Source organism: Benincasa hispida, chromosome 5 (genome assembly GCF_027475165.1).
Source record: "Benincasa hispida cultivar pf3 chromosome 5, pf3_genome.v1.1, whole genome shotgun sequence".
Classification (NCBI taxonomy): Eukaryota; Viridiplantae; Streptophyta; class Magnoliopsida; order Cucurbitales; family Cucurbitaceae; genus Benincasa; species Benincasa hispida.
This window is the reverse complement of record NC_143482.1, coordinates 40,945,400-41,017,488: the sequence shown is the minus strand read 5'-3', so window position 1 is coordinate 41,017,488 and position 72,089 is coordinate 40,945,400. Positions and strand designations below refer to the sequence as shown.

The 72,089-nt window shown below is 33.4% G+C and overlaps 3 protein-coding genes across 3 annotated transcripts; all 3 read right to left on the bottom strand.

Annotated features, from left to right (window-relative positions):
• Positions 1 to 1,757: 1,757 nt before the first annotated feature.
• On the bottom strand, positions 1,758 to 2,760 carry LOC150036144 (uncharacterized). The gene is made up of 4 exons (XM_090313577.1): positions 2,671 to 2,760; positions 2,354 to 2,539; positions 2,036 to 2,113; positions 1,758 to 1,964 (listed from the first exon to the last, which is right to left on the bottom strand). Exons 1-4 carry the CDS (start codon positions 2,758 to 2,760, stop codon positions 1,758 to 1,760), a joined length of 561 nt encoding a protein of 186 aa, XP_090169703.1.
• Positions 2,761 to 27,519: 24,759 nt separating this feature from the next.
• Positions 27,520 to 29,419, bottom strand: LOC150036143 (uncharacterized). The gene is made up of 4 exons (XM_090313576.1): positions 29,368 to 29,419; positions 28,021 to 28,228; positions 27,830 to 27,917; positions 27,520 to 27,726 (listed from the first exon to the last, which is right to left on the bottom strand). Exons 1-4 carry the CDS (start codon positions 29,417 to 29,419, stop codon positions 27,520 to 27,522), a joined length of 555 nt encoding a protein of 184 aa, XP_090169702.1.
• Positions 29,420 to 40,189: 10,770 nt separating this feature from the next.
• LOC120068794 (uncharacterized) lies at positions 40,190 to 40,576 on the bottom strand. Its single transcript, XM_039020431.1, has one exon. It carries the CDS (start codon positions 40,574 to 40,576, stop codon positions 40,190 to 40,192), a length of 387 nt encoding a protein of 128 aa, XP_038876359.1.
• Between the last annotated feature and the right edge of the window lie 31,513 nt (positions 40,577 to 72,089).

The following is a 72,089-nucleotide window of genomic DNA, read 5'->3' as shown; positions in this document are numbered from 1 at the left end:
GAAACTTCCTTCTACAAACTTGTTTAGAATTGAGTTAACTTTCTTATCTTAAAATTTCAGCCAAGAATTCCTTCTAGTTTGGATGTTATCTTCACCTCGAGCCCTGATTAACCCAAGATTCTACCTCCTCTGTTCTTTCTTCACTTCTTGTTCTTCTCCTTATGCAAACTTCTTCCGGCAAGACAACCTCGCAAACTAACTTCTCTCAGTTTTTGAATGACACTAATTTTACTGTGAGACAACTAATTTTATTGTTTTGAATGTTTTCTTTCTTTATTATTTATTATTTTCTAGTTTACTTCGAAAAATCTATTCTTATTGTTGTAATGAATTTTTATGGTCCAAATATCTGGATTTTAAATGTGTATTTAGTTGTAATGACCCTTGTCAGAGTATTCGAAAGGTCGGGTCGTTACATCACATCTTTGAGTTCTCCCCTGTTGCTTTATTTCCCGTATTTTCTTTTCAATAAATTTATTTATATTTCAAATTATTTCACATGGCAACCTTCACATAAACCATAACTTACCCACGTGTGCACAAACTAACAAAGCCACCACAGAATTGAACTTCACTCATTTTCTTTATTTCTTTCTCTTTTTTTTAATTTCCCAAAATTTTTAACTTTTTATATTAATATTATAATATTTTTACCAAAGCAAATTAGATGGGTTCTTACATTTTGAATTAAAGATAATATCATCCCTATTTATGTATTGATTATTATTTTTTAATTATTAAGATTTGTTTGGTATCCATTTGGTTATTGGTTTTTTATTTTAAATGTAAACCTATGATTACAAATCCCACCTTTAAATTTCTTGATTTGTTGTCTATTTTTTACCAATATTTTAAAGAACCAAACCAAAATTTAAAAACTAAAAAATTAGTTTTTAAAACATGTTATTCTTTTTGGAATTTGGCTAAAAATTAAACTACGGTACTTAAGAAAGAAGTAAATCATAGTATGAAATTGATAGAAAATGATATGGATCGAGACCTATGAGTTGCATTAGGAAACTTTAGTTGATTTTAATTAATTTCCAACATTTTAATTTTAGAGTTATTTGTTGTCTTTAATTAATTTTTAGCTTTTAAGTGTTACATTTTATGTATAGTCAACGTTTCTAGAAGAAATGCATTAAATATGGTGGATGGAAGATGATAGTCGGAAGATGGAGAACTCTTTTAATATTTTATTTTAACTTTTTCTAATTTACTTTAAATAGGTTTAGAATCTCTACAAGGTTATATTAAGCCTTCTACCTATCCATCTGTAACCAGATTAAGATTTTGATGAATGAAATTTGAGATTTCATATTTAAGACTTCCCTTAGAATTTTTTAATTCTTGTGATAGAATGCATGTGGGTCGTTCAATCTAACCTTTATCAGGTTGATTATGGAGTAACTAAGTCTAGAACAGAATTTGCAAATCTTGCTTCTAGATCTTCAATCAAAAGATAATCTAATTCTTGCTTTTTCTCAGGGTTGAACTAAATTGTATAGGAATGTGTTGATTTCTTAGATTCAATGATTTTAGCTATATAATAGCTTGGGTATTTGAGTTGAGGGTTAGGGTTGCCTTAACATTTGGTAGCAGAGAATAGGTTCCTTCTTTGTGCCCTACTCTAGAGTGTACTCTATCATTCTTGGTTGTTCTTGTATTTTAATTCAATCTTTCAATTTTGTCCATTGATTTCCTTATTGCCTTTTCATCTATTACTGAATATGGTGACGAATAAAGTGACACCATTTTTAATGTTTAGTTCGCTCATGGAAGACATCATTGTGAGTGATTTGGATGGCACTGTGATTGTCAAAGTGAAGTATAGTGGCAGATTGTTGAGGTACTCCCATATCAGCAAGAAGCCAGCGAAGCCATAAATGTTCTGAAGTAGCATTAGCAAGAACATGAAATTCTAATTCGGTATTGGAATGGGAGACAATACATTGCTTCTTACTCTATCAAGAAATGAAGGAATTACCTAAATAGAAGTAGTAATTAGTGATAGAGCACTAATCGGGCGGATCACCAGCTCAATCAGCATTAGAATATCCAGATTACACAAGAGATGACTGAGACGAGAACTGAAGTCCATGTCCAAACGTACCTTTGACATAACGAAGAATGTGAAGAATGGCAGTAAAGTGAATGGTCTGTGGCAGAGTAGCCATAGGTTGGCTAACAATATGCACAACATATGCAATGTAAGGATGAGTCATTGTCAAATAAATGAGACTGCTAATAAGTTGTCAATACAGTCTGGGATCGTCAAGAGGAACACCATCAAATAAAGTCAACTGAATATTGAGATCAAAAGTTATTGATGTCGTGATGGAGCCAGTGATACCTGAGTGGGATAATAAATCAGAGGCATATTTGGCTTGAGACAACCAGTAACCATCAAAGCACATGGATACCTCAAGACTAAGAAAGTAATTGAAAAAGTCTTGGTCCTTGATATAGCCTGAGGATCATCACCAGTAATAATCATATCATCAACATGGAGAATAAAAACAACAATATCATGGGATTTCTAGCCCGTAAAGAATGATGTATCATGAAAACTTGAAGTAAAGCCAAGTTGAGTGATGGTAGAACTGAAAGTGGTAAACCAAGCTCGTAGAGCTTGTTTAGACGATATAATGAACGACGAAGAAGGCATACCTTTTGAGGTGTATGATAAGTACTCGAAGGTGGCTTCATATATACTTCCATAGATAAGTTCTCATTGAGAAATACAATCTTGACATCCATCTAGAGAAGGGACCATTGTTTTGCAGCAGCAACTACTAATTTTGAGCCTAGGTCCTTAGGCAAGACTAAGTCGTTAGGTATTTAAAATTGAAACTTAATTTTGAAGAAATTTTCCAAGAACAAAGTAATCATTACAAATTGTAAAGTACATGACCAAATCATTATTTATTAAAGTTCAATAACTAATTAAAGATAATATCATGCCTATTTATGTATTGATTTTTTCTTAATTATTAAGGTTTGTTTGGTATCCATTTGGTTATTGGTTTTTTATTTTAAAAAGTTAAGCCTATATATAATAATCCCACCTCTAAGCTTCTTGATTTGTTATCTATTTTATTTAACAATGTTTTAAAAAACGAAATCAAACTTTAAAAACTAAAAAAGTAGCACTACAAGAAATTGTCTTTCCAAACGAAAATTTTGCCGATGCCAAAAATGATCGAAAAATCTCATCTTTCCCGACAATAAATTGATAGTCGGGAAAGGGGGAGCTTTTCAAACCGTATTTTTGATATCGTTGGGAAAAGTATCTTTCTCGACGGTATTTCCTGACGCCTGTATCCAATACCGTCAACATACATAATTGGAGAGAAATTTTTGGACATTGGGAGACGACATATTAGACAGTGTCAGAGAAATATTCAGTCAGCATAAATATCATCGAAGGGTTTTAAAATATCGTTGGAAGAACATGTTTTCCCAATACCTTTTAAAGACGTCGAGGAATGGTTTTAAAACCCTCAATCCCACCCCCAAGTTTTCCCTAAACCGACTTTCTCCCTCAATCTCACCCCCAAATTTTCTTCAAGCCCCTTTCTTCAAATCGATAGCTCACAAACTCACCCCCATCGTCGGAACTACCAGCCAATCGCCAGAATTGTCAAGCCACTACCATTGTCACTAGATTTGTGATAGTGGGGGAATTTGGGTTTTTGTATGCAATGCAAAGTAAGGATTCAAAATTCGAATCTTGGTTACCCAATGGGGATTGGGTAAAACTTGTTATTATTTTTGGAATTTGGTTAGGAATTCAACTATGATACTTAAGAAACATGCAAATCATAGTAAGAAAGTGAGAGAAAATAAGCCTAATTTTCAAAAAGAAAAAAACAAAAAAAAAAAGTTCTATGTTGTAACCATTTGTTTTTTGAAAATTATGCCTATAAACACATTTGTGAAGGAACCTACGAAGGCCTTGAGCGGAAATGTGGATCATCCCAATTTTTTGGTTTCATAAAATCAAATTTTATAGAAACAAATTTATGCAATCAATAGAAAATACAACATGCCAAAAATAAAAGAGAAAAGGAAAAGTAGGGTTTCAAAAAGACTTTACCCTTGAAAAAAATACTCTTCGCGTGAATTTTCTTCTCCAAATTGGTCACGATCAAAAGGATGCCTCAAACCAAAAGTTTTATGGACACCACTACTAGAAGTTTCCCTTGTTCTCTATTGGGATGAGAATTACTCAAAAGGTGTGGGCTCTGAGAATTTTGGTAAAGAGGGTAAGAGAAATTGAGAGGGAAGAAAAACTTTATATAGATTTCTCAGAGTGATAAAAAAAAAAAAAAAAAAAAAACCATAGTATGCCCTTTCTCTCTAATCTTTTCAGAAGAAGATATCACAAAAAAATAATTTTTCCACTCACTACGTCAGTTGAGAGAATTGAGGGGAGGTCCCTTTAAATTAAAAATTAAAAACTAAAATTAAAAAAATTAATTTTAATTTAAAATAAATGATATATAGTTTATTATTGTATCATATAATCTATAATTTTAATTCTCTCAAATTAATTATATGAATCCAATTCACGTAATTAATATTTGAATCATAATCATGTTGGGGTTAATGCCCTAAATCTCATAAGGTCTTGTAATTTGTAAATGCCTGTATAAAAAAGCTCTTTACGATGTAATAATATGAGATATTTTAATCACTTCAGTCTATGAAATATAAGATATTTTAGTTGCATTAACATAAACTAATAAACTAAGATCTCTGGTTGTCGTTGTAACTTAGGCATGTATGTGGAGACATACAAGTAGATCATGCTTTAAGTGATAACCTAAATGGTCTATAGTATATGGATAAAGGACGAAAACCTTATCTTGGTGACGCTACGAGTGTAGCTCGCTTTGTAGATGTTACAAGTGTTGTAAAGTGCTACAAAATGGTCTGATCCTGACCATTCATGTATTGGACATGCGAATGGGATGCTCTATACAAAGGAGTTTATATTAGATCGAACCAGGAAATGTTTAGTCTCATTATATAATGTCGTTCATGACAGGGACTTTCATTTCACTAGGATGACCATAGGTAACATGAACTTAATCCTAAGTGGGTTGCGAACTTCTGCCTATGAGGTCGGTCCTTTGATTTGCATGGGTGCGAGTGGTCAAATCACCGACTAAAACCTACCACTTTGGGGATTCGTCTGATTGGGGAGTTGGGAACTCACTACATAAGACAGAATTCACTCCTTCTAAGTAGATAAATTACTCCCTTAAGGGTTGATTCTAGAGCTTGAACAATGTGGCACCAAACCTTCTCATGGCCTAAGAATGGTTTACTCATAGTGGGACTATGATGTATTGTTCATTAGAGGAATTAGTGGTACTTAAGAAATTAGATGTAACTATAGGGGCAAAACGATAAATGGTCCAGCTGTACTTACGAGCGATTTGTGAATGGTCATCGTACTGTTGACTGGTTATATCCAATGGACACAGAAATATATCTGTAGTACAAAGAGTGCAGCTGTCGATCTTTAATGGAATACCCGACAGTTAACAAATGGTGGATATCGTGCTTAAAGAGTTTAGTTAGTTATTCACGTTCCTTGGAGCTATAAGTTACAGGTTCATAAGTTCTCCTTGGTAGCTCAATGGATTCATGTTGAGAATCAGTTTTTGGGTTCGTTTGAAGTGTTCAAATTAACAAGAGGGAATTTGATTATATATGATATAATTAAATTAATTAAATTATATGTGATGTAATTGATTTGATGTATTAGATACATTAATTGGAGAAACTAATGTAAATATGATTTATATTAAATGCAATAAAGGAGAAAAAGAACTAATATAAATATGATTTATATGTTGCATATGATGTGATATTAAAACTATAGGTTATAAATATAATATGATAAATTAGTTAATATTTATTTATGATTAAATCAATTATGAGATAATTGGTTTCGGTTTTTTTCTCGTAATAACCAACTTAGTGGGAAGTTGTAATCAGGTATGGTAACTGATGGATAAAATGAAAATCATTTTCATTTTTTCGTAATTGAACGCGCATTAAACCAAAAGCTCTTTGATAGCATTGAGAGAATAAACAATCCAGTAAAGAGTATACTATACGATAGCTGCTCGCTGCTACACGATCGAGTACCCAAGTCTACACGATAGACTCTGTCTTCTCCCACTTATTCGATCATCTACATAATTGTTCATTTTCTCATTCCCTCCACCAAATCCATATAAAGCCCACAACTCCTGGATTCCCATACTGAGAATACGAAAGTAGTCTCGTGGTAGTGTTTGCTTACTGTTCAAGGGTTGAAGGTCGAGGGTCGAGTGTTACTCGATTGTGTTAGAGGATTCTACAGTTCATGCTGTTCATTGGTTTACATTCGTGTTATTGGACGCTGGACTGAGTTTGATCAAGGGATACAAGAAGAAAAGTTCTTCAAGGGTATGTTCACTCGATCTCTTGTATTTTCTTCTTGAAGCATATTGTAATTTAAAGATTATGCATAACTGTTGTTGTTTAATTGTAAATGTGTATGTTTTTTAATAATGGGATTTGGAATGATCTGCTTTCGCTCATTGATTCTCTTGTTTAAGAAATGCTTCAATTCAAATATTTATTTCCTCTCAAATAAACTTTATATTATGATGTATCAAATACATTATAGTATTTATATCAAATATAATTAAGTTAAATGAATTATATCACATATAATTAATTCTCTCAAGTAATTTGAATAATTCAATTAATCCAAAATTGATTCTCATTTAATCCATATTGAACTATAGAGGGAACCTCATTGACCTGTAGCGTGAAGCTCCAATGGTACTTGAATAATTAATTAAACTCCTTTAATTAAATTATTCAATATCCATTAACTGTCGGCCATTCCACTAATAATCGACAGTTGCACTCTTCGCACTACATATATATTTCTATGTCCATTGAATATAACCAGTCAACAGTGCGATGACCCTTCACAAATTGTTTGCAAGTACACCTAGGCCAAATTTACCCTTTTTTTATTTGTAGTTACATTTAACTCCTTAAGTACCATTGATCCCTCTAATGAATAATAAGTCATAGTCCAACTATGACCAAACCCCTCTTGTGCTAAGAGAGGGTGTGGTGCTACATTGTTCACGCCCCATAATTAGCCCTTAAGGGAACAATTTATTTACTTACCCCAACGTCGGGGAAGGAGAATTTCGTCTTGTGTAGTTGTGTTCCCAGCACCCAATTAAGCCCAAAATGGTAGACTTATTGAGTTAGCGATCCGACCACTCTCACCCATACAAATCAAAGAACGGCCTTCATAGGTAGGGTTCACAACTCACTCAAGATTCAGGTCATGTCACTCATGGTCAACCTGGTGAAATGTAAGTATCAATTATGGCGGCATTATATAATGAGACTAGTAATTTTCTGGCCCGGTCTTATACAAACTTCTTTGTATAGAATACCCCCGTTATCATGTCTCTACATGAATGATCAAGATCAAATCGTTTGTAGCACTGTATAATAATTGTAATATCTACAAAGGGGGTTGTATTCATAGTGTCACCAGGATAAGGTATTCATCCTTATTTATCTACTACAGACAATTTAGGTTATCACTTAAATATGATCCACCTGTATGTCTCTACATACATATTTAAGCTACAGATGATAACCTTGGATGTTAGTTTATTGGTTTGTGGTTTTAGTTCTACTAAATGTCAAATAAAACATCTCATATTTTATTAAATAAATAAAATATTTGTACAATATAATTACAAATTATAGGACTCTACGAGATTTAGGACATCAACCCCAACAATCTCCCACTTGACCTAAAGCTAGCGGAGTGTATAATATAAAATCCATACTAGTATACAAGTACACAAAGCAATAAACTAAGTTATAACACGCATCCAGTACAAAATCTCCCACTTGCCCTAGTCTAAATGTGGCATGTCTCGTAGACCCATACTCTGCAAGTGACCAATTGGTTTACAAAAACATGCAGGGAAGAAAACATGATCCTTAAGCATTCTAATTCCTCAATTTTGACGACAAAATAAGCATGTTCATGGTGTATTAAGAGGGTTTCATTATATACCTTTGAAGATCCTCTTCAAATTCAAAATTCAGCTGCAATCTTCTCCAATTATTGTTGTAGACCACCACTAGAGCTTCTCTACTATTCTCTAGGAGGCTTAGATTGAGTTGTGAGACTCAAAACAAACTTGAACTTAGGAAATTGGATGAGAGGTTTTCTGGTTTTTCAGCTTGTTGAAGAACAACTTCTTCAACCTTCAAAAGCTCAGGAATTCAGCAATTGCAACAACATTTCCACTCAATCAATAGTGGTTTTATTACATCACTCTCATGCAAACTGATCACTTGAAGTGATTCCAGCTACTTCTTGAATTTGATGGTGGAATTATGTGTAAGAAGCTGACTAACCATCTTACTTGAAAGTGAGAAAATCTCACATTGAGATTTTTTTCCATTTTCAATTTCCCTTTTCGATTTTGAAATTTGATTTTCAAAATAAAAACTTTTTCCAATTTTAGTTCTTTAATTAACATTGAAATTTTATTAATTTTACAAAAATTAATTCAATAATCAATTTTTCTAATAAAATAAATAATTAATAATTAATTAAATAATTTAATTAATTCTATTAATTTAAATCAAATATTAAATTAATTTGTCACCCATTCCATTACCATGAATCCCTATTCATAAAATTAATATGTAAATCATATTTATATATTAATCGATTCTCCAATTACGTTTAATTCCAAAATTAAACGTATAATTATATCACATATAATTACTAATTGCCTTAATTCGAATTTGGAAGTTTCAAATCAACTTGTTATGCTATTCTAAAGCTAATCCGTTTATGAGCTAGTAGGGGACCTAATGGAGCTATAGATCATGGACTCCAACGATCCGAGATTAATTGGCTAAACTCACATGTTTCCACATGAATGATCAGGATCATATCATTCTAGCACTTTACAACAATTGTAACATCTACAAAGCGGATCGTACTCATAGTGTCACCAAGATAAGGTATCTAACCTTATCCATCTACTACAGAACATTTAGGTTATCATATAAACATGATCCACTCGTATGTCTCTACATACATGTTTAAAAGCTACAGATGATAACTTTGGAGGTTAGTTTATTGGTTTGTGGGCCTAATGCTACTAAATGTCAAATAAAACTCTCATATTTTATTAAATAAAATGTTTGTACAATATAATTACAAACTATAAGACCCTACGAGATTTAGGACATCAACCCTAACAATTTGTCACTTCTAAATTTCTTGCTTTGTTATCTACTTTTTACAAGTGTTTTAAAAAACTAAACTAAGTTTTGAAAAATAAAAAAAAAAAAAAGTTTCTTAAACATGTTCTTATAAGATTTGCCAAAAAAACCCAACTTTTTTACTTAAAAAAGTAAGTAAAACATTGTATGAAATTGATAGAAAGAAGATATAATTTTCAAAAAATAAAAATCTATAGTCAAATAATTATCAAACAAAGCCTAAACCAAATGGGTCTAAGCAATTAGCTTTGATTCACAAACAAGGTCGTTTGTGTTTTGGAAATATAAATTACGGAATCTTTAAATGTCTTAAATTATAGATAGTTAAAATTTTAGTTCGTAAGAATATGTCTTATAGATGCCTGAGAATTATTGATAAATGAGATTGTGTTGCGGAATTTGTACATGACAATGTCTTAAATTTACGTAGTCTTTCAATGATGTCTATATGATTAATCATGTAATTTTTCTCATTAATGTAATATAATTCGAATTTATAGTACATATAATTTTTATTAATTTAATTTTTTTATATGTTATTTTTTCGACAAATAAATCTTTATTAATTCAATATTTTATTTTATAAAAAAAATATTAATTTGAATTTGAATATCATTCTAAAAAGAAATAAGGAAAACTATGATACAACCAAAATAAAATGATATAAAATCATCCTTATTCATTTCATAAAAGAATGTTCTTTCATATCAATTTTAAATTTATATATTTTGAAACAAATTGAAAAAAAAAATCAAATCTTTTATCTTCATTCTATAGTTGGACTTTGTGTCAAAACAATGGTAGATCTTTTATATTTTGAAACAAGCTTGAACACAAAATCTAATCACAAAAGAAAATCAAATCTTTTATCTTCATTCCATTGTTGGACTTTCAATCAAAACAGTCTAGATTTTTTATATTTTGAAACAACTTGAATACAAAATCTAATCTTTTAACAAAAAAAAAAAAAAAGAAAGAAAAGAAAACTTTTTATCTCCATTCCATCGTTAGACTTTCAATCAAACCAATGATAGATTTTTTTTCTATATTTTGCAACATAAACTTGAACACAAATTCCAATATTTTAACAAAAAAAATCAAAATCTTTTTTCGGGTGGACTTTCTATCAAAACAAGTGTAGATGTTTTATATTTTGAAAAAAACTTGAACATGATAGAGTAAACTAACATGCAGTAGGAAAAAATAGAATCAGTAAGTACTCTAATTATACTTAATTTGAGTTTAAAACATGCTTTTGAAAAACAATTTCACAAAAGGGTTTGTTGAACACAATACCTTTGATGAACCCTCTTTAAATCCAATTGAGTTCCACAAATTGATGCTTCAATCTTCAAGTAGACTAACACAAAGATCTTCTCTACTATTCTTTCACAAGGATTGAAGAGGGTTTGAATGGAAGGGTTTTTGCAGAATTTAGGGTTTGAATGGAAGGGTTTCTGCAGAATTTCTGGAGCTGAAAATGAATTGAAGTTCAAAGCTTCAATATATACATGAATTTCATGCAATTAATGCAACATGTCTGATGCCACTTAATCTCCACTGAAATTGAAGTGGCATGAGGTGGAAATTTGAGTGGAAAAATCCAAGATTGAATTTTCTCACTTTAAAATTTAAAAAACAATTTAATCTTATACATTTTGATTAATTTAATTTAATTAAAATATGATTTTGAAAAAATAAATTTTAATTTTAATTTTTTAATTTTTAATTTCAATAAATTCAATTTTAAATTAATCAAAAATCTAATTTTGAAGAAGTTCAAAATTTGAATTTAAAATTGGATATTAATTAAATTTAATATCAAATATTAAATATAATATTACACCTCCTAATATTTAAATCAATATTTAAATGTTTTGAACTCTTCAATTTTTTTTTTAATTATGATAAAATTAAATGTTTCATTTGTATCAAATAAAATTAATAGAAACCGTAATTGAATTTGAACATTTCAAATTCTAAATCCTAAATTCGAATCTTACCAAATTTTCTCAATTTATTAATCCAATTCACTAGCTAGCAGAGGGGTCTTATGCACCTAAAGATCATGAGCTCCAACGATTTGTAATTAATTGGTTAAACTCTTTAAATCGAATTTGAAATAGTCAGTTACCATTGGTCATTGAGTTTGAAATAGTCAGTTTTAACAATTGTATAAAGAAAAGTGACTATTTTGAGGTCCGGTTTATGCAAACTCATTGCACAGGATGCCCCACTCACATATCTCCACAGGAATGATTTTTGGATCACATCATTCCATTACCAAAATCAAATCTTTTATCTTCATTCTATAGTTAGTCTTTGTGTGAAAACAATGGTAGATTTTTTATATTTTGAAACAAGCTTGAACACAAAATCTAATCTTTTAACAAAAGAAAATCAAATCTTTTATCTTCATTCCATGGTTGGACTTTCAAAAAAAAAAAAACTTTTTATCTCCATTCCATGGTTGGACTTTCAATCAAAACAATGATAGATTTTTTCTATATTTTGCAACATAAACTTGAACACAAATTCCAATATTTTAACAAAAAAAATCAAATATTTTTTTTGGTGGACTTTCTATCAAAACAAGTGTAGATGTTTTATATTTTGAAACAAACTTGAACATGATACAGTAAATTAACATGCAGTAGGAAGAAATAGAATCAATAAGTACTCTAATTACACTTAATTTGAGTTTAAAACATGCTTTTGAAAAACAATTTCACAAAAGGGTTTGTTAAACACAATACCTTTGATGAACCCTCTTTAAATCCAACTGAGTTCCACGGATTGATGCTTCAATCTTCAAGTAGACTAATACAAAGATCTTCTCTACTATTCTTTCGCAAGGATTATGTGGTGGAAACACTGAATTGAGCTGGTTTTTTGTAGGATTGAAGAGGGTTTGAATGGAAGGGTTTTTGCAGAATTTAGGGTTTGAGTGGAAGGGTTTCTGCAGAATTTCTGGAGCTGATGAAGTTTGCATGAAAATGAATTGAAGTTGAAAACTTCAATATATACATGAATTTCATGCAATTAACTCAACATGTCGGATGCCACTTAATCTCTACTGAAATTGAAGTGGCTTGAGGTGGAAATTTGAGTGGGAAAATCCAAGATTGGATTTTCCTACTTTAAAATTTAAAAAACAATTTAATCTTATACATTTTGATTAATTTAATTTAATTAAAATATGATTTTCAAAAAATAAATTTTAATTTTAATTTTGTAATTTTTAATTTCAATAAATTCAATTTTAAATTAATCAAAATTCTAATTTTGAACAAGTTCAAAATTTGAATTTAAAATTGGATAATTAATTAAATTTAATATCAAATATTAAATATAATATTACACCCCCTAATATTTAAATGTTTTGAACTCTCTAATTTTTTTTTTAATTATGATAAAATTAAATGTTTCAATTGTATCGAATAAAATTAATAGAAACCCTAATTGAATTTGAACATTTCGAATTCTAAACACTAAATTCGAATCTTACCAAATTTACTCAATTTATTAATCCAATTCACTAGCTAGTAGAGGGGTCTTATGCACCTAAAGATCATGAGCTCCAACGATTTGTAATTAATTGGTTAAACTCTTTAAACCGAATTAATCACTATTCGTTAATTACCAAGACATAACACTATAGCTCGATAGTTGTACTCTCCTCACTGTAGATATACTTCTGTCCATTTTAACCATAATTGGTAAATCGATTATTCACAAGTCGTTCGTATTTATAGTTGGGTCAAAGATTACAATTTTAACAAAAAAAAAAAAAATCAAACTTTTTATCTTCATTTCATCATTAGACTTTCTGCCAAAACAATTGTAAATTTTTTTTTTGTTCTTTACCATAGAACTAGGTCTTGATACTTAATTAAGAGCTTAAAAATTTATTAGAGTTTTTTGTAATGCTCAAAGGAAAAAAGCAGAAAGTTTCAAAGAACTAATAGATAGTTCTAACATTAAAGTTTAATGAAATAAAAGTCATACCGTTTAGACTCAAGTCTCAACTAGGAGAACAAAAGATTTAAAATAAAATAAAAAAAAAACTCTAAATTGTACTATATCCTTTTTCTCATAGATATAATTTAAATTTTAAATTCATCCAATCAAATCTTTTATGAACACTTTTTTCTAAGAAAATCTTTATCTAACACTTGAAAAACATTCTCTAAATATTAAAAAAATAAAATTAAAAAAAAATGCATTCAAATTGGTTTGTTTTAGAAAATTTTCTTTCTTCTAGAAAATAGGAAATTTTCTCATAATTGCATACTCGTTCAAACTTGAGATGAATTTGAAAGTAATCCAAATGTCGATAAAATTGAAATCATTCTTTTTTTTTTAAAAAAATAGTAATGTCTTATATATATATATAGGTTTACTTTTTGATTTTGTAAATATCAAATCTTATTATCCTTTAAATTTTAAATAAAAATGAAAAAAATACACATTATTATCCTAGGGGATCTTTTTGTAATCCATTCAAATGAAATAAAAATAATTTTGATATAAAATCAATGTATTAGTTTAATTTACATTCCAGATTTTGAGCTAGTTTAAAAAAATTCCCTCCGTTATTTGTATTTGTATTTTATAATTAAATTGTGTTTCCTATTCCTATATTGATAATGGAAGACCTTATTTATAAATAGGTCAATATTCCCATGTCAATGAAGACCAACATAAAAGAAGAAGAGTGAAGAAGAGAATGAAGAGTTTTGAGATGAAAAGTGAGAAAGAATGTGGAAACAAACATTTTGCATTAGAAGGAATTATTGTGCCAAAAAAACAAAGATCATCTCTCCAAAATAAACTTTCAAACAAAAATGTTCAAAGAAAAGTTTCAAAAAGAAGTCTTCGTGCTTACATTCAAAGCTTAGGATTGAGTCCTCAACGATTGCAAGAGAAGATTAGACACTTGAAGTATTCAAGAGACTATTCTTTTCTCTTTGCCAATGAAGATATGATTCAACAACAATCACTTGCTGTAGGAAATAAAAAGGTTTAGATGAAGAAGAATTAATGAATCATCATTGACTCTTTGAAAGTAGAAACCAAGCACTAGTGCCTTCAAATTCATGCACATATTTTTCTAGTTTAACTATTTTAAGATTAGAATCATTTTTAATTTTTGAATTTGTAATGATTTATACCATGTACTTTACTATTTGTTAAATGATTTAATAATAAAAAAATTTACACGTGTAGATTAATGAAAAATATTCTTGCAATCATAAACATTATAAATTGATGTAAAACACGAACAAGTCAAAACTTGATATTCATTCTTGGATAATTATGTTTTAAAATCTCAATATCAATTTTCGAAATCATTCGTAAATATAAAATCATGAAATTCGTAAATAGTTATTGGAAATCACGTGGTAATTCATGTAAATCACACATATAATCATAAATTACATTAAACCACTCACAGAATTATCGTTAATCAGACCTTCGATTGTAAGCTACTCAAAATTCGATCCAACGTTATATTACAATCAACTACTCGATACTCATTCTTAAAGAAGGAAAAATATAGCAATCCACAATATTTAATTAATTTCTCTTTCTTTCCTTTTCTTTTTTAATTAAAACAATTAATTGACCTTCATTTGCCTTCGTTTCCTTCTCATATCTAGCCCTTGTTCCCTTCACTTCCAATAAATCCCAAGCAAAGCTCTCCAAATCATTCTCTTAACTCTCAAAGTGAACAAAATATTACATAAAAGTTCAATAATTTGGATTCAAACCCAAATTCTTTGTATAAACAAATTTATTCCTTATTTTTCTGAAAAACAAAATGGAATAACACCAATAATTTCAAATTTCAAACAAATACTTACCAAAATTTATTCTCTTTGTTAAAGGAGCACCTCTAAATTGTCCTCAGACCAACTTAACAAACAAAAAATGACTTCAAATTGTGTCTCCCTCTTGAACTTTTTCTTCCTAATGTAACATCCCGAATTTCAGAAAAATTTGAGTTAGTTATCTAAAATTATTGAGTTTTAATTTCCCTTTCATTTTTTGAAATTGGGATTCAATTGAAATAATTGAAAATTTTTTATCAATTAAATTGAATTATATTGATTAGATATTCAAATTAATTATCTTGAAAATATTAAACTTCGTCTCCCTTTGATTTTGGATTTTGGAGCCAACATAAAAAATTTAAGGAGATAATTAATTTTCTGTGGTTTTAAATTAATTTAAATACTCAAAATGATTTAATTTGTATTAAATGAATGGATTTTGTATGATTTCATTTTGGTTTTTGAAGCCTAAATTAAGGTAATTTGAGAAATTAATTCATTTATTAATTTAGTAGAATTTTTAGAGATTTTGGAGATATTGGGATAAAATATTTTATTTATCTTTTCAAAATTCGAAAAAAAATAAAATGAAAGAATTGGAATTTTTAAAAAATTAAAGAATTGGAATTTTTTTAAAATTAAAGAAGAAAGAAAAGTGGCAAAAAATGGGAGAGAAAGCAATTCGGTTTTTCAACTAAAGCTTCCACAAAATTGTCGATTTTTGGATTTGAACCGTTGGATCGTACTGAAATGTTGTCAGTCTATTTGTAACATATAGAGTTTCATTCTGAATGGTTGGATCGTCGTTTAAAGCTCTGGTTGTTTCGTAATCGCTGGTCAATAGAATCTATAAAACTGGAAATTCTCCTTCTCTCTCACTCTCGCAAACCCTCCTCATGCAATACTCTCACTACCAGCCGCTAGCCTAAACAATTTTTGTCGTCCGACAGCAACACCCACCGCCATTGGTGCCATTTTCACTGGAATTGATATCTTGGGTAAGTTATTTGGTGTTTTATAGATTTTCTTGGAAGATCTTGAATACCCATCAAATTTGGGTTTAAGTTTTGACTCACGCTTATTGTTTTTATGTTGAAATTGGGGTTTACAGACACCCAAGGTGCTTTTCGATAAGATTAAAATTGTTAGGCATCTTTTCTTTCTTTTTTGTTAGGGTTGGAGTCTTTATTGAGAATTTTTGGATACCCACTAAGTGTTGGCTTAACTTTTGTTTTAATCGTGATTTTTGGAGTTTAGATTAAAAGGTCTAAAACGGTTGTCCATTAAAACTAAAGGATGATTTTGGTGACATAGTTATTGGATTGTGTTGATTTTGAAGCTTTGAAGTGGTTTTGGGATCAACCACATGTCAGGTAAGTTGTTTGGAGACATTTGGGTTTAGAATTATGTCCTAAATTATGGAATTAATTTTGATTTTTTGTATAGGTTTGATTCAAGAATCGAAGGATTTTTAGTGTTTTTTACCAAATTTTGGATCAATTTCGAGACAATTTGGGTAAGGAATTGGCCTTGGAACTGTAAATATATGACCTTAATGGATGATGTAAATTGGGTTATTGGGAATCTTGGCCTTATTTTAGAAATCCTAATTTTTGGTTTATCACTTAAGACTTAGTTTTTGACCTTTTGGCAAATAAAAGTTAAGGATGTTTAAGCTCGTATTGACTAAAACTTGAGGTAAGTGTCCTTCTACTGGTTCGTTTTCGAACCAGGCGTCCTTACCAATTGGGCTTGTTTACTTAAGATTACTTGGACTGTTTCTTGAGACTGTTAAGACTGATTTGACCGTTTATTCTAGACTGTTTGGACATATAATTTATGATTGATTGAACCGCATGATTTAATGGCATTGACTAATTGGATTGGACTGTTGTCACCATGATGAATGTACTATTGACTGAGGATATATTGGAAATTTTACCTCTAAGATAAACGACTGTAAAACATACACAACAGTCATGTGAAAACTGATGCATGCTAAGTTATAGGGTTCTTGTTAGCTTTTCTTATCTGGGAAGGTGTACATTTTTTACTGTATATGTGCACACTATGACTGATGCATATTCTTTCGGATTCATGTTTACGACTAATTTATGTACCTTTGAGATACACATTATGACTGATGCATGTTTCTTCAGGTTTACATTACGACTAATTTGTGTACCTTTGAGATATACATTAATGCTGTTCCTTCAGGTTCATGTCACGACTGATTTGTGTACCTTCGAGATATACACTATAACTGATGCGTGTTCCTTCAAGATTACATTTATGACTGATATATGACCCTTCAAGATCATCTAGAGGGTCCAATAGCGGGTCACTTATTGGTTATTGTTATCCTCATCCTTTCTTCCTTTATGTTTTTTCAGGAAATGACAGAAACAGGTTGGCGAGTGACAGATGACACCCCGTGTCAAACCCACTCCCAGATTACCCTTTTATTCTGGAAAACGATAAGACTGTGGTAGTTACTAGCCCTACTGCCAGCACCCACCACCCATCACCCAAGCCTTCTAATCTAAATACCAACCTGCTTAAAACATTAGTAATATACACATACAACAAACCTCCCTTAAGGTTCTACAAAGTTTACATAAATACAAGCATACAGCCACGACATTACATTTACAGAAAAATATTCACAGATGGCCCAAACATTCCTAAAGAAGTCCTACTCCCTCTCAAAACATGTGTACATAAACAGATCATTAACCTAAGTCTTCTTAATAAGTCGAGTCTTTCAGTGGCAACTAGCAGCAGGAATCAATCTTGAGGAAACTGACCGCTACTTGAGGAGGGAAAACACAGAGGTTCCATGAGCTTAAAGCCCAGTGAGCGACTATAACATCGTATAACATTATGCATGACATTACTATAAACATGTAAATATATTAATATGTTTCAAGCAATTGTCACTCAATGTAGCTTTACACCATTCTTAGATATCATCAAACATCATTATTCCCTAGTTTAGAACGAGCCTAAATGCTCTAGCACCCAACGTTTATTACCGACCAAGAGACCCATATTTCGGCCTTTCATTCAGAACTGCCTACGTGCACGTGGCCATACTAAGTACCGTCACACCTTAAGTACTTCCGCTCAGACATTAATTCACTTACTCACTCACCGCTTGTCAAGCTCTTAATGGTTTATACGCCTCTCCTAGCTCTTCTTGGCCTGAAGGGACATAATTCCTTGTTAAACTACTTAGAATTCTTAGTAAAATACCTCAATTAATTCATTTATTAAAGGAACTTTCATCAACACAGACAGTTTTACTCGCGAGATCCCCCTGAACGAGGTCAGGGAGATCCTCTAAAGCGATGCTAGCGAGATCCTCTAGAGCGATACCAAGGAGATCGTCTAGAGCGATACCAGCGAGATCCTCTAGAGTGATACCAGCAGATCTTCTAGAGTGATACCAACGAGATCCTCTAGAGCGAGATCAACCTTTTCCTGGCAAATTTTCATCCTACCGATACTCACCTTACCTGCGATACTCAGCCCAATTCCTAACGAGATTTCCTTCTAGAGCGAGATTGGCGTGATTCTCAAGAGCGAAATCAGCGAGATTTTCTATATAAGCGAGATCCTCATCCGCACATTTCGCTATAACTCCCACGGTGAACTGGTTGTTTGTTCAACCCAAGCGGTTGTCTGTTTATGCACCGATTCCTGTTACAAATTTCAAAATTCATAACTCGAAATCCAGAGTTCTTTTCAAGAAACTTCCTTCTACAAACTTATTTAGAATTGAGTTCTTTCCTACTTAAAATTTCAACCAAGAATTCCTTCTAGTTTAGTCTGGAACATTCAATCTTCACCTCGGGCCCTGATTAACCCAAAATTCTACCTCCTCTGTTCTTTCTTTATTTTTTATTCTTCTCCTTATGCAAACTTCCTTCGGCAAGACAACCTCGTGAACTAGTTTCTCTCAGTTTTTGAATGGCACTGATTTTACTAAAATTTGCTCATGTCAATTGTCGAAACCATGCTTTTGAAGTTCTTCTTCCAAAAACATCCCACTGCGTCCAGAGTTCAAGGATTAACTGCCACGTCACCCCTCATTTAATATGTTTTTCCTTCCCTTCCATCATAACTCCTACAGATAAACATGAATTGTTACTTAATAAATATATAATATGACATTTCTTTGGCTAAACATGCTTATCTAGGAAACCTAGAGTTCGGGGTTTACAATCATTCCCCCTTTAAAAGAAATTTCTTCCTCGAAATTTACCTGATATGTAATTTGAAAAGTTAAGGATATCTCTTCCTCATTTTCTCTTCAGGTTCTCAGGTAGCTTCCTCGATTCCATGATTACGCCATAGCAACTTCACCAAAGGAATCGTCTTATTTCTGAGTACCTGGTCTTTCCTGTCCAAAATCTCGATGGCCTCTTCCTCGTAAGATAAATCTTCTATGAGCTGTACCGGTTGTGTTGCTAGTATGTGCATAGGATCAGGCACATATTTCCTTAGCATTGACACATGAAATACGTCATGAATACGAGCTAGCTCCATCAACAACTGCAACCTATAAGCTACTGGACCAACCCGTTCCATAATTTCATATGGTCCGATGTATCATGGACTTAACTTCCCTTTTCTCCCAAACCAGAGAATTCCTTTCCATGGGGATAGTCGGAGAAATACCCGTTCTCCGACTTCAAATTCTATTTCTTTTCCTTGCTTATTAGCGTAGCTTTTACTTAGAATTCTTAGTAAAATACCTCAATTAATTCATTTGTCCCTGATAAGTTTCACATTCTCTGTTGTTTGTTGAACTAATTCTGGACCCAATAATTGTCGTTCTCCGACTTCATTCCAGCATACTAGGGTCCTGCAAGGTCGGTCGTACAATGCTTCATAGGGAGCCATTCCGATACTAGAATGGTAGCTATTATTGTAGGCAAATTCAATCAACGATAAGTGTTTATTCCAACTTCTTTTGAATTGTAGTACACAAGCTCTTAACATATCTTCCAGTGTCTGTATAGTTCTTTTCGACTATCCATCTGTTTGCGGATGAAAAGCCGTACTGAAATGCAATTTAGTGCCCATAGCCTTTTGTAAACTAGGCCAAAATTTTGAAGTAAACCTCGAGTACCGATCTGACACTATCGGCACTGGGGCTCCATATTGACTGATTATCCTATCCACCAAAATCTTAGCAAGACAGTCTAGTGTAAAAGTAACCTTTACTGGTATGAAATTGGCCGTCTTGGTTAGTCTATCGACTACTACCCAAATGCCATCAAATCCTGAGGGTGTCTTAGACAATCCAAATAGAAAGTCCATTGTCACATGCTCCCATTTCCACTCAGGCTCTAGAAGTAGATTGAGTAATCCTGCTGGTCTTTGTCTCTCAGGTTTTACTTGTTGACAGACTAAACATCGGTCCACATATTCTGCTATGTCTCTTTTCATCCCGGGCCACCAGTAAGATTTCTTCAAAGTTCTATACATCTTGGTGCTACCTGGATACATGGCATAAGTGAAACTATGTGCTTCCTCTAGAATGGCTTGTTTAAGCTGTAGCTTGTTAGGCATACACATTCTCCCCTCCTTTTCTAGTACACTATCTGTTCCCAGTTGAAATTCAACCCTGATGCCCTTACTTACATCATTAGCAATCTTCTGAAAATCAGGGTCTGCCAACTGATCCTGCTTAAGGTTTTCTACTAAGGTCGGCCTTATCTGAAATATAGCTATCATTCCTCCTATGATTCCACTGATAAGGCGGTTCTGGAATTCCTGAACTCCTGCAATAGCATTCCTCTTATTGACCCAATAATAGCCTTGGGTCCCGAGGATTTCCTACTTAGTGCATCTGCCACAACATTAGCCTTACCAGGGTGGTACTCGATGGAACAGACGTAATGTTTAATCAATTCAATCCATCTTCGTTGTCTTAAATTCAACTCTTTTTTGTGAAAGATATATTTTAAGATTTTGTGATCTGTAAATATACTGCAACGCTCTCCGAACAGGTAATGTCTCCACAACTTCATAGCAAAAATAACTACTGCCAACTTCAGATCATGTGTAGGATAGATGCTCTCGTGTTTCTTAAGTTAACGAGAGGCATATGCAACCACCTTCCCATCCTGCATCAGTACACATCCCAATCCTTGTTAGGATGCGTCACAATAAATCTCAAACTCTTTACCTGGAACAGGTAAAGTAAGCACTGGTGCTGATACTAATCTCTATTTCAGTTCTTGAAAGCTATGCTCACACTCCGACGACCATTCAAACCTCATACCTTTCTTGGTCAGGTTCGTCAATGGAAGGGCTATCTTAGAGAAACCCTCCACAAATCTCCGATAATAACCTGCCAAACCCAGGAAACTGCGTATCTCTGAAACAGTCGTGGGTCGTTCCCAATTAACTATTTCTTTCATCTTCTGGGCATATACACTAATGCCCTCTACTGAAACAACATTCCCAAGAAATACCACTCGATCTAACTAAAAATCACATTTACTGAATTTAGCATACAACTGCTTATCTCGCAATGTCTTCAATACTATCCTTAGATGGGTTGTATGATCCTCCCTACTACCAGAATACACCAGTATATCATCAATGAATACTATCACGAACTGGTCCAAATAGGGATGAAATATCCTATTCATAAGATCCATGAATACCGCAGGGGCATTTGTTAATCTAAATGGAATTACTAAAAATTCATAATGTCCATATCTTATTCTAAATGCGGTTTTAGGAATGTCAGCTTCCCTCACTTTCAATTGATGATAACCCGATCTCAGGTCTATCTTTGAAAACACCGTGGCTCCACTTAGCTAATAAAAAAAAACATCAATGCGTGGTAACAGATATTTGTTCTTAATTGTTACCTTATTCAGCTGCCTATAGTCGATACACAATCTAAATGTATCGTCTTTCTTCCTCACAAACAATACCGGAGCTCCCTAAGACAATACACTAGGTCGAATGTATCCCTTGTCAATTAACTCTTGTAGCTGAACCTTTAATTCTTTCAACTCAATCGGCGCCATTCTATATGGTGCCTGTGATATAGGAGTTGTTCCTGGAACTAAGTCAATAGTAAACTTCACCTCCCTGTCAGGTGGTAATCCCAATAGTTCTTCAGGGAATATATCCTGAAACTCATTTACCACTGGGACATCTTCTGGGTTCAACTTTTTCTCTTGAATAACCACTACATGAGCTAGATAGGATTTACATCCATTGCTCAACAGCTTCCGAGCTTACACTGTCGATATCAGATTCCCCGTGGCTAATCTTTTGATTCCTGTTAGCATTGCATCCTGGCCATTTGATTTTCTAAGTACTACCTCCTTCTTGTAACAGTCTACTGAGGCTTACAAAATCCATTCCTAGGATAGCATCAAACTCCAACAGTTCTAAGGGAAGTAAATCAGCATAGAAGTTTTGGCCATTGATCAAAACCTCACAATGATTATAACATCTATCTACCATTATCACATCTCCAAAGGGTAGAGATAAATAACTCTTCAGGCATAGGTTCAATCTACCTATCTATACTAGATGCATACATGCTAAATATAAATGAATGTGTGGCACCAGGGTCAAATAAAACATAAGAAGATTGTTCACATAATATAACATTACCGGTCAAAACATCTAGAGACTCCACTACCTCTTGATGTGTCACGGCGTACACACGCCTCTACTGTTGGGGTTGACCTACGGCATTCTATTGCTTGGCACCACTTGACCCTTCTCCTCGATTTCTAGCACTCTTTGGTTGGTTAACTGTCTGGGAGGTTGGCTGTTGTGCTGTCGGGACGTCCCTGTTCACCTGGGGACAGTCCCTCTTGAAATGCCCTGTTTGTCCACATTGAAACCATACCCCTCTGCCACTATAGCATGCCCCAAAATGCCTATTCCCACAACTAGGGCACGTCGGTCTCTTGTCTATGCTGGCTACCGACTCACCAGCTCGTGGCATCTCTGATCGACTAGCTGCACTAGTCGAGGGTCTCAGTTTTCTTTTCATGGATCCCGACCTCCAGTTGCAACTTAGACTAGTGGAAGGCATTTTAGTGGATCCCTAGCACTACCTCGTTGCCTCTTGCAAACTGCTCATCATCTGCCAAACTCCGTTCAACTTGTGTTGCTATTTCTACTAACTGGTTAAAATCTAGCCAATTAGCCGTAGACGTCACCGACGTTTTGATTTCCTTCCTCAATCCTTGTTCAAATTTTCTGCATCTGTATCTTTCCTCAGCAATAATCGACAGAGCATACTATGATAACTCTGTAAATTTATGCTCATATTCTGCCACTGACATCGTTACCTGTGTCAAGCTGAGGAACTCATTCTTTTTTGCATCCCCGAACGAGCTGGGGTAATACTTGTCTTTAAAGGTCTTCCTGAACTCAGGCCATAACATCACATCTGTACTGGCTCGTCTGGCAGATATAACTTTCCACCATTTCTCTACTCCTTTCTGTAGTAGAAAGGTGGCTAATCCTATTTTCCTATCCTCTAGACAACTCATAACATTGAAACATTTTTCAACTACATCCAACCATAACTCAGCTTCAGCCAGATCTGTTGTACCTTCAAATGTCACAGCCCCTAAGGCTTTAAACCTCTCAATACCATATTTCTTCTCTAGGTCGGCTCGTACAGAGCCCACACTGGCTGCTAATCTCTGTACTATCCTGTCGAAAACTACATCTTCTAGCTGAGAATCTGCCCTTGCCAGGGGGTACTAGACTCTCCCTCAGACATCATTTCCTGACCTACTAGATCATTCACCTTCTTTTTGCCACCCGGTGGGTTCTCTCCAATCTCCGGGCCCCTATTGGTAGGGTCAGTATTCCTACCACCTGTTTGCTTACTCGGTCTGCCACATTGCCTCGACATTTCACCTAAATCAATGTATACATGTTAGGGACTCGCACTTAGAGACTTAGACTTATGCATGAACTTCCCCTCTCGTTCCCAAAATCTTATGCTCTGATACAAACTTATCAAACCCACTCCAAGATTACCCTTTTATTCTGGAAAAGGATAAGACTGTGGTAGTTACTAGCCTTACTGCAAGCACCCACCACCCAAGCCTTCTAATTTAAATATCAACCTGCTTAAAATATTAGTAATATACGCATACAACAAACCTCCCTTAAGGTTCTACAAAGTTTACATAAATATAAGCATACAGCCACGACATTACATTTACAGAAAAATATTCACAGATGGCCCAAACATTCCTAAAGAAGTCCTACTCCCTCTCAAAACATGTGTACATAAACGGATCATCAACCTAAGTCTTCTTAATAAGCCGAGTCTTTTAGTGGCAACTAGCAGTAGGAATCAATCTTGAGGAAACTAACCGCTACTTGAAAAGGGAAAACACAGAGGTTCCATGAGCTTAAAGCCCAGTGAGTGACTATAACATCGTATAACATTATGCATTACATTACTATAAACATGTAAATATATTAATGTGTTTCAAGCAATTGTCACTAAATGTAGCTTTACATAATTCTTAGATATAATCAAACATCATTATTCCCTAGTTGAGAACGGCCTAAATGCTCTAGCACCCAACGTTTATTACCGATCAAGAGACTCATATTCCGGCCTCTCCTTTAGAACTGCCTTAAGTACCGTCATACCTTAGGTACTTCCGCTCAGATACCTTCTCAAATCTATCCTTCAATATCGAGCTACTAAGATACTTTCTCAAATGTCCTTCGGTATCAAGTTGGTAGGTACCTTCTCAAATATCCTTCGGTACCGAGGTATTTTGTATCATTAAGTTATGTTTTGTTGCCTACCATCTACACAAGAACTCATTCTCTCATAGCCTTCCTCTAGGAAGCATATTTAACACTAGAACTTAACTGATGAAATGACTACATGACATACCTTGGCCTGTGCTACACATATACAAGTCGTGGAACATGCATTAAGCTATTCTCCATCTATTTGTTGCTTGAGGAAGTATAAATTCATCACTAATGTCACTGTAACTTACTTGATCTTATATGCGTAGGTATTTGAGACATTAATTCACTTAGTCACTCACTGCTCGTCAAGCTTTTAATTGTTTATACGCCTCTCCTAGCTCTTCTTGGCCTGAAAGGACATAATTCCTGGTTAAACTACTTAGAATTCTTAGTAAAATACCTCAATCAATTAATTTATTAAAGGAACTTTCATCAACACAGACAGTTGTACCGGCGAGATCCCCATGAGCGAGGTCAGCAAAATCCTCTAGAATGATTCTAGTGAGATCCTCTAGAGCGAGATCAACCTTTTCCTGAAAAATTTTCATCCTAGCGATACTCACCTTACCTACGATACTCAGCCTAACTCCTAGCGAGATTTTCTTCTAGAGCGAGATTGGTGAGATTCTCTAGAGCGAGATCAGCGAGATTTCCTCTATAAGCGAGATCCCCATCCCCACATCTCGCTATAACTTCCACAGTGAACTGGTTGTTTGTTCAACCCAATTAGCTGTCTGCTTATGCACCGATTCCCTATTACAACTTTAAAAATTCATAAGTCAAAATCCAGAACTCTTTTAAAGAAACTTCCTTCTACAAACTTGTTTAGAATTGAGTTAACTTTCTTATCTTAAAATTTCAGCCAAGAATTCCTTCTAGTTTGGATGTTATCTTCACCTCGAGCCCTGATTAACCCAAGATTCTACCTCCTCTGTTCTTTCTTCACTTCTTGTTCTTCTCCTTGTGCAAACTTCTTCCGGCAAGACAACCTCGCAAACTAACTTCTCTCAGTTTTTGAATGACACTAATTTTACTGTGAGACAACAAATTTTATTGTTTTGAATGTTTTCTTTCTTTATTATTTATTATTTTCTAGTTTACTTCGAAAAATCTATTCTTATTGTTGTAATGAATTTTTATGGTCCAAATATCTGGATTTTAAATATGTATTTAGTTGTAATGACCCTTATCAGAGTACTCGAAAGGTCGGGTCATTACGTCACATCTTTGAGTTCTCCCCTGTTGTATTATTTCCCGTATTTTCTTTTCAATAAATTTATTTATATTTCAAATTATTTCACATGGCAACCTTCACATAAACCACAACTTACCCACGTGTGCACAAACTAAAAAAGCCACCACATAATTGAACTTCACTCATTTTCTTTATTTCTTTCTCTTTTTTTTTTAATTTCCCAAAATTTTTAACTTTTTATATTATTATTATAATATTTTTACCAAAGCAAATTAGATGGGTTCTTACATTTTGACTTAAAGATAATATCATCCCTATTTATATATTGATTATTTTTTTAATTATTAAGATTTGTTTGGTATCCATTTGGTTATTGGTTTTTTATTTTAAATGTAAACCTATGATTACAAATCCCACCTTTAAATTTCTTGATTTATTGTCTATTCTTTACCAATATTTTCAAGAACCAAACCAAAATTTAAAAACTAAAAAATTAGTTTTTAAGACATGTTATTCTTTTTGGAATTTGGCTAAAAATTAAACCACGGTACTTAAGAAAGAAGTAAATCATAGTATGAAATTGATAGAAAATGATATGGATCGAGACCTATGAGTTGCATTAGGAAACTTTAGTTGATTTTAATTAATTTCCAACATTTTAATTTTAGAGTTATTTGTTGTCTTTAATTAATTGTTAGCTTTTAAGTGTTACATTTTATGTATAGTCAACGTTTCTAGAAGAAATGCATTAAATATGGTGGATGGATGATGATAGTTGGAAGATGGAGAACTCTTTTAATATTTTATTTTAACTTTTTCTAATTTACTTTAAATAGGTTTAGAATCTCTATAAGGTTATATTAAGCCTTCTACCTATCCATTTGTAACCAGATTAAGATTTTGATGAATGAAATTTGAGATTTCATATTTAAGACTTCCCTTAGAATTTTGTAATTCTTGTGATAGAATGCATGTGTGGGTCGTTCAATCTAACCTTGATCAAGTTGATTATGGAGTAACTAAATCTAGAACAAGATTTGCAAATCTTGCTTCTAGATCTTCAATCAAAAGATAATCTAATTCTTGCTTTTTCTCAGGGTTGAACTAAATTGTATAGGAATGTGTTGATTTCTTAGATTCAATGATTTTAGCTATATAATAGCTTGGGTATTTGAGTTGAGGGTTAGGGTTGCCTTAACATTTGGTAGTAGAGAATAGGTTCCTTCTTTGTGCCCTACTCTAGAGTGTACTCTATCATTCTCATTGCCTTTTCATTTTTGTCAATTGATTTCCTTATTGCCTTTTCATTTATTACTGAATATGGTGACGAATAAAGTGACGCCATTTTTAATGTTTGGTTCGCTCATGGAAGACATCATTGTGAGCAATTTGGATGGCACTGTGATTGTCAAAGTGAAGTATAGTGGCAGATTGTTGAGGTACTCCCATATCAGCAAGAAGCCAGCGAAGCCATAAATGTTCTGAAGTAGCATTAGCCAGAGCATGAACTTCTAATTCGGTATTGGAATGGGAGACATTACATTGCTTCTTACTCTACCAAGAAATGAAGGAATTACCTAAATAGAAGTAGTAATCAGTGATAGAGCACTAATCGGGCGGATCAGCAGCTCAATCAGCATTAGAATATCCAGATTACACAAGAACTGAGACGAGAACTGAAGTCCATGTCCAAACGTACCTTTGACATAACGAAGAATGTGAAGAATGGAAGTAAAGTGAATGGTCTGTGGCAGAGCAGCCATGGGTTGGCTAACAATATGCACAACATATGCAATGTAAGGACGAGTCATTGTCAAATAAATGAAACTGCTAACAAGTTGTCAATACAGTCTGGGATCGTCAAGAGGAACAACATCAAATAAAGTCAACTGAATATTGAGATCAAAAGTTATTGATGTCGTGATGGAGCCAGTGATGCCTGAGTGGGATAATAAATCAGAGGCATATTTGGCTTGAGACAACCAGTAACCATCAAAGCACATGGATACCTCAAGACTAAGAAAGTAATTGAAAAAGTCTTGGTCCTTGATGTAGCCTGAGGATCATCACCAGTAATAATCATATCATCAACATGGAGAAGAAAAACAACAATATCATAGGATTTCTAGCCCGTAAAGAATGATGTATCATGAAAACTTGAAGTAAAGCCAAGTTGAGTGATGGTAGAACTGAAAGTGGCAAACCAAGCTCGTAGAGCTTGTTTAGACGATATAATGAACGACGAAGAATGCATACCTTTTGAGGTGTATGATAAGTACTCGGAGAAGGCTTCATATATACTTCCATAGATTAGTTCTCATTGAGAAATACAATCTTGACATCCATCTAGAGAAGGGACCATTGTTTTGCAGCAGCAACTACTAATTTTGAGCCTAGGTCCTTAGGCAAGACTAAGTCGTTAGGTATTTAAAATTGAAACTTAATTTTGAAGAAATTTTCCAAGAACAAAGTAATCATTACAAATTGTAAAGTACACGACCAAATCATTATTAATTAAAGTTCAATAACTAATTAAAGATAATATCATGCCTATTTATGTATTGATTTTTTCTTAATTATTAAGGTTTCTTTGGTATCCATTTGGTTATTGGTTTTTTATTTTAAAAAGTTAAGCCTATACATAATAATCCCACCTCTAAGTTTCTTGATTTGTTATCTATTTTATTTAACAATGTTTTAAAAAACGAAATCAAACTTTAAAAACTAAAAAAGTAGCACTACAAGAAATTTTGTCTTTCGAAACGAAAATTTTGCCGATGCCAAAAATGATCGAAAAATCTCATCTTTCCCGACAATAAATTGATAGTCGGGAAAGGGGGGGCTTTTCAAACCGTATTTTTGATATCGTTGGGAAAAGTATCTTTCTCGACGGTATTTCCTGACGCCTGTATCCAATACCGTCAACATACATAATTGGAGAGAAATTTTTGGACATTGGGAGATGACATATTAGACAGTGTCAGAGAAATATTCAGTAAGCATAAATATCATCAGAAGGGTTTTAAAATATCGTTGGGAGAACATGTTTTCCCAACACCTTTTAAAGACGTTGAGGAATGGTTTTAAAACCCTCAATCCCACCCCCAAGTTTTCCCTAAACCGACTTTCTCCCTTAATCTCACCCCCAAATTTTCTTCAAGCCCCTTTCTTCAAATCGATAGCTCACAAACTCACCCCCATCGTCGGAACTACTAGCCAATCGCCAGAATTGCCAAGCCACTACCATTGTCACTAGATTTATGATAGTGGGGGAATTTGGGTTTTTGTATGCAATGCAAAGTAAGGATTCAAAATTCGAATCTTGGTTACCCAATGGGGATTGGGTAAAACATATTATTTTTGGAATTTGGTTAGGAATTCAACTATGATACTTAAGAAACATGCAAATCATAGTAAGAAAGTGAGAGAAAATAAGCCTAATTTTCAAAAAGAAAAAACAAAAAAAAAAAGTTCTATGTTGTAACCATTTGTTTTTTGAAAATTATGCCTATAAACACATTTTTGAAGGAACCTACGAAGGCCTTGAGCGGAAATGTGGATCATCTAAATTTTTTGGTTTCATAAAATCAAATTTTATAGAAACAAATTTATGCAATCAATAGAAAATACAACATGCCAAAAATAAAAGAGAAAAGGAAAAGTAGGGTTTCAAAAAGACCTTACCCTTGAAAAAAATACTCTTCGTGTGAATTTTCTTCTCCAAATTTGTCACGATCAAAAGGATGCCTCAAACCAAAAGTTTTGTGGACACCACCACTCGAAGTTTCCCCTGTATTCTCTATTGGGATGAGAATTACTCAAAAGATGTGGGCTCTGAGAATTTTGGTAAAGAGGGTAAGAGAAATTGAGAGGGAAGAAAAACTTTATATAGATTTCTCAGAGTGATAAAAAAAAAAAAAAAAAAACCATAGTATGCCCTTTCTCTCTAATCTTTTCAGAAGAAGATATCACAAAAAAATAATTTTCCCACTCACTACGTCAGTTGAGAGAATTAAGGGGAGGTCCCTTTAAATTAAAAATTAAAAACTAAAATTAAAAAAATTAATTTTAATTTAAAATAAATTATATATAGTTTATTATTGTATCATATAATCTATAGTTTTAATTCTCTCAAATTAATTATATGAATCCAATTCACGTAATTAATATTTGAATCATAATCATGTTGTGGTTAATGCCCTAAATCTCATAAGGTCTTGTAATTTGTAAATACCTATATAAAAAAGCTCTTTACGATGTAATAATATGAGATATTTTAATCACTTCAGTCTATGAAATATAAGATATTTTAGTTGCATTAACACAAACTAATAAACTAAGATCTCTGGTTGTCGTTGTAACTTAGGCATGTATGTGGAGACATACAAGTGGATCATGCTTTAAGTGATAACCTAAATGGTCTATAGTATATGGATAAAGGACGGAAACCTTATCTTGGTGACGCTACGAGTGTAGCTTGCTTTGTAGATGTTACAAGTGTTGTAAAGTGCTACAAAATGGTCTGATCCTGACCATTCATGTATTGGACATGCGAGTGGGATGCTCTATACAAAGGAGTTTGTATTAGATCGAACCAGGAAATGTTTAGTCTCATTGTATAATGTTGTTCATGACAGAGACTTTCATTTCACTAGGATGACCATAGGTAACATGAACTTAATCCTAAGTGAGTTGCGAACTTCTGCCTATGAGGTCGGTCCTTTGATTTGCATGGGTGCGAGTGGCCAAATCACCGACTAAAACCTACCACTTTGGGGATTCGTCTGATTGGAGAGTTGGGAACTCACTACATAAGACAGAATTCACTCATTCTAAGTAGATAAATTACTCCCTTAAGGGTTGATTCTAGGGCTTGAACAATGTGGCACCACACCTTCTCATGGCCTAAGAAGTGTTTACTGATAGTGGGATTATGACGTATTGTTCATTAGAGAAATTAATGGTACTTCAGAAAATAGATGTAACTATAGGGGCAAAACGATAAATGGTCTAGCTGTACTTACGAGCGATTTATGAATGGTCATCGTACTGTTGACTGGTTATATCCAATGGACACAGAAATATATCTGTAGTACGAAGAGTGCAGCTGTCGGTCTTTAATAGAATACCTGATAGTTAACAAATGGTGGATATCGTGCTTAAAGAGTTTAGTCAGTTATTCACGTACCGTTGGAGCTAAGTTACAGGTTCATAAGTTCTCCTTGGTAGCTCAATGGATTCATGTTGAGAATCAGTTTTTGGGTTCGTTTGAAGTGTTCAAATTAACAAGAGGGAATTTGATTATATATGATATAATTAAATTAATTAAATTATATGTGATGTTATTGATTTGATGTATTAGATACATTAATTGGAGAAATTAATGTAAATATGATTTATATTAAATGCAATAAAGGAGAAAAAGAACTAATATAAATATGATTTATTTGTTGCATATGATGTGATATTAAAACTATAGGTTATAAATATAATATGATAAATTAGTTAATATTTATTTATGATTAAATCAATTATGAGATAATTGGTTTCTGTTTTTTCTCCTAATAATCAACTTAGTGGGAAGTTGTAATCAGGTATGGTAACTGATGGATAAAATGAAAATCATTTTCATTTTTTCGTAATTGAACGCGCATTAAACCAAAAGCTCTTTGATAGCATTGAGAGAATAAACAATCAAGTAAAGAGTATACTATACGATAGCTGCTCGCTGCTACACGATCGAGTACCCAAGTCTACACGATAGACTTCTGTCTTCTCCCACTTATTCGATCATCTACATAATTGTTCATTTCCTCATTCCCTCCACCAAATCCATATAAAGCCCACAACTCCTGGATTCCCATACTGAGAATACGAAAGTAGTCTCGTGGTAGTGTTTGCTTACTGTTCAAGGGTTGAAGGTCGAGGGTCGAGTGTTACTCGATTGTGTTAGAGGATTCTACAGTTCATGCTGTTCATTGGTTTACATTCGTGTTGTTGGACGCTGGACTGAGTTTGATCAAGGGATACAAGAAGAAAAGTTCTTCAAGGGTATGTTCACTCGATCTCTTGTATTTTCTTCTTGAAGCATGTTGTAATTTAAAGATTATGCATAACTGTTGTTGTTTGATTGTAAATGTGTATGTTTTTTCATAATGGGATTTGGAACGATCTGCTTCCGCTCATTGATTCTCTTGTTTAAGAAATGCTTCAATTCAAATATTTATTTCCTCTCAAATAAACTTTATATTATGATGTATCAAATACATTATAGTATTTATATCATATATAATTAAGTTAAATGAATTATCTCACATATAATTAATTCTCTCAAGTAATTTGAATAATTCAATTAATCCAAAATTGATTCTCATTTAATCCATATTGAACTATAGAGGGAACCTCATTGACCTGTAGCGTGAAGCTCCAATGGTACTTGAATAATTAATTAAACTCCTTTAATTAAATTATTCAATATCCATTAACTGTCGGCCATTCCACTAATAATCGACAGCTGCACTCTTCGCACTACATATATATTTCTATGTCCATTGAATATAACCAGTCAACAGTGCGATGACCCTTCACAAATTGTTTGCAAGTACACCTAGGCCAAATTTACCCTTTTTTTATTTGTAGTTACATTTAACTCCTTAAGTACCATTGATCCCTCTAATGAATAATAAGTCATAGTCCAACTATGACCAAACCCCTCTTGTGCTAAGAGAGGGTGTGGTGCTACATTGTTCACGCCCCATAATTAGCCTTTAAGGGAACAATTTATTTACTTACCCCAACGTCGGGGAAGGAGAATTTCGTCTTGTGTAGTTGTGTTCCCAGCACCCCAATAAGCCCAAAATGGTAGACTTATTGAGTTAGCGATCCGACCACTCTCACCCATACAAATCAAAGAACGGCCTTCATAGGTAGGGTTCACAACTCACTCAAGATTCAGGTCATGTCACTCATGGTCAACCTGGTGAAATGTAAGTATCAATTATGGCGGCATTATATAATGAGACTAGTAATTTTCTGGCCCGGTCTTATACAAACTTCTTTGTATAGAATACCCCCGTTATCATGTCTCTACATGAATGATCAAGATCAAATCGTTTGTAGCACTCTATAATAATTGTAACATCTACAAAAGGGGTTGTATTCATAGTGTCACCAGGATAAGGTATTCATCCTTATTTATCTACTACAGACAATTTAGGTTATCACTTAAATATGATCCACCTGTATGTCTCTACATACATATTTAAGCTACAGATGATAACCTTCGATGTTAGTTTATTGGTTTGTGGTTTTAGTTCTACTAAATGTCAAATAAAACATCTCATATTTTATTAAATAAATAAAATATTTGTACAATATAATTACAAATTATAGGACTCTACGAGATTTAGGACATCAACCCCAACAATCTCCCACTTGACCTAAAGCTAGCGGAGTGTATAATATAAAATCCATACTAGTATACAAGTACACAAAGCAATAAACTAAGTTATAACACGCATCCAGTACAAAATCTCCCACTTGCCCTAGTCTAAATGTGGCATGTCTCGTAGACCCATACTCTGCAAGTGACCAATTGGTTTACAAAAACATGCAGGGAAGAAAACATGATCCTTAAGCATTCTAATTCCTCAATTTTGACGACAAAATAAGCATGTTCATGGTGTATTAAGAGGGTTTCATTATATACCTTTGAAGATCCTCTTCAAATTCAAAATTCAGCTGCAATCTTCTCCAATTATTGTTGTAGACCACCACTAGAGCTTCTCTACTATTCTCTAGGAGTCTTAGATTGAGTTGTGAGACTCAAAACAAACTTGAACTTAGGAAATTGGATGAGAGGTTTTCTGGTTTTTCAGCTTGTTGAAGAACAACTTCTTCAACCTTTAAAAGCTCAGGAATTCAGCAATTGCAACAGCATTTCCACTCAATCAATAGTGGTTTTATTACATCACTCTCATGCAAACTGATCACTTGAAGTGATTCCAGATACTTCTTGAATTTGATGGTGGAATTATGTGTAAGAAGCTGACTAACCCTCTTACTTGAAAGTGAGAAAATCTCACATTGAGATTTTTCTCCATTTTCAATTTCCCTTTTCGATTTTGAAATTTGATTTTCAAAATAAAAACTTTTTCCAATTTTAGTTCTTTAATTAAAATTGAAATTTTATTAATTTTACAAAAATTAATTCAATAATCAATTTTTCTAATAAAATTAATAATTAATCATTAATTAAATAACTTAATGAATTCTATTAATTTAAATCAAATATTAAATTAATTTGTCACCCATTTCATTAACATGAATCCCTATTCATAAAATTAATATGTAAATGATATTTATATCTAAATCGATTCTCCAATTACGTTTAATTCCAAAATTAAACGTGTAATTATATGACATATAATACTAATTGCCTTAATTCGAATTTGGAAGTTTCAAATCAACTTGTTATGCTATTCTAAAGCTAATCCGTTTATGAGCTAGTAGGGGACCTAATGGAGCTACAGATCATGGACTCCAACGATCCGAGATTAATTGGCTAAACTCACATGTTTCCACATGAATGATCAGGATCATATCATTCTAGCACTTTACAACAATTGTAACATCTACAAAGCGGATCGTACTCATAGTGTCACCAAGATAAGGTATCTAACCTTATCCATTTACTACCGAACATTTAGGTTATCATATAAACATGATCCACTCGTATGTCTCTACATACATGTTTAAAAACTACAGATGATAACCTTGGAGGTTAGTTTATTGGTTTGTGGGCCTAATGCTACTAAATGTCAAATAAAACTCTCATATTTTATTAAATAAAATGTTAGTACAATATAATTACAAACTATAAGACCCTACGAGATTTAGGACATCAACCCTAACAATTTGTCACTTCTAAATTTCTTGCTTTGTTATCTACTTTTTACAAGTGTTTTAAAAAACTAAACTAAGTTTTGAAAAATAAAAAAAAAAAAAAGTTTCTTAAACATGTTCTTATAAGATTTGCCAAAAAAACCCAACTTTTTTACTTAAAAAAGTAAGTAAAACATTGTATGAAATTGATAGAAAGAAGATATAATTTTCAAAAAATAAAAATCTATAGTCAAATAATTATCAAACAAAGCCTAAACCAAATGGGTCTAAGCAATTAGCTTTGATTCACAAACAAGGTCGTTTGTGTTTTGGAAATATAAATTACGGAATCTTTAAATGTCTTAAATTATAGATAGCTAAAATTTTAGTTCGTAGGAATATGTCTTATAGATGCTTGAGAATTATTGATAAATGAGATTGTGTTGCGGGATTTGTACATGAGAATGTCTTAAATTTACGTAGTCTTTCAATGATGTCCATATGATTAATCATGTAATTTTTCTCATTAATGTAATATAATTCGAATTTATTGTACATATAATTTTTATTAATTTAATTTTTTTTATATGTTATTTTTTCGACAAATAAATCTTTATTAATTCAATATTTTATTTTATAAAATAAATATTAATTTGAATTTGAATATCATTCTAAAAAGAAATAAGGAAAACTATGATACAACCAAAATAAAATGATATAAAATCATCCTTATTCATTTCATAAAAGAATGTTCTTTCAAATCAATTTTAAATTTATATATTTTGAAACAAATTGAAAAAAAAAATCAAGTCTTTTAAAAAAAAATCAAATCTTTTATCTTCATTCTATAGTTTGTCTTTGTGTGAAAACAATGGTAGATTTTTTATATTTTGAAACAAGCTTGAACACAAAATCTAATCTTTTAACAAAAGAAAATCAAATCTTTTATCTTCATTCCATGGTTGGACTTTCAATCAAAACAATGATAGATTTTTTCTATATTTTGCAACATAAACTTGAACACAAATTCCAATATTTTCAAAGAAAGAAAGAAAACTTTTTATCTCCATTCCATCGTTAGACTTTCAATCAAAACAATGATAGATTTTTTCTATATTTTGCAACATAAACTTGAACACAAATTCCAATATTTTAACAAAAAAATCAAATCTTTTTTCTGGTGGACTTTCTATCAAAACAAGTGTAGATGTTTTATATTTTGAAACAAACTTGAACATGATAGAGTAAACTAACATGCAGTAGGAAGAAATAGAATCAATAAGTACTCTAATTACACTTAATTTGAGTTTAAAACATGCTTTTGAAAAACAATTTCACGAAAGGGTTTGTTGAACACAATACCTTTGATGAACCCTCTTTAAATCCAACTGAGTTCCTACGAATTGATGCTTCAATCTTCAAGTAGACTAATACAAAGATCTTCTCTACTATTCTTTCGCAAGGATTATGTGGTGGGAACACTGAATTGAGCTGGTTTTTTGTAGGATTGAAGAGGGTTTGAATGGAAGGGTTTTTGCAGAATTTAGGGTTTGAATGGAAGGGTTTCTGCAGAATTTCTGGAGCTGATGAAGTTTGCATGAAAATGAATTGAAGTTGAAAACTTCAATATATACATGAATTTCATGCAATTAACTCAACATGTCTGATGCCACGTAATCTCCAACTGAAATTGAAGTGGCATGAGGTGGAAATTTGAGTGGGAAAATCCAAGATTTGATTTTCCTACTTTAAAATTTAAAAAACAATTTAATCTTATACATTTTGATTAATTAATTTAATTAAAATATGATTTTCAATAAAAATTTTAATTTTGTAATTTTGAATTTCAATAAATTCAATTTTAAATTAATCAAAATTCTAATTTTGAACACAGTTCAAAATTTGAATTTAAAATTGGATAATTAATTAAATTTAATATCAAATATTAAATATAATATTACACCCCCTAATATTTAAATCAATAGTTAAATATTTTGAACTCTTTAATTTTTTTTTAATTACGATAAAATTAAATGTTTCAATTGTATCGAATAAAATTAATAGAAACCCTAATTGAATTTGAACATTTCGAATTCTAAACACTAAATTCAAATCTTACCAAATTTACTCAATTTATTAATCCAATTCACTAGTTAGCAGAGGGGTCTTATGCACCTAAGATCATGAGCTCCAACGATTTGTAGTTAATTGGTTAAACTTTTTAAACCGAATTAATCACTATTCGTTAACTACCAAGAGATAACAGTATAGCTCGATAGTTGCACTCTCCTCACTGTAGATATACTTCTGTCCATTTTAACCATAATTGGTAAGTCGATTCTTCACAGGTCGTTCGAATTTATAGTTGGGTCAAAGATTACAATTTTAACCAAAAAAAAAAATCAAACTTTTTATCTTCATTTCATCATTAGACTTTCTGCCAAAACAATTGTAAATTTTTTTTTGTTCTTTACCGTAGAACTAGGTCTTGATACTTAATTAAGAGCTTAAAAATTTATTAGAGTTTTTTTGAAATGCTCAAAGGAAAAAAGCAGAAAGTTTCAAAGAACTAATAGATAGTTCTAACATTAAAGTTTAATGAAATAAAAGTCATATCGTCTAGACTCAAGTCTCAACTAGGAGAACAAAAGATTTAAAATAAAATAAAAAAAAAAAACTCTAAATTGTACTATATCCTTTTTCACATAGATATAATTTAAATTTTAAATTCATCCAATCAAATCTTTTATGAACACTTTTTTTCTAAGAAAATCTTTATCTAACACTTGAAATTAACATTCTCTAAATATTAAAAAAATAAAATTAAAAAAAATGCATTCAAATTGGTTTGTTTTAGAAAATTTTCTTTCTTCTAGAAAATAGGAAATTTTCTCATAATTGCATACTCGTTCAAACTTGAGATGAATTAAAAATAATTTTGATATAAAATTATCTTTTTCTAATCCATTCAAATGAAATAAAAATAATTTTGATATAAAATCAATGTATTAGTTTAATTTACATTCCCTATTTTGAGCTAGTTTAAAAAAATTCCCTCCGTTATTTGTATTTGTATTTTATAATTAAATTGTGTTTCCTATTCCTATATTGATAATGGAAGACCTTATTTATAAATAGGTCAATATTCCCATGTCAATGAAGACCAACATAAAAGAAGAAGAGTGAAGAAGAGAATGAAGAGTTTCGAGATGAAAAGTGAGAAAGAATGTGGAGACAAACATTTTGCATTAGAAGGAATTATTGTGCCAAAAAAACAAAGATCATCTCTCCAAAATAAATTTTCAAACAAAAATGTTCAAAGAAAAGTTTCAAAAAGAAGTCTTCGTGCTTACATTCAAAGCTTAGGATTGAGTCCTCAACGATTGCAAGAGAAGATTAGACACTTGAAGTATTCAAGAGACTATTCTGTTCTCTTTGCCAATGAAGATATGATTCAACAACAATCACTTACTGTAGGAAATAAAAAGGTTTAGATGAAGAAGAATTAATGAATCATCATTGACTCTTTGAAAGTAGAAACCAAGCACTAGTGCCTTCAAATTCATGCACATATTTTTCTAGTTTAACTATTTTAAGATTAGAATCATTTTTAATTTTTGAATTTTTAATGATTTATACCATGTATTTTACTATTTGTTAAACGATTTAATAATAAAAAATTTTACACGTGTAAATTAATGAAAATATTCTTGCAATCATAAACATTATAAATCGATGTAAAACACAAAAAATCAAAACTTGAGAATTACTGAATGAATAAAATCATGACCATTCTCTTGAAAACGTGAATATGAACTCGTAAAAAGAACCTTCACCAACCCTGTACTCGAACGTGGTCATACTATATACAAAGGAACTCGACGAATATAGCGAAAACACATTCACGTCAATGACCTCATATATATCAAGACTACAATGCGGAAACACATTAAACCATGAAATTCGAAATCATAGTTGAAAATCTTAGATAATTATGTTTTAAAATCTCAATATCAATTTTCGAAATCATCCGTAAATATAAAATCATGAAATTCATAAATAATTATTGGAAATCACGTGGTAATTCATGTAAATCACACATATAATCATAAATTACATTAAACCACTCACAGAATTATCGTTAATCAGACCTTGGATTGTAAGCTACTCCAAATTCGATCCAACGTTATATTACAATCAACTACTCGATACTCATTCTTAAGAAGGAAAAATATAGCAATCCACAATATTTAATTAATTTCTCTTTCTTTTCTTTTCTTTTTTAATTAAAAAAATTAATTGACCGTCATTTGCCTTCGTTTCCTTCTCATATCTAGCCCTTGTTCCCTTCACTTCCAATAAATCCCAAGCAAAGCTCTCCAAATCATTCTCTTAACTCTCAAAGTGAACAAAATATTACATAAAAGTTCGATAATTTGGATTCAAACCCAAATTCTTTGTATAAACAAACTTATTCCTTATTTTTCTAAAAAACAAAATGGAATAACACCAATAACTTCAAATTTCAAACAAACACTTACCAAAATTTATGCACCGATTCCCTGTTACAACTTTAAAAATTCATAAGTCGAAATCTAGAGCTCTTTTCAAGAAACTTCCTTCTACAAACTTGTTTAAAATTGAGTTAGCTTTCCTACCTAATTTCAGCCAAGAATTCCTTCTAGTTTTGCCTGAACTTCCAATCTTCACCTCGGGCCCTGATTAACCCAAGATTCTGCCTCCTCTGTTCTTTCTTCACTTCTTATTCTTCTCCTTGTTCAAACTTCCTCTGGCAAGACAACCTTGCAAACTAGCTTCTCTCAGTTTTCGAATGGCACTGATTTTACTAAAATTTACTCATGTCAATTGCCAAAACCATGCTTTTGAAGTTCTTCTTCCAAAAACTTCCCACCACCTCCAGAGTTCAAGGATTAACTGCCACGTCACTCCTCATTTAGTATGTTTTTCCTTCCCTTCCATCATAACTCCTGCAGATAAACATGAATTGCTACATAATAAATATATAATATGACATTACTTTGGCTAAACATGCTTATCTAGGAAACCTAGTGTTCGGGGTTTACAATCATTCCCTCCTTAAAAGAAATTCCGTCCTCAAAATTTGCTTGATATGTCATTTGAAAAATTGAGGATATCTCTTCCTCATTTGCTCTTCAGGTTCCCAGGTAGCTTCCTCGATTCTATGATTACGCCATAGCACCTTCACCAAAGGAATCGTCTTATTTCTGAGTACCTGGTCTTTCCTGTCCAAAATCTCGATGGCCTCTTCCTCGTAAGATAAATCTTCTTTGAGCTGTACCGGTTGTGTTGCTAGTATATGCATAGGATCAGGCATGTATTTCCTTAGCATTGACACATGAAATACATCGTGAATACGAGTTAGCTCCATCGGCAACTGTAACCTATAAGCTGCTGGACCAACCCGTTCCACAATTTCATATGGTCCGATGTATCGTGGATTAACTTCCCTTTTCTCCCAAACCGGAGAATTCCTTGCCATGGGGATAGTCGGAGAAATACCCGTTCTCCGACTTTAAATTCTAGTTCTCTTCTTCGCTTATCAGCGTAGCTCTTCTGTCTATCGCGAGCCGCCTTAGATTATCCCTGATAAGTTTCACATTCTCTGTTGTTTGTTGAACTAATTTTGGACCCAATAATTGTCGTTCTCTGACTTCGTTCCAGCATACTGGGGTTCTGCAAGGTCGGCCGTAAAATGCTTCATAGGGAGCCATTCCGATACTAGAATGGTAGCTATTGTTGTAGGGAAATTCAATCAACAATAAGTGTGTATCCCAACTTCCTTTGAATTGTAGTACACAAGCTCTTACCATATCTTCTAGTGTCTGTATAGTTATTTCCGACTGTCCACCTGTTTGCAGATGAAAAGCCGTACTGAAATGCAATTTAGTGCCCATAGCCTTTTGTTAACTAGGCCAAAATTTTGAAGTAAACATCGAGTCCCGATCGACACTATCGACACTGGGGCTCCATATTAACTGATTATCCTATCCACATAAATCTTAGCTAGAAGGTCTAGTGTAAAAGTAACCTTTACTGGTATGAACTTGGCCGTTTTGGTTAGTCTATCGACTACTACCCAAATGCCATCAAATCCCGAGGGTGTCTTAGGCAATCCAAATAGAAAGTCCATTGTCACATGCTCCCATTTCCACTCAGGCACTGGAAGTGGATTGAGTAATCCTACTGGTCTTTGTCTCTCAGGTTTTACTTGTTGACAGACTATACATCAGTCCACATATTTTATTATGTCTCTCTTCATCCCAGGCCACCAGTAAGATTTCTTCAAAGTTCTATACATCTTGGTGCTACCTGGATGCATGGCATAAGCGAAACTATGTGCTTCCTCTAGAATGGCTTGTTTAAGCTGTAGCTTGTTAGGTACACACATTCTCCCCTCCTTTTCTAGTACACTGTCTGTTCCTAGTTGAAAGTCAACCCTGATGCCCTTACTTACATCATCAGCAATCATCTGAAAATCAGGGTCTTTCAACTGATCCCGCTTAAGGTTTTCTACTAAGGTCGGCCTTATATGAAAAGTAGCTATCATTCCTCCTGACGATTCTGAAATTCCTGAACTCCTACAATAGCATTCCTCTTATTGACCCAATAATGGCCTTGGGTCCCGAGGATTTCCTACTTAGTGCATCTGCCACAACATTAGCCTTACCAGGGTGGTACTCGATGGAACAGTCGTAATCTTTAATCAATTCAATCCATTTTCGTTGTCTTAAATTCAACTCTTTTTTATCAAAGATATATTTTAAGATTTTGTGATCTGTAAATATTCTGCAACGCTCTTCGAACAGGTAATGTCTCCACAACTTCATAGCAAAAATAACTACTGCCAACTTCAGATCAAGTGTAGGATAGATGCTCTCGTGTTTCTTAAGTTAACGAGAGGCATATGCAACCACCTTCCCATCCTGCATCAGTACACATCCCAATCCTTGTTAGGATGCGTCACAATAAATCTCAAAGTCTTTACCTGAAACAGGCAAAGTAAGCACTGGTGCTGATACTAATCTCTGTTTTAGTTCTTGAAAACTATGCTCACACTCCGACGACCATTCAAACCTCATACCTTTCTTGGTCAAGTTCTTCAATGGAAGGGCTATCTTAGAGAAACCCTCCACAAATCTCCGATAATAACCTGCCAAACCCAGGAAACTGCGTATCTCTGAAACAGTCGTGGGTTGTTCCCAATTAACTATTCCTTCCGTCTTCTGGGCATATACACTAATGCCCTCTACTGAAACAACATTCCCAAGAAATACCACTCGATCTAACTAAAAATCACATTTACTGAATTTAGCATACAACTGCCTATCTCGCAATGTCTTCAATACTATCCTCAGATGGGTTGTATGATCCTCCCTACTACTAAAATACACCAGTATGTCATCAATGAATATTATCACGAACTGGTCCAAGTAAGGATGAAATATCCTATTCATAAGATCCATGAATACCGCAGGGGCATTTGTTAATCTAAATGGAATTACTAAAAATTCATAATGTTCATATCTTATTCTAAATGCGGTTTTAGGAATGTCAGCTTCCCTCACTTTCAATTGATGATAATCCGATCTCAGGTTTATCTTTGAAAACACCGTGCCTTCTCTTAGCTAACCAAACAAAACATCAATGTGTGGTAACAGATATTTGTTCTTAATTGTTACCTTATTCAGCAGCCTATAGTCGATACACAATCTAAATGTATCGTCTTTCTTCCTCACAAACAATACCCAAAATCCCCAAGACGATACACTAGGTCGAATGTATCCCTTGTCAATTAACTCTTGCAGCTGAACCTTTAATTGTTTCAACTCAGTCGGCGTCATTCTATACGATGCCTGTGATATAGGAGTTGTTCCTGGAACTAAGTCAATAGTAAACTCCACCTCCCTGTCGGGTGGTAATCCCAATAGTTCTTCAGGGAATATATCCTGAAACTCATTTACCACTGGGACATCTTTTGGGTTCAGCTTTTTCTCTTGAACAACAACTACATGAGCTAGATAGGCTTTACATCCCTTGCTCAACAGCTTTCGAGCTTTCACTGTCGATACCAGATTCCCCGTGGCTAATCTTTTGATTCCTGTTAGCATTGCATCCTAGCCATTTAATTTTCTAAGTACTACCTCCTTCTTGTAACAGTCTACTGAGGCTTACAAAATCCATTCCTAGGATAGCATCAAACTCCAACAGTTCTAAGGGAAGTAAATCAGCATAGAAGTTCTGGCCATTGATACAAACCTCACAATGATTATAACATCTATCTACCATTATCACATCTCCCAAAGGGATAGAGATAAATAAAACATAAGAAGACTGTTCACATAATATAACATTACCGATCAAAACATCTAGAGACTCCACTACCTCTTGATGTGTCACGGCGTACACTCGCCCCTGCTGCTTGGGGTCGACCTACGGCTTTCTTCTGCTTGGCACCACTTGATTCTTCTTCTCGATTTCCAGCACTCTTTGGTTGGTTAACTGTCTGGGAGGTTGGCTATTGTGCTGTCGGGACGTCCCTGTTCACCTGGGGACAGTACCTCTTGAAATGCCCTGTTTGTCTACATTGAAAACATACCCCTCTGCCACTATAGCATGCCCCAAAATGCCTCTTGCCACAACTAGGGCATGTCGGTCTCTTGTCTATGCTGGCTACCGACTCACCAGCTTGTGGCATCTCTGATCGACTAGCTGCACTAGCCGAGGGTCTCAGTTTTCTTTTCTTGGATCCCGACTCCAGTTGCAACTTAGATTAGTGGAAGCCATTTTAGGGGATCCCTAGCACTGCCTCGCTGCCTCTTGGAAACTGCTCATCATCTGCGAAATTCTGCTCAACTCGTGTTCTATTTCTACTAACTGGTTAAAATCTAGCCAATTAGCCATAGACGTCACCGGCGTTTTGATTTCATTCCTCAATCCTTGTTCAAATTTCTTGTATCTGTATCTTTCCTCAGCAATAATCGGCAGAGCATACTATGATAACTCTGTAAATTTCTGCTCATATTTCGCCACTGACATCGTTCCCTGTGTCAATTTGAGGAACTCATGCTCTTTTGCATCCCGAAACGAGATGGGGTAATACTTGTCTTTAAAGGCCTTCCTGAACTCAGGTCATAACATCACATCTGTACTGGCTCGTCTGGCGGATATCACTTTCAACCATTTCTCTACTCCTTTTTGTAGTAGAAAGGTGGCTAATCCTACTTTCCTATCCTCTAGGCAACTCATAACATTGAAACATTTTTCAACTACATCCAACCATAACTCAACTTCAGCCAGATCTATTGTACCTTCAAATGTCACAGCCCCTAAGGCTTTAAACCTCTTAATACCATATTTCTTCTCTAGGTCGGCTCGTACAGAGCCCACACTGGCTGCTAATCTCTGTACTATCCTGTCAAAAACTACATCTTCTAGCTGAGAATCTGCCCTTGCCTAGGGGTACTAGACTCTCCCTTAGACATCATTTCCTGACATACTGGATCATTCACCTTCTTTTTGCCACCCGGTGGGTTCTCTCCAACCTCCGGGCCCCTATTGGTAGGGTTAGTATTCCTACCACCTGTTTGCTTACTCAGTCTGCCACGTTGCCTCGACATTTCACCTAAATCAATGTACACATGTTAGGGACTCGCACTTAGAGACTTAGACTTATGCATGAACTTCCCCTCTCATTCCCAAAATCTTATGCTCTGATACAAACTTGTCAAACCCACTCCCAGATTACCCTTTTATTCTGGAAAAGGATAAGACTGTGGTAGTTACTAGCCTTACTGCCAGCACCCACCACCCAAGCCTTCTAATCTAAATATCAACCTGCTTAAAATATTAGTTATATACGCATACAAAAAACCTCCCTTAAGGTTCTACAAAGTTTACATAAATACAAGCATATAGCCACGACATTACATTTACAGAAAAATATTCACAGATGACCCAAATATTCCTAAAGAAGTCCTACTCCCTCTCAAAACATGTGTACATAAACGGATCATCAACCTAAGTCTTCTTAACAAGCCGAGTCTTTTAATGGCAACAAGCAGCAGGAATCAATCTTGAGGAAACTAATCGCTACTTGAGAAGGGAAAACATAGAGGTTCCATGAGCTTAAAGCCCAGTGAGTGACTATAACATCGTATAACAATATGTATTACATTACTATAAACATGTAAATATATTAATGTGTTTCAAGCAATTGTCACTAAATGTAGCTTTACATCATTCTTAGATATCATCAAACATCATTATTCCCTAGTTGAGAACGGCCTAAATGCTCTAGCACCTAACGTTTATTACCGACCAAGAGACCCATATTCCGGCCTCTCATTCAAAACTACCTTAAGTACCGTCATACCTTAGGTACTTCCGCTCAGATACCTTCTCAAATATGTCCTTCAGTATCGAGCTACTAACATACCTTCTCAAATTTCCTTCGGTATCAAATTGGTAGGTACATTCTCAAATATCCTTCGGTACCGAGGTATTTTGTATCATTAAGTTATGTTTTGTTGCCTACCATCTACACAAGAACTCATTCTCTCATAGCCTTCCTTTAGGAAGCATATTTAACACTAAAACTTAACTGATGAAATGACTACATGACATACCTTGGCCTGTGCTACACATATACAAGTCGTGGAACATACATTAAGTTATTCTCCATCTATTTGTTGCTTGAGGAAGTATAAATTCATTACTAATGTCACTGTAACTTACTTAATCTTATATGCGTAGGTCCTTGAGACATTAATTCACTTAGTCACTCACTGCTCGTCAAGCTTTTAATGGTTTATACACCTCTCCTAGCTCTTCTTGGCCTGAAAGGACATAATTCCCTGTTAAACTACTTAGAATTCTTAGTAAAATACCTCAATTAATTCATTTATTAAAGAAACTTTCATCAACACAGACAGTTTTACTGGCGAGATCCCCCTGAGCGAGGTCAGCAAGATCCTCTAGAATGATGCTAGCGAGATCCTCTAGAGTGATACCAGCGAGATCCTCTAAAACGATACCAAGGAGATCCTCTAGAGCGATACCAGCGAGATCCTCTAGAGCGAGATCAACTTTTTCCTGACAAATTTTCATCCTAGCGATACTCACCTTACCTATGATACTCAGCCTAACTCCTAGCGAGATTTCCTTCTAGAGCGAGATTGGCGAGATTCTCTAGAGCGAAATCAGCGAGATTTCCTCTATAAGCGAGATCCCCATCCCCACATCTCGCTATAACTCCCACGGTGAACTGGTTGTTTGTTCAACCCAAGCAGCTGTCTGCTTATGCACCGATTCCCTATTACAACTTTAAAAATTCATAAGTCAAAATCCAGAACTCTTTTCAAGAAACTTCCTCCTACAAACTTGTTTAGAATTGAGTTAACTTTCTTACCTTAAAATTTCAGCCAAGAATTCCTTTTAGTTTGGATGTTATCTTCACCTCGAGCCCTGATTAACCCAAGATTCTACCTCCTCTGTTCTTTCTTCACTTCTTGTTCTTCTCCTTGTGCAAACTTCTTCCGGCAAGACAACCTCGCAAACTAACTTCTCTCAGTTTTTGAATGACACTGATTTTACTGTGAGACAACAAATTTTAATGTTTTGAATGTTTTCTTTCTTTATTATTTATTATTTTCTAGTTTACTTCGAAAAATCTATTCTTATTGTTTTAATGAATTTTTATGGTCCAAATATCTGGATTTTAAATGTGTATTTAGTTGTAATGACCCTTGTCAGAGTACTCGAAAGGTCGGGTCGTTACATCACATCTTTTAGTTCTCCCCTATTGCTTTATTTCCCGTATTTTCTTTTCAATAAATTTATTTATATTTCAAATTATTCCACATGGCAACCTTCACATAAACTACAACTTACCCACGTGTGCACAAACTAACAAAGCCACCACTGAATTGAACTTCACTCATTTTCTTTATTTCTTTCTCTTTTTTTTTTAATTTTCCAAAATTTTTAACTTTTTATATTATTATTATAATATTTTTACCAAATCAAATTAGATGGGTTCTTATATTTTGAATTAAAGATAATATCACCCCTATTTATGTATTGATTATTTTTTTTTAATTATTAAGATTTGTTTGGTATCCATTTGGTTATTGGTTTTTTATTTTAAATGTAAACCTATGATTACAAATCCCACCTCTAAATTTCTTGATTTGTTGTCTACTTTTTACCAATATTTTCAAGAACCAAACCAAAATTTAAAAACTAAAAAAGTAGTTTTTAAGACATGTTATTCTTTTTGGAATTTGGCTAAAAATTAAACTACGGTACTTAAGAAAGAAGTAAATCATAGTATGAAATTGATAGAAAATGATATGGATCGAGACCTATGAGTTGCTTTAGGAAACTTTAGTTGATTTTAATTAATTTCCAACATTTTAATTTTAGAGTTATTTGTTGTCTTTAATTAATTTTTAGCTTTTAAGTGTTATATTTTATGTATAGTCAATGTTTCTAGAAGAAATGCATTAAATATGGTGGATGGATGATGATAGTTGGAAGATGGAGAACTCTTTTAATATTTTATTTTAACTTTTTCTAATTTACTTTAAATAGGTTTAGAATCTCTATAAGGTTATATTAAGCCTTCTACCTATCCATTTGTAACCAGATTAAGATTTTGATGAATGAAATTTGAGATTTCATATTTAAGACTTCCCTTAGAATTTTGTAATTCTTGTGATAGAATGCATGTGAGTCGTTCAATCTAACCTTGATCAGGTTGATTATGGAGTAACTAAATCTAGAACAAGATTTGCAAATCTTGCTTCTAGATCTTCAATCAAAAGATAATCTAATTCTTGCTTTTTCTCAGGGTTGAACTAAATCGTATAGGAATGTGTTGATTTCTTAGATTCAATGGTTTTAGATATATAATAGCTTGGGTATTTGAGTTGAGGGTTAGGGTTGCCTTACCATTTGGTAGCAGAGAATAGGTTCCTTTTTTGTGCCCTACTCTAGAATGTACTCTATCATTCTTGGTTGTTCTTGTATTTTAATTCAATCTTTCAATTCTATCCATTGATTTCCTTATTGCCTTTTCATCTATTACTAAATATTTTATTGATAATAATTATGTATATTACAAATGCGAAAGGTGGAAGATTAAATACAAAAATATACACCTACATAAGGAATGTCTAAATAAGAGGATATCATTCCTCCTAAATTACACAATTCACATTCACACTCAAACTCAAGGTCGTAGTGTGACAATCAACTTGAGTTTGGTAACCAATTGACGAAAGTGAACAGAAGACAAAGCTTTGGTGAAGATATCAGTTGATTGCTCAATGGTAGAAATGGAGCATAAGAGAAGAGTGTTGCTCAGAAGAAGGTGACGAATAAAGTGATGCCATTTTTAATGTTTGGTTCGCTCATGGAAGACATCATTGTGAGTAATTTGGATGGCACTGTGATTGTCAAAGTGAAGTATAGTGGCAGATTGTTGAGGTACTCCCATACCAGCAAGAAGCCAGCAAAGCCATAAATGTTCTGAAGTAGCATTAGCAAGAGCATGAAATTCTAATTCGGTATTGGAATGGGAGACAATACATTGCTTCTTACTCTACCAAGAAATGAAGGAATTACCTAAATAGAAGTAGTAATCAGTAATAGAGCACTAATCGGGCGGATCACCAGCTCAATCAGCATTAGAATATCCAGATTACACAAGAGATGACTGAGACGAAAACTGAAGTACATGTCCAAACGTACCTTTGACATAACGAAGAATGTGTAGAATCGTAGTAAAGTGAATGGTCTGTGGCAGAGCAGCCATGGGTTGGCTAACAATATGCACAACATATGCAATTTAAGGACGAGTCATTGTCAGATAAATGAGACTGCTAACAAGTTGTCAATACAGTCTGGGATCGTCAAAACGAACACCATCAAATAAAGTCAACTGAATATTGGGATCAAAAGTTATTGATGTCATGATGGAGCCAGTGATGCCTGAATGGGATAATAAATCAGAGGCATATTTGGCTTGAGACAACCAATAACCATTAAAGCACATGGATACCTCAAGACAAAGAAAGTAATTGAAAAAGTCTTGGTCCTTGATATAGCCTGAGGATCATCACCAATAATAATCATATCATCAACATGGAGAAGAAAAACAACAATATCATGGGATTTCTAGCCCGTAAAGAATGATGTATCATGAAAACTTGAAGTAAAGCCAAGTTGAGTGATGGTAGAACTGAAAGTGGCAAACCAAGCTCGTAGAGCTTGTTTAGACGATATAATGAACGACGAATAACGCATACCTTTTGAGGTGTATGATAAGTACTCGGAGGTGGCTTCATATATACTTCCATAGATTAGTTCTCATTGAGAAATACAATCTTGACATCCATCTAGAGAAGGGACCATTGTTTTGCAGCAGCAACTACTAATTTTGAGCCTAGGTCCTTAGGCAAGACTAAGTCGTTAGGTATTTAAAATTGAAACTTAATTTTGAAGAAATTTTCCAAGAACAAAGTAATCATTACAAATTGTAAAGTACATGACCAAATCATTATTTATTAAAGTTCAATAACTAATTAAAGATAATATCATGCCTATTTATGTATTGATTTTTTCTTAATTATTAAGGTTTGTTTGGTATCCATTTGGTTATTGGTTTTTTATTTTAAAAAGTTAAGCCTATAAATAATAATCCCACCTCTAAGTTTCTTGATTTGTTATCTATTTTATTTAACAATGTTTTAAAAAACGAAATCAAACTTTAAAAACTAAAAAAGTAGCACTACAAGAAATTTTGTCTTTCCAAACGAAAATTTTGCCGATGCCAAAAATGATCGAAAAATCTCATCTTTCCCGACAATAAATTGATAGTCGGGAAAGGGGGGGCTTTTCAAACCGTATTTTTGATATCGTTGGGAAAAGTATCTTTCTCGACGGTATTTCCTGACGCCTGTATCCAATACCGTCAACATACATAATTGGAGAGAAATTTTTGGACATTGGGAGACGACATATTAGACAGTGTCAGAGAAATATTCAGTCAGCATAAATATCATTAGAAGGGTTTTAAAATATCGTTGGGAGAACATGTTTTCCCAACACCTTTTAAAGACGTCGAGGAATGGTTTTAAAACCCTCAATCCCACCCCCAAGTTTTCCCTAAACCGACTTTCTCCCTTAATCTCACCTCCAAATTTTCTTCAAGCCCCTTTCTTCAAATCGATAGCTCACAAACTCACCCCCATCGTCGGAACTACCAGCCAATCGCCAAAATTGCCAAGCCACTACCATTGTCACTAGATTTGTGATAGTGGGGGAATTTGGGTTTTTGTATGTAATGCAAAGTAAGGATTCGAAATTCGAATCTTGGTTACCCAATGGGGATTGGGTAAAACATGTTATTATTTTTGGAATTTGGTTAGGAATTCAACTATGATACTTAAGAAACATGCAAATCATAGTAAGAAAGTGAGAGAAAATAAGCCTAATTTTCAAAAAGAAAAAACAAAAAAAAAAAGTTCTATTTTGTAACCATTTGTTTTTTGAAAATTATGCCTATAAACACATTTGTGAAGGAACCTGCGAAGGCCTTGAGCGAAAATGTGGATCATCCCAATTTTTTGGTTTCATAAAATCAAATTTTATAGAAACAAATTTATGCAATCAATAGAAAATACAACATGCCAAAAATAAAAGAGAAAAGGAAAAGTAGGGTTTCAAAAAGACCTTACCCTTGAAAAAAATACTCTTCGTGTGAATTTTCTTCTCCAAATTTGTCACGATCAAAAGGATGCCTCAAACCAAAAGTTTTGTGGACACCACCACTAGAAGTTTCCCCTGTATTCTCTATTGGGATGAGAATAACTCAAGAGGTATGCGCTCTGAGAATTTTGGTAAAAAGGGTAAGAGAAATTGAGAGGGAAGAAAAGCTTTATATAGATTTCTCAGAGTGATAAAAAAAAAAACCATAGTATGCCCTTTCTCTCTAATCTTTTCAGAAGAAGATATCACAAAAAAAACAATTTTCCCACTCACTACGTGAGTTGATAGAATTGAGGGGAGGTCCCTTTAAATTAAAAATTAATTTTAATTTAAAATAAATTATATATATATATATATATATATATATATAATAACTAACTTATTATATATATAATTGTATGTTATATCACATATAACACACAACATATAGTTTACTACTGTATCATATAATCTATAGTTTTAATTCTCTCAAATTAATTATATGAATCCAATTCACGTAATTAATATTTGAATCATAATCATGTTGGGGTTAATGCTCTAAATCTCATAAGGTCTTGTAATTTGTAAATACCTGTATAAAAAGGCTCTTTGCGAATATGAGATATTTTATTCACTTCAGTCTATGAAATATAAGATATTTTAGTTGCATTAACCACAAACTAATAAACTAAGATCCCTGGTTGTCGTTGTAACTTAGGCATGTATGTGGAGACATACAAGTGGATCATGCTTTAAGTGATAACCAAAATGGTCTATAGTATATGGATAAAGGACAGAAACCTTATCCTGGTGACGCTACGAGTGTAGCTCGCTTTCTAGATGTTACAAGTGTTGTAAAGTGCTACAAATGGTCTGATCCTGACCATTCATGTATTGGACATGCGAGTGGGGATGCTCTATACAAAGGAATTTATATTAGATCGGACCAGGAAATGTTTAGTCTCATTATATAATGTCGTTCATGATAGAGACTTTCATTTCACTAGGATAACCATAGGTAACATGAACTTAATCCTAAGTGAGTTGCGAACTTCTGCCTATGAGGTCGATCCTTTGATTTCCATGGGTGCGAGTGGCCAAATCACCAACTCAAACCTACCACTTTGGGGATTCGTCTGATTGGGGAGTTGGGAACTCACTACATAAGACGGAATTCACTCCTTCTAAGTAGATAAATTACTCCCTTAAGGGTTGATTCTAGGGCTTGAACAACGTGGCACCACACCTTCTCATGGCCTAAGAAGTGTTTACTGATAGTGGGATTATGACGTATTGTTCATTAGAGGAATTAATGGTACTTTAGAAAATAGATGTAACTATAGGGGCAAAACGATAAATGGTCCAGCTGTACTTACGAGCGATTTGTGAATGCTCATCGTACTGTTATCTGGTTATATCCAATGGACACAGAAATATATCTGTAGTACGAAGAGTGCAGCTGTCGATCTTTAATGGAATGCCCGACAGTTAACAAATGGTGGATATTGTGCTTAAAGAGTTTAGTCCGTTATTCACGTACCGTTAGAGCTTCAAGTTACAGGTCCATAAGTTCTCCTTGGTAGCTCAATGGATTCATGTTGAGAATCAGTTTTTGGGTTCGTTTGAAGTGTTCAAATTAACAAGAGGAAATTTGATTATAAATGATATAATTAAATTAATTCAATTATATGTGATGTAATTGATTTGATGTATTAGATACATTAATTGGAGGAACTAATGTAAATATGATTTATATTAAATGCAATAAAGGAGAAAAAGAACTAATATAAATATGATTTATATGTTGCATATGATGTGATATTAAAACTATAGGTTATAAATATAATATGATAAATTAGTTAATATTTATTTATAATTAAATCAATTATTAGATAATTGGTTTCGGTTTTTTTCTCCTAATAATCAACTTAGTGGGAAGCTGTAATCAGGTATGGTAACTGATGGATAAAATGAAAATCATTTTCATTTTTTCATAATTGAACGCGCATTAAACCAAAAGCTCTTTGATAGCATTGAGAGAGTAAACAATGGAGTAAAGAGTATACTATACGATAGCTGCTCGCTGCTACACGATCGAGTACCCAAGTTTACATGATAGGCTCCTGTCTTCTCCAACTTATTTGATCGTCTACACAATTGTTCATTTCCTCATTCCCTCCACCAAATCCATATAAAGCCCACAACTCTTGGATTCTCATACCGAGAATACCAAAGTAGTCTCGTGGTAGTGTTTTCTTGTTGTTCGAGGGTCGAGGGTCGAGGGTCGAGTGTTACTTGATTGTGTTAGAGGATTCTACAGTTCATGCTGTTCATTGGTTTGCGTTCATGTTGTTGGACGCTGGACTAAGTTTGATCAAGGGATACAAGAAGAAAAGTTCTTCAAGGGTATGTTCACTCGATCTCTTGTATTTTCTTCTTGAAGCATGTTGTAATTTAAAGATTATGCATAACTGTTGTTGTTTGATTGTAAATGTGTATGTTTTTTCATAATGGGATTTGGAACGATCTGCTTCTGCTCATTGATTCTATTGTTTAAGAGATGCATCAATTCAAATATTTATTTCCTCTCAAATAAACTTTATATTATGATGTATCAAGTAATTTGAATAATTCAATTAATCAAAAATTGATTCTCATTTAATCCATGTTGAACTATAGAGGGAACCTCATTGACCTATAGCGTGAAGCTCCAATGGTACTTGAATAATTAATTAAACTTTTTTAATTAAATTATTCAATATCCATTAACTGTCGGCCATTCCACTAATAATCGACAGCTGCACTCTTCGCACTACATATATATTTTTATGTCCATTAGATATAACCAGTCAACAGTGTGATGACCCTTCACAAATTGTTTGCAAGTACACCAAGGTCAAAATTACCCTTTTTCATTTGTAGTTACATCTAACTCCTTAAGTACCATTGATCTCTCTAATGAATAATAAGTCATAGTCCAACTATGACCAAACCCCTCTTGTGTTAAGAGAGGGTGTGGTAGTACATTGTTCATGCCCCATAATCAGCCCTTAAGGGAACAATTTATTTACTTACCCTAACGTCAGGGAAGGAGAATTTCGTCTTGTGTAGTTGTGTTCCTAACACCCCAATAAGCCCAAAATGTAGACTTATTGAGTCAGCGATACGACCACTCTCACCCATACAAATCAAAGGACGACCTTCGTAGGTAAAGTTCACAACTCACTCAAGATTTAGGTCATGTCACTTATGGTCAACCTGGTGAAATGTAAGTATCAATTATGGCGGCATTATATAATGAGACTATTAATTATCTGGCCCGGTCTTATACAAACTTCTTTGTATAGAATACCCCTATTCACATGTCTCCACATGAATGATCAGGATCAAATCGTTTGTAGCACTTTATAATAATTGTAACATCTACAAAGGGGGTCGTATTCATAGTGCCACTAGGATAAGGTATTCATCCTTATTCATCTACTACAGACCATTTAGGTTATCACTTAAATATGATCCATCTGTATGTCTCTACATACATGTTTAAGCTACAAATGATAACCTTGGATGTTAGTTTATTGGTTTTTGGGTTTAATTTTACTAAATATCAAATAAATATCTCATATTTTATTAAATAAATAAAATATTTGTACAATATAATTACAAACTATAGGACCCTACGAGATTTAGGACATCAACCTCAACAATCTCCCACTAATATACAAGTACACAAAGCAATAAACTAAGTTATAACACGCATCCAGTACAAAATCTCCCACTTGCCCTAATCTAAATGTGGCATGTCCCATAGACCCATACTCTGCAAGTGACCAATTGGTTTACAAAAACATGCAGGGAAGAAAACATGATCCTTAAGCATTCTAATTTCTCAATTTTGACGACAAAATAAGCATGCTCATGGTGTATTAAGAGGGTTTCATTACATACCTTTGAAGATCTTCTTCAAATTCAAAATTCAGCTGCAATCTTCTTCAATTATTGTTGTAGACAACCACTAGAGCTTCTCTACTATTCTTTAGGAGGCTTAGATTGAGTTGTGAGACTCAAAACAAACTTGAACTTAGTAAATTGGATGAGAGGTTTTCTGGTTTTTCAGCTTGTTGAAGAACAACTTCTTCAACCTTCAAAAGCTCAGGAATTCAACAATTGCAACAGCATTTCCACTCAATCAATAGTGGTTTTATTACATCACTCTCATGCAAACTGATCACTTGAAGTGATTCCAGCTACTTCTTGAATTTGATGGTGGAATTATGTGTAAGAAGCTGACTAACCCTCTTACTTGAAAGTGAAAAAATCTCACATTGAGATTTTTCTCCATTTTCAATTTCCCTTTTCGATTTTGAAATTTGATTTTCAAAATAAAAACTTTTTTCAATTTTAATTCTTTAATTAAAATTGAAATTTTATTAATTTTCCAAAAATTAATTCAATAATCAATTTTTCTAATAAAATTAATAATTAATAATTAATTAAATAATTTAATTAATTCTATTAATTTAAATCAAATATTAAATTAATTTGTCACCCATTCCATTACCATGAATCCCTATTCATAAAATTAATATGTAAATCATATTTATATATTAATCGATTCTCCAATTACGTTTAATTCCAAAATTAAACGTGTAATTATATCACATATAATTACTAATTGCCTTAATTCGAATTTGGAAGTTTCAAATCAACTTGTCATGCTATTCTAAGGCTAATCCGTTTATGAGCTAGTAGGGGACCTAATGGACCTACAGATCATGGACTCCAACGATCCGAGATTAATTGGCTAAACTCACATGTTTCAACATGAATGATCAGGATCATATCATTCTAGCACTTTACAACAATTGTAACATCTACAAAGCGGATCGTACTCATAGTGTCACCAAGATAAGGTATCTAGCCTTATCCATCTACTACAGAATATTTAAGTTATCATATAAACATGATCCACTCGTATGTCTCTACATACATGTTTAAAAGTTACAGATGATAACCTTGGAGGTTCGTTTATTGGTTCGTGGGCCTAATGCTACTAAATGCCAAATAAAACATCTCATATTTTATTAAATAAAATGTTTGTACAATATAATTACAAACTATAAGACCCTACGAGATTTAGGACATCAACCCTAACAATTTGTCACTTCTAAATTTCTTGCTTTGTTATCTACTTTTTACAAGTGTTTTAAAAAACTAAACTAAGTTTTGAAAACTAAAAAAAAAAAAGTTTCTTAAACATGTTCTTATAAGATTTGCCAAAAAACCCAACTTTTTTACTTAAAAAAGTAAGTAAAACATTGTATGAAATTGATAGAAAGAAGATATAATTTTCAAAAACTAAAAATCTAAAGTCAAATAATTATCAAACAAAGCCTAAACCAAATGGGTCTAAGCATTTAGCTTTGATTCACAAACAAGGCCGTTTGTGTTTTGGAAATATAAATTACGGAATCTCTAAATGTCTTAAATTATAGATAGCTAAAATTTTAGTTCGTAGGAATATGTCTTATAGATGCCTGAGAATTATTGATAAATGAGATTGTGTTGCGGGATTTGTACATGAGAATGTCTTAAATTTACATAGTCTTTCAATAATGTCCATATGATTAATCATGTAATTTTTCTCATTAATGTAATATAATTCGAATTTATAGAACATATAATTTTTATTAATTTAATTTTTTTATATGTTATTTTTTCGACAAATAAATCTTTATTAATTCAATATTTTATTTTATAAAATAAATATTAATTTGAATTTGAATATCATTCTAAAAAGAAATAAGGAAAACTATGATACAACCAAAATAAAATGATATAAAATCATCCTTATTCATTTCATAAAAGAATGTTCTTCCATATAAATTTTAAATTTATATATTTTGAAACAAATTGAAAAAAAAATCAAGTCTTTTAAAAAAAATCAAATCTTTTATCTTCATTCTATAGTTGGACTTTGTGTCAAAACAATGGTAGATTTTTTATATTTTGAAACAAGCTTGAACACAAAATCTAATCTTTTAATAAAAGAAAAGCCAATCTTTTATCTCCATTCCATGGTTGGACTTTCAATCAAAACAATGATAGATTTTTTCTATATTTTGCAACATAAACTTGAACACAAATTCCAATATTTTAACAAAAAAAATCAAATATTTTTTTTGGTGGACTTTCTATCAAAACAAGTGTAGATGTTTTATATTTTGAAACAAACTTGAACATGATACAGTAAATTAACATGCAGTAGGAAGAAATAGAATCAATAAGTACTCTAATTACACTTAATTTGAGTTTAAAACATGCTTTTGAAAAACAATTTCACAAAAGGGTTTGTTAAACACAATACCTTTGATGAACCCTCTTTAAATCCAACTGAGTTCCACGGATTGATGCTTCAATCTTCAAGTAGACTAATACAAAGATCTTCTCTACTATTCTTTCGCAAGGATTATGTGGTGGAAACACTGAATTGAGCTGGTTTTTTGTAGGATTGAAGAGGGTTTGAATGGAAGGGTTTTTGCAGAATTTAGGGTTTGAGTGGAAGGGTTTCTGCAGAATTTCTGGAGCTGATGAAGTTTGCATGAAAATGAATTGAAGTTGAAAACTTCAATATATACATGAATTTCATGCAATTAACTCAACATGTCGGATGCCACTTAATCTCTACTGAAATTGAAGTGGCATGAGGTGGAAATTTGAGTGGGAAAATCCAAGATTGGATTTTCCTACTTTAAAATTTAAAAAACAATTTAATCTTATACATTTTGATTAATTTAATTTAATTAAAATATGATTTTCAAAAAATAAATTTTAATTTTAATTTTGTAATTTTGAATTTCAATAAATTCAATTTTAAATTAATCAAAATTCTAATTTTGAACAAGTTCAAAATTTGAATTTAAAATTGGATAATTAATTAAATTTAATATCAAATATTAAATATAATATTACACCCCCTAATATTTAAATGTTTTGAACTCTCTAATTTTTTTTTTAATTACGATAAAATTAAATGTTTCAATTGTATCGAATAAAATTAATAGAAACCCTAATTGAATTTGAACATTTCGAATTCTAAACACTAAATTCGAATCTTACCAAATTTACTCAATTTATTAATCCAATTCACTAGCTAGTAGAGGGGTCTTATGCACCTAAAGATCATGAGCTCCAACGATTTGTAATTAATTGGTTAAACTCTTTAAACCGAATTAATCACTATTCGTTAATTACCAAGACATAACACTATAGCTCGATAGTTGTACTCTCCTCACTGTAGATATACTTCTGTCCATTTTAACCATAATTGGTAAATCGATTATTCACAAGTCGTTCGTATTTATAGTTGGGTCAAAGATTACAATTTTAACAAAAAAAAAAAAAATCAAACTTTTTATCTTCATTTCATCATTAGACTTTCTGCCAAAACAATTGTAAATTTTTTTTTTGTTCTTTACCATAGAACTAGGTCTTGATACTTAATTAAGAGCTTAAAAATTTATTAGAGTTTTTTGTAATGCTCAAAGGAAAAAAGCAGAAAGTTTCAAAGAACTAATAGATAGTTCTAACATTAAAGTTTAATGAAATAAAAGTCATACCGTTTAGACTCAAGTCTCAACTAGGAGAACAAAAGATTTAAAATAAAATAAAAAAAAAACTCTAAATTGTACTATATCCTTTTTCTCATAGATATAATTTAAATTTTAAATTCATCCAATCAAATCTTTTATGAACACTTTTTTCTAAGAAAATCTTTATCTAACACTTGAAAAACATTCTCTAAATATTAAAAAAATAAAATTAAAAAAAAATGCATTCAAATTGGTTTGTTTTAGAAAATTTTCTTTCTTCTAGAAAATAGGAAATTTTCTCATAATTGCATACTCGTTCAAACTTGAGATGAATTTGAAAGTAATCCAAATGTCGATAAAATTGAAATCATTCTTTTTTTAAAAAAAAAATAGTAATGTCTTATATATATATATATATAGGTTTACTTTTTGATTTTGTAAATATCAAATCTTATTATCCTTTAAATTTTAAATAAAAATGAAAAAAATACACATTATTATCCTAGGGGATCTTTTTGTAATCCATTCAAATGAAATAAAAATAATTTTGATATAAAATCAATGTATTAGTTTAATTTACATTCCAGATTTTGAGCTAGTTTAAAAAAATTCCCTCCGTTATTTGTATTTGTATTTTATAATTAAATTGTGTTTCCTATTCCTATATTGATAATGGAAGACCTTATTTATAAATAGGTCAATATTCCCATGTCAATGAAGACCAACATAAAAGAAGAAGAGTGAAGAAGAGAATGAAGAGTTTTGAGATGAAAAGTGAGAAAGAATGTGGAAACAAACATTTTGCATTAGAAGGAATTATTGTGCCAAAAAAACAAAGATCATCTCTCCAAAATAAACTTTCAAACAAAAATGTTCAAAGAAAAGTTTCAAAAAGAAGTCTTCGTGCTTACATTCAAAGCTTAGGATTGAGTCCTCAACGATTGCAAGAGAAGATTAGACACTTGAAGTATTCAAGAGACTATTCTTTTCTCTTTGCCAATGAAGATATGATTCAACAACAATCACTTGCTGTAGGAAATAAAAAGGTTTAGATGAAGAAGAATTAATGAATCATCATTGACTCTTTGAAAGTAGAAACCAAGCACTAGTGCCTTCAAATTCATGCACATATTTTTCTAGTTTAACTATTTTAAGATTAGAATCATTTTTAATTTTTGAATTTGTAATGATTTATACCATGTACTTTACTATTTGTTAAATGATTTAATAATAAAAAAATTTACACGTGTAGATTAATGAAAAATATTCTTGCAATCATAAACATTATAAATCGATGTAAAACACGAACAAGTCAAAACTTGATATTCATTCTTGGATAATTATGTTTTAAAATCTCAATATCAATTTTCGAAATCATTCGTAAATATAAAATCATGAAATTCGTAAATAGTTATTGGAAATCACGTGGTAATTCATGTAAATCACACATATAATCATAAATTACATTAAACCACTCACAGAATTATCGTTAATCAGACCTTCGATTGTAAGCTACTCAAAATTCGATCCAACGTTATATTACAATCAACTACTCGATACTCATTCTTAAAGAAGGAAAAATATAGCAATCCACAATATTTAATTAATTTCTCTTTCTTTTCTTTTCTTTTTTAATTAAAACAATTAATTGACCGTCATTTGCCTTCGTTTCCTTCTCATATCTAGCCCTTGTTCCCTTCACTTCCAATAAATCCCAAGCAAAGCTCTCCAAATCATTCTCTTAACTCTCAAAGTGAACAAAATATTACATAAAAGTTCAATAATTTGGATTCAAACCCAAATTCTTTGTATAAACAAATTTATTCCTTATTTTTCTAAAAAACAAAATGGAATAACACCAATAACTTCAAATTTCAAACAAATACTTACCAAAATTTATTCTCTTTGTTAAAGGAGCACCTCTAAATTGTCCTCAGACCAACTTAACAAACAAAAAATGACTTCAAATTGTGTCTCCCTCTTGAACTTTTTCTTCCTAATGTAACATCCCGAATTTCAGAAAAATTTGAGTTAGTTATCTAAAATTATTGAGTTTTAGTTTCCCTTTCATTTTTTGAAATTGGGATTAAATTGAAATAATTGAAAATTTTTTATCGATTAAATTGAATTATATTGATTAGATATTCAAATTAATTATCTTGAAAATATTAAACTTCGTCTCCCTTTGATTTTGGATTTTGGAGCCAACATAAAAAATTTAAGGAGATAATTAATTTTCTGTGGTTTTAAATTGATTTAAATACTCGAAATGATTTAATTTGTATTAAATGAATGGATTTTGTATGATTTCATTTTAGTTTTTGAAGCCTAAATTAAGGTAATTTGAGAAGTTAATTGATTTATTAATTTAGTAGAATTTTTAGAGATTTTGGAGATATTGGGATAAAATATTTTATTTATCTTTTCAAAATTCGAAAAAAAAAATAAAATGAAAGAATTGGAATTTTTAAAAAATTAAAGAATTGGAATTTTTTTTAAAATTAAAGAAGAAAGAAAAGTGGCAAAAAATGGGAGAGAAAGCAATTCGGTTTTTCAACTAAAGCTTCCACAAAATTGTCGATTTTTGGATTTTGAACCGTTGGATCGTACTGAAATTTTGTCAGTCTATTTGTAACATATAGAGTTTCATTCTGAACGGTTGGATCGTCGTTTAAAGCTCTGGTTGTTTCGTAATCGCTGGTCAATAGAATCTATAAAACTGGAGATTCCCCGTCTCTCTCACTCTCGCAAACCCTCCTCATGCAATACTCTCACTACCAGCCGCTAGCCTAAACAATTTTTGTCGTCCGACAGCAACACCCACCGCCATTGGTGCCATTTTCACTGGAATTGATATCTTGGGTAAGTTATTTGGTGTTTTATAGATTTTCTTGGAAGATCTTGAATACCCATCAAATTTGGGTTTAAGTTTTGACTCACGCTTATTGTTTTTATGTTGAAATTGGGGTTTACAGACACCCAAGGTGCTTTTCGATAAGATTAAAATTGTTAGGCATCTTTTCTTTCTTTTTTGTTAGGGTTGGAGTCTTTATTGAGAATTTTTGGATGCCCACTAAGTGTTGGCTTAACTTTTGTTTTAATCGTGATTTTTGGAGTTTAGATTAAAAGGTTTAAAACGGTTGTCCATTAAAACTAAAGGATGATTTTGGTGACATAGTTGTTGGATTGTGTTGATTTTGAAGCTTTGAAGTGGTTTTGGGATCAACCACGTGTCAGGTAAGTTGTTTGGAGACATTTGGGTTTAGAATTATGTCCTAAATTATGGAATTAATTTTGATTTTTTGTATAGGTTTGATTCAAGAATCGAAGGATTTTTAGTGTTTTTTACCAAATTTTGGATCAATTTCGAGACAATTTGGGTAAGGAATTGGCCTTGGAACTGTAAATATATGACCTTAATGGATGATGTGAATTGGGTTATTGGGAATTTTGGCCTTATTTTGGAAATCCTAATTTTCGGTTTATCACTTAAGACTTAGTTTTTGACCTTTTGGCAAATAAAAGTTAAGGATGCTTGAGCTCGTATTAACTAAAACTTGAGGTAAGTGTCCTTCTACTGGTTCGTTTTCGAACCACGCGTCCTTACCAATTGGACTTGTTTACTTAAGATTACTTTGACTGTTTCTTGAGACTGTTAAGACTGATTTGACCGTTTATTCTAGACTGTTTGGACATATAATTTATGATTGATTGAACCGCATGACTCAGTGACATTGACTGATTGGATTGGACTGTTGTCACCATGATGAATATACTACTAACTGAGGATATATTAGAAATTTTACCTCTAAGATAAAAGACTGTAAAACATAACACAACAGTCATGTGAAAACTAATACATGCTAAGTTATAGGGTTCTTGTTAGCTTTTCTTATCTGGGAAGGTGTACATTTTTTATTGTATATGTGCACACTATGATTGATGCATGTTCCTTCGGATTCATGTTTACGACTAATTCATGTACCTTTGAGATACACACTATGACTGATGCATGTTTCTTCGGGTTTACGTTATGACTAATTTGTGTACCTTCGAGATATACATTAATGTGTGTTCCTTTAGGTTCATGTTACAACTGATTTGTGTACCTTCGAGATATACACCATGACTTTCAAGATTACATTTATGACTGATATATGACCCTTCAAGATCACCTAGAGGGTCCAATAGTGGGTCACTTACTGGTTATTGTTATACTCATCCTTTCTTCCTTTATATTTTTTCAAGGAATGACAAGAACAGGTTGGTGAGTGACAGATGAGACCCATGTGTCAAACCTACTCCCATATTAACTTTTTATTCTGGAAAAGGATAAGATCGTGGTAGTTACTAGCCCTACTGCCAGCACCCACCACCCAAGCCTTCTAATCTAAATACCAACCTGCTTAAAACATTAGTAATATACGCATACAACAAACCTCCCTTAAGGTTCTACAAAGTTTACGTAAATACAAGCATACAGCCACGACATCACATTTACAGAAAAATATTCACAGATGGCCAGAACATTCCTAAAGAAGTCCTACACCCTCTCAAAACATGTGTACATAAACAGATCATCAACCTAAGTCTTCTTAATAAGCCGAGTCTTTCAGTGGCAACCAGCAGCAGGAATCAATCTTGAGGAAACTGACCGCTACCTGAGAAGGGAAAACACAGAGGTTTCGTCAGCTTAAAGCCCAGTGAGTGACTATAACATCGTATAACATTATGCATTACATTACTATAAACATGTAAATATATTAATGAGTGTTTCAAGCAATTGTCACTAAATGTAACTTTACACCATTCTTAGATATCATCAAACATCATTATTCCCTAGTTGAGAACGAGCCTAAATGCTCTAGCTTCCAACGTTTATTACTGACTAAGAGACCCATATTTCGGCCTCTCATTCAGAACTGCCTACGTACACGTGGTCATACTAAGTACCGTCATACCTTAGGTACTTCTGCTCAGATACCTTCTCAAATTTGTCCTTCAGTATCGAGCTACTAAGATACCTACTCAAATGTCCTTCGGTATCAAGTTGGTAGGTACCTTCTCAAATATCCTTTGGTACCGAGGTATTTTGTATCATTATGTTAAGTTCGTTACCTACCATCTATACAAGAACTCATTCTCTCATAGCCTTCCTCTAGAAAGTATATTTAACACTAGAACTTAACTGTTGAAATGACTACATGACATACCTTGGCGTGTGCTACACATATACAAGTCGTGGAACATGCATTAAGTTATTCTCCATCTATTTGTTGCTTGATGAAGTATAAATTCATCACTAATGTCACTGTAACTTACTTGATCTTATATGTGTAGGTACTAGAGACATTAATTCACTTAGTCACTCATCGCTCGTCAAACTCTTAATGGTTTATACGCCTTTCCTAGCTCTTCTTGGCCTGAAAGGACATAATTCCCGGTTAACTATTTAGAATTCTTAGTAAAATACCTCAATTAATTAATTTATTAAAGGAACTTTTATCAACATAGACAGTTTTACTGACGAGATCCCCCTGAGCGAGGTCAGCGAGATCCTCTAGAGCGATACGAGCGAGATCCTCTAGAGCGATACCAGCGAGATCCTCTAGAGCGATACCAGCGAGATCCTCTAAAGCGATACCAACGAGATCCTCTAAAGCGAGATCAACCTTTTCCTGGCAAATTTTCATCCTAGCGATACTCACTTTATCTGTGATACTCAGCCTAATTCCTAGCGAGATTTCCTTTTAGAGCGAGATTGGCGTGATTCTCTAGAGCAAAATCAACGAGATTTCCTGTATAAGCGATATCCTCATCCCCACATCTCGCTATAACTCTCACGGTGAACTGGTTGTTTGTTCAACCTAAGCAGCTGCCTACTTATGCACCAATTCCCTATTACAACTTTCAAAATTCATAACTCGAAATCTAGAGCTCTTTTCAAGAAACTTTCTTTTACAAACTTGTTTAGAATTGAGTTAACTTTCTTAAAATTTCAGCCAAGAATTCCTTCTAGTTTGGACTAGAACTTCCAATCTTTACCCCGAGCCCTGATTAACCCAAGATTCTACCTCCTCTGTGTTTTCTTCACTTCTTGTTCTTCTTCTTGTGCAAACTTCCTCTAGTAAGACAACCTCACAAACTAGTTTCTCTCAGTTTTCGAATGGCACTGATTTTACTAAAATTTGCTCATGTCAATTGCCAAAACCATGCGTTTGAAGTTTTTCTTCCAAAAACTTCCCACCGCCTCCAGAGTTCAAGGATTAACTGCCACGTCACCCCTCATTTAGTATGTTTTTCCTTCCCTTCCATCATAACTCCTACAGATAAACATGAATTGCTACTTAATAAATATATAATATGACATTTCTTCGGCTAAACATGCTTATCTAGGAAACCTAGAGTCCGGGATTTACAATCATTACCCTCTTAAAAGAAATTTCGTCCTCGAAATTTACCTGATATGTCATTTGAAAAGTTGAGGATATCTCTTCCTTATTTGCTTTTCAGGTTCCCATGTAGCTTCCTCGATTCCATGATTACGCCATAACACCTTCACTAAAGGAATCGTCTTATTTCTGAGTACCTGGTCTTTCCTGTCCAAAATCTCAATGGCCTCTTCCTCGTAAGATAAATCTTCTTTAAGCTGTACTGGTTGTGTTGCTAGTATGTGCATAGGATCAGACACGTATTTCCTTAGCATTGACACATAAAATATATCGTGAATACGAGCTAGCTTCATCGGCAACTGTAACCTATAAGCTGTTGGACCAACCCGTTCCACAATTTCATATGGTCTGATGTATCGTAGACTTAACTTCCCTTTTCTTCGTTCTCCGACTTCAAATTCTAATTCTCTTCTTCGCTTATCAGCATAGCTCTTCTGTCTATCACAAGCCGCCTTAAGATTATCCCTGATAAGTTTCACATTCTCTGTTGTTTGTTGAACTAATTCTAGACCCAATAATTGTCATTCTCCAACTTCGTTCCAGCATACTGGGGTCCTGCAAGGTCGGCTATACAATGCTTCATAGGGAGCCCTTCTGATACAGAATGGTAGCTATTGTTGTAGGCAAATTCAATCAACGATAAGTGTGTATCCCAACTTCCTTTGAATTGTAGTACACAAACTCTTAACATATATTCCAATGTCTGTATAGTTCTTTCCGACTGTCCATCTATTTGCGGATGAAAAGCCGTACTGAAATGTAATTTAGTGCCCATAGCCTTTTGTAAACTAGGCCAAAATTTCGAAGTAAACCTCGAGTCCTGATCCGACACTATCGACACTGGGGCTCCATATTGACTGATTATCCTATCCACATAAATCTTAGCAAGACGGTCTAGTGTAAAAGTAACCTTTACTGATATGAACTTCGCCGTCTTGGTTAGTCTATCGACTACTACCCAAATGCCATCAAATCCTGAGGGTGTCTTAGGCAATCCAAATAGAAAGTCCGTTGTCACATGCTCCCATTTCCACTCAGGCACTGGAAGTGGATTGAGTAATCCTACTGGTCTTTATCTCTCAAGTTTTACTTGTTGATAGACTATACATCGGTCCACATATTCTGCTATGTCTCTCTTCATCCCAGGCCATCAGTAAGATTTCTTTAAAGTTCTATACATCTTGGTGCTACCTGGATGCATGGCATAAGCGGAACTATGTGCTTCCTCTAGAATGGCTTGTTTAAGCTATAGCTTGTTAGGCACACACATTCTCCCCTCCTTTTCTAGTACACCGTCTGTTCCCAGTTAAAAGTCAACCCTGATGCCCTTACTTACATCATCAGTAATCTTCTAAAAATCAGGGTCTTCCAACTGATCCCGCTTAAGGTTTCTACTAAGGTCGGCCTTATCTGAAAAGTAGCTATCATTCCTCCTGACGATTCCACTGATAGGGCAATTCTGGAATTCCTGAACTTCTGCAATAGCATTCCTCTTATTGACCCAATAATGGCTTTGGGTCCCGAGGATTTCCTACTTAGTGCATCTGCCACAACATTAGCGTTACCAGGGTGGTACTCGATGGAACAATCGTAATCTTTAATCAATTCAATCCATCTTCGTTGTCTTAAATTCAACTCTTTTTTATCAAAGAAATATTTTAAGATTTTGTGATCTGTAAATATTCTACAGCACTCTTCGAACAGATAATGTCTGCACAACTTTAGAGCCAAAAGACTACTGCCAACTCCAGATCATGTGTAGGATAGATGCTCTCGTGTTTCTTAAGTTAACGAGAGGCATATGCAACCACCTTCCCATCCTGCATCAGTATACATCCCAATCCTTGTCGGGATGCGTCACAATAAATCTCAAATGCTTTACCTGAAATAGGCAAAGTAAGCACTGGTACTGATACTAATCTCTGTTTCAGCTCCTGAAAGCTATGCTCACACTCCGACGACCATTCAAACCTCATACCTTTCTTGATCAGGTTCGTCAATGGAAGGGCTATCTTAGAGAAACCCTCCACAAATCTCTGATAATAACCTGCCAAACCCAGGAAGCTGCGTATATCTGAAATAGTCGTGGGTCATTCCAAATTAACTATTCCTTCCGTCTTCTGGGCATCTACACTAATGCTCTCTGCTGAAACAACATGCCCAAGAAATACCACCCGATCTAACAAAAAACACATTTACTAAGTACTACCTCCTTCTTGTAACAGTCTACTGAAGCATGATACTTACTTAGAAAATCCATCCCCAGGATAGCATCAAACTCCAACAGTTCTAAGGGAAGTAAATCAGCATAGAAGTTCTGACCATTGACCAGAACCTCACAATGATTATAACATCTATCTACCATTATCACATTTCCCAAAGGGGTAGAGATAAATAACTCTTCAGGCATAGGTTCAATCAACCTATCTATACTAGATGCATACATGCTAGATATAAATGAATGTGTGGCTCCAGGGTTAAATAAAACATAAGCAGACTGTTCACATAATATAACATTACCGGTCACAACATCTGGAGACTCCGCTGCCTCCTGATGTGTCACGGCGTTCACTCACCCCTGCTGCTTGGGTCGACCTACGACACTCTTCTGCTTGGCACAACTTGACCCTTCTCCTCAATTTCCAGCACTCTTTGGTTGGTTAATTGTCTGGGAGGTTGGTTGTTGTGCTGTTAGGACGTCCTTGTTCACCTAGGGACAGTCCCTCTTGAAATGCACTGTTTGTCCACATTGAAAACATACCCCTCTGCCACTATAGCATGCCCCAAAATTTTTCTTGCCACAACTAGGGCACGTCGGTCTCTTGTCTATGCTGGCTACCGACTCACCAGCTCGTGGCATCTCCGATCGACTACCTGCACTGGCCGAGGGTCTCGTTTTTCTTTTCTTGGATCCCTGCCAACTAGTTCCCCTAAAATGACTTCCACTAGTCTGAGTTGCAACTGGAGGTCGGGATCCCCTGTCTCTAGGCCCTACCACTACCTCGCTACCTCTTGGCAACTACTCATCATCTGCCAAAATCCGCTCAACTCGTGTTGTTGTTTCTACTAACTGGTTAAAATATAGCCAATTAGCCGTAGACGTCATCGGCGTTCTGATTTCTATCCTCAATCCTTGTTCAAATTTCCTGCATCTGTCTCTTTCCTCAGTAATAATCGACAGAGCATACTGTGATAACTCTGTCAATTTCTACTCATATTCCGCCACTGATATCGTTCCCTATGTCAATCTGAGGAACTCATCCCTTTTTGCATCCTGGAACGAGTTGGGGTAATACTTGTCTTCAAAGGCCTTTCTGAACTCAAGTCATAACATCACATATGTACTAGCTCGTCCGACGGATATCACTTTCCACCATTTCTCTGCTTCTTTCGGTAGTAGAAAGGTGGTTAATCCTACTTTCCTGTCCTCTGGATAATTCATAACATTGAAACATTTTTTAACTACATCCAGCCATAACTCAGCTTCAGCCAGATCTGTTGTACCTTCAAATGTCACAGCTCCTAGGGCTTTAAACCTCTCAATATCATATTTCTTCTCTAGGTCAGCTGTACAGAACCCACACTAGCTGCTAATCTCTGTACTATCCTGTCAAAAACTACATCTTCTAGCTGAGAATCTGCCCTTGCCTGAGGGTACTAGACTCTCCCTCAGACATCATTTCCTGATCTACTAGATCATTCACCTTCTTTCTTCCACCCGGTGGGTTCTCTCCAACCTCCGAGCCCCTATTGGTAGGGTCAGTATTCCTGCCACCTGTCTGCTTACTCGGTCTGCCACGTTGCCTCGGCATTTCACATAAATCAATGTACACATGTTAAGGACTCATACTTAGAGACTTAGACTTATGCATGAACTTCCCCTCTCGTTCCCAAAATCTTATGCTCTGATACAAACTTGTCAAACCCATTCCCACATTACTCTTTTATTCTGGAAAAAGGATAAGATCGTGGTAGTTACTAGCCCTACTGCCAGCACCCACCACCCAAGCCTTCTAATCTAAATACCAACCTGCTTAAAACATTAGTAATATACGCATACAACAAACCTCCCTTAAGGTTCTACAAAGTTTACGTAAATACAAGCATACAGCCACGACATCACATTTACAGAAAAATATTCACAGATGGCCAGAACATTCCTAAAGAAGTCCTACTCCCTCTCAAAACATGGGTATAAACAGATCATCAACCTAAGTCTTCTTAATAAGCCGAGTCTTTCAGTGGCAACCAGCAGCAGGAATAAATCTTGAGAAAACTGACTGCTACCTGAGAAAGGAAAACACAAAGGTTCCGTCAGCTTAAAGCCCAGTGAGTGACTATAACATCGTATAACATTATGCATTACATTACTATAAACATGTAAATATATTAATGAGTGTTTCAAGCAATTGTCACTAAATGTAACTTTATACCATTCTTAGATATCATCAAACATCATTATTCCCTAGTTGAGAACGAGCCTAAATGCTCTAGCTCCCAACGTTTATTACTGACTAAGCGACCCATATTTCGGCCTCTCATTCAGAACTGCCTACGTACACGTGGCCATACTAAGTACCGTCATACCTTAGGTACTTCTGCTCAGAAACCTTCTCAAATCTGTCCTTCAGTATCGAGCTACTAAGATACCTTCTCAAATGTTCTTCAGTATCAAGTTGGTAGGTACCTTCTCAAATATCCTTTGGTACCGACGTATTTTGTATCATTAAGTTAAGTTTTCTTGCCTACCATCTACACAAGAACTCATTCTCTCATATTCTTCCTCTAGGAAGCATATTTAACACTAGAACTTAACTGTTGAAATGACTACATGACATAGCTTGGCCTGTGCTACACATATACATGCCGTGGAACATGCATTAAGTTATTCTCTATCTATTTGTTGCTTGAGGAAGTATAAATTCATCACTAATGTCACTGTAACTTACTTGATCTTATATGCGTAGGTACTGGAGACATTAATTCACTTAGTCACTCACCGCTCGTCAAGCTCTTAATGGTTTATACGCCTCTCCTAGCTCTTCTTAGCCTGAAAGGACATAATTCCCGGTTAAACTACTTAGAATTTTTAGTAAAATACCTCAATTAATTCATTTATTAACGGAGCTTTCATCAACACAGACAGTTTTACTGGCGAGATCCCCCTGAGTGAGGTCAGCAAGATCATCTAGAGTGATGCTAGCGAGATCATCTAGAGCAATACCAGCGAGATCCTCTAGAGCGATACCAGTGAGATCCTCTAGAGCGATACCAGTGAGATCCTCTAGAGCGATACCAGCGAGATCCTCTAGAGCGATACCAGCGAGATCCTCTAGAGCGAGATCAACCTTTTCCTGGAAAATTTTCATCCTAGCGATACTCACCTTACCTGCGATACTCAACCCAATTCCTAGCGAGATTTCCTTCTAAAGCGAGATTGGCGAGATTCTCTAGAGCGAAATCAGCGAGATTTCCTCTATAAACGAGATCTTCATCCCCACATCTTGCTATAACTCCCACGGTGAACTGGTTGTTTGTTCAACCCAAGCAGCTGTCTGCTTATGCACCGATTCCCTATTACAACTTTCAAAATTCATAACTCGAAATTCAGAGCTCTTTTCAAGAAACTTCCTTCTACAAACTTGTTTAGAATTGAGTTAAGTTTCTTAAAATTTCAGCAAAGAATTCCTTCTAGTCTGGCCTGGAACTTCTAATCTTCACCTCGAGCCCTGATTAACCCTAGATTCTGCCTCCTCTGTTCTTTTTTCGCTTCTAGTTCTTCTCCTTGTGCAAACTTCCTCCAGCAAGACAACCTCGCAAACTAGCTTCTCTCAGTTTTTGAATGGCACTGACTTTACTAAAATTTTCTCATGCCAATTGCCGAAATCTTGCTTTTGAAGTTCTTCTTCCAATAATTTCCCACCGCCTCCAGAGTCCAAGGATTAACTGCCACGTCACCCCTCATTTAGTATGTTTTTCCTTCCCTTCCATCATAACTTCTACAGAAAACCATGAATTACTACTTAATAAATATATAATATGGCATTCTTTTGGCTAAACATGCTTATCTAGAAAATCTAGAGTTCGGGATTTATACCGTGATAGAGCCATATAGGGACAAGATAAATTGCTTCTGCTTAATCTATGTTTTTTCTCATTTGAATGTTTTGAAACTAGAATTTAATGTGAGACAACAAATTTTAATGTTTTGATTATTTTCTTTATTTATTATTTATTATTTTCTAGTTTACTTCGGAAAATCTATCCTTATTGTTGTAATGAATTTTTATAGTCCAAATATCTGGATTTTAAATGCGTATTTAGGACCTTTGTCAGAGTACTCGAAAGGTCGGTTCGTTACATCACATCTTTGAGTTCTCCCCTGTTGCTTTATTTCTCGTATTTTCTTTTCAATAAATTTATTCATATTTCAAACTATTCCACATGGCAACCTTCACATAAACCACAACTTACCCACGTGTGCACAAACTAACAAAGCCCCACAGAATTGAACTTCACTCATTTTCTTTATTTCTTTATCTTTTTTTTTTTAATTTCCCAAAATTTTTAACTTTTTATGTTATTATTATAATATTTTTACCAAAAAAATTAGATGGGTTCTTACATTTTGAATTAAAGATAATATCACACCTATTTATGTATTGACTATTTTTTTTTTTAATTATTAAGATTTGTTTGGTATCCATTTGGTTATTGGTTTTTTATTTTAAATGTAAGCCTATGATTACAAATCCCACCTTTAAATTTCTTGATTTGTTGTCTATTTTTTACCAATATTTTCAAAAACCAAACCAAAATTTAAAAACTAAAAAAGTAGTTTTTAAAACATGTTATTCTTTTTTAAATTTGGCTAAAAATTAAACTACGGTACTTAAGAAAGAAGTAAATCATAGTATGAAATTGATAGAAAATGATATGGACCGAGACCTATGAGTTGTATTAGGAAACTTTAGTTGATTTTAATTAATTTCCAACATTCTAATTTTAGAGTTATTTGTTGTCTTTAATTAATTTTTAGCTTTTAAGTGTTACATTTTATGTATAGTCAACGTTTCTAGAAGAAATGCATTAAATATGGTGAATGGAAGATGATAGTTGGAAGATGGAGAACTCTTTTAATATTTTATTTTAACTTTTTCTAATTTACTTTAAATAGGTTTAGAAGATGGTGAAGAAT

Coding starts and splice junctions, on each gene's coding strand:
- LOC120068794 (XM_039020431.1), bottom strand. CDS start 40,576: ATGGCAAGGAATTCTCCGGTTTGGGAGAAAAGGGAAGTTAATCCACGA.
- LOC150036144 (XM_090313577.1), bottom strand. CDS start 2,760: ATGGATGTCAAGATTGTATTTCTCAATGAGAACTTATCTATGGAAGTA. Junction 2,540..2,670: donor CTTATCATACACCTCAAAAG/GTATGCCTTCTT, acceptor TTTACGGGCTAG/AAATCCCATGATATTGTTGT. Junction 1,965..2,035: donor TTCTAATGCTGATTGAGCTG/GTGATCCGCCCG, acceptor ATTTCTTGATAG/AGTAAGAAGCAATGTATTGT.
- LOC150036143 (XM_090313576.1), bottom strand. CDS start 29,419: ATGGTAGTGGCTTGGCAATTCTGGCGATTGGCTAGTAGTTCCGACGAT. Junction 28,229..29,367: donor TAGTAGTTCCGACGATGGGG/GTGAGTTTGTGA, acceptor GATGATCCTCAG/GCTACATCAAGGACCAAGAC. Junction 27,918..28,020: donor CCTCTTGACGATCCCAGACT/GTATTGACAACT, acceptor GCTCTGCCACAG/ACCATTCACTTTACTTCCAT.